The sequence below is a fragment of the Lissotriton helveticus genome, chromosome 8, assembly GCF_964261635.1.
Source record: "Lissotriton helveticus chromosome 8, aLisHel1.1, whole genome shotgun sequence".
NCBI classification, from domain to species: domain Eukaryota; kingdom Metazoa; phylum Chordata; class Amphibia; order Caudata; family Salamandridae; genus Lissotriton; species Lissotriton helveticus.
Window position 1 is genome coordinate 543,084,614 of NC_136069.1, and position 72,089 is coordinate 543,156,702.

General features: G+C 44.5%; 1 long non-coding RNA gene across 1 annotated transcript; it reads left to right on the top strand.

Moving 5' to 3' along the window:
* The first annotated feature begins 724 nt into the window (after positions 1 to 724).
* Positions 725 to 18,429, top strand: LOC144771706 (uncharacterized). Its single transcript, XR_013599435.1, has 3 exons — positions 725 to 811; positions 7,755 to 7,972; positions 18,215 to 18,429. It is a non-coding gene; the product is annotated as an uncharacterized LOC144771706 (long non-coding RNA).
* Positions 18,430 to 72,089: the final 53,660 nt, after the last annotated feature.

Genomic DNA, 72,089 nt, shown 5'->3' on the forward strand with positions numbered 1-72,089 from the left:
GTACAGTTTGTGAGGCAACCTATATTTGCATAGGTTGCACCACCACAAACTGAATTTCTAATCACCAACCAGTCAGTGTGCAAATTGAGCTTACCTGGTTTGGAAAAGTGAAGAGTATCTCAGGTCCATACACCTTTCAGAGGACTGTTTAATTTCGTCATTTGTTTTAGGCCTTGGCATACAATTCCACTCTGTTTGTGGAATTAGCAGAATCCGGAACTCCGTGTTCAGAGGAGAATGTGGAGTTCCCAATAAATGTCACATTCTGCCTCATAGGAGAATTTATTTTCAGTTGGCACTCTCGAGCTGGGTTTTTGCGAGCGTCGGCGAGTTTTCTGGCCATTCTCAAGCGCCTGAGAGATTGCGGCTGCCAGCGAGCATCAGTGAGACTTGCCAACCACCCAATTGTGCTCACAAGGCTTGCCAGCTGGTAGCTCAGCTTAAGGCCATGCCAGCGACATCTGGTACCTTTTTACTGAATACAGCGCATGCAAGATAGCTCCAGTGACAGCGGCTGCATCCGAGAGCAGAGTTTCTCTCCTAGAAGCAGGTAAATCAACTCATTAATATTCTTCTCCAACTTCTTCAAGTTGTTTTTTAATGAGAGTAGCCTTTTTTAAAAACGTTTTTTCCAGTAAGGAGGAAGTGCCCCAGAGACTCCAACTTCCAGTTCCTGTCCAGCAGGCTACTCCCAGTGCTTTGTCCTTCTCCTAGTCACTTTTCATTTAGATTTGGTGCTAGAAGGATCACTGTCTTTGTCTGCTGCATATATACCATTGGATTTAAGGACTTTGGTTTTGTGATATCACAAGTAAGTTTTAAAACTGTTGTCTAAGGGTGCTATTTGTTTGATAGCGGTCATGAACTAGGATTTAGTTATACTTGTATTTAATTTTTTTAATTTATTGTTGTGGGAGGCCTGCAGATTCAGTAGGGGAATATTTATTTGTTGCATTTAATTTTTCTTCTTATGTTAATGGAAAATGTTTCACAGTTCAGTACATTTTCTCCATTTTTGTAATAATTTTGCAATATTGATTTAATCCACTATGTGGGCTAGTCTGCAAATGGGCCTACCAGCCAGAGGGCCCAGTACTAGTAATGGGTGCATGAAACAATGGTTTCTGTTGAATTGAAACATCATTTAGGCCATGGATGGCATTGGACTAAATCTCAGAATGTGTTTTTGGGGTTATTTCATGTTTGTTTCTGGCCCCAAAGAAAGATGCTGCCAAGAAAGTGGCTGGTAGGAGAAGAAAAGAAGCAGCTTGCCACCAGTGGCGTGCCAACCACATCCTTTTTTGGCGGAAATGTGTACCTGCTGGACCTTCCTCTGAAGAGGAACCTGGGAGCAGCACTCCTGCATCAAAGGCACTACCCCAACCGAATGTCTTGCAGTGAGGCAGCCACTGCAATCATGTCGACACCATCAATCAGTGACATTAAATTGGGTTTGACTCTTTCCCAAAGTAGTACCTAATTGTTTCTTGAAAGTGGACAACAGATGCAGCCAGTAATAGATCTTACTGAAGTAGGAGCAGAACAGGAGGTTGAGCCTCCCGCTGAGCAAGAACCTCCTCTTTTACAACCATTGGCAGCTGCCTCTTTCTCCTCCTCCAGGGCCACAAGGGGCTGAAATATGGCCCGTATGGCATCCAGCCTCTGCTGCCATAGCTGGGCTGCTCTCTCTTGCCTATTAGGTTGTCAACCAGCAGGAGAAGAAATATGATGAATGAAAAAGGGCAACATTGTAAACCATGCTCTGTTCAAAGCATTCCTTTAAAAGTATATGGTAGTACAGTAGCAGTACATCGCTGGTCTCCTAGGTTCATTCAAATTTGATGTGATTAGACTCACAGCCAATTTTTACCCACACATGCCTCACATAAAACTAAAACTTGCTGAAATGAATTAAGGCAGAATAACAGCACACCTGATTAAAAAAATAGGTTTATTTTCTTTTAAAGGGTTTCTTATTAAACAAATAAACATACACTATGGGGCAGATTCTTAAACATTTCTTGCTAGGTTAAGGTCACAACAGTGATGCTAACCAAGCACAAAATGTTTATGGGGAGTTTAGTTTACAGCCCAAACTTGTTTTGCACTGGAAAGTACCCTAAACGTAGCACAAAGCAGCACAAGGCACTGCTTTGCGTTACTTAGCACCAAGGGGGTATTACATGGGCGTAGCCATGCAACCACCCATTCCTTTTTATGCAAATCCATATTTACCAAGAGCTGTAGACAGGGTTAAATGCCAAAAGTTAGTGTCACTTGAAAGGAGGCGCTAAAAGAAAAAATGTTTTTATTTCTCCTTTCGTTTTTGACTTTGGATGCAGGCTGCACTGTGCAGCACCCTTAAAAAGTGGGAAAATATTTTAAACGTATCTAGGCATGGTATTTTGTACTGGAAGGGTATCTTTCCTGAACTAAACCTATGTTAGACTCATGCACGCATCCTAGTGCTATGGCGCTAAGGTGTGTGTGTGGCACTCATCAACTGAAATCAGCACTAGCGCTAGGGGAGGTGAGGAGAGAGACAAATCTCTGAAGATATGGCACTCTCCTGCTTTCTCCCTGTCACGCAACACTGCTGCATTGTGTTTTTTAAATTTATTTATTTAGATTTGTTTAACATTTTTTATTGACAGTTTTATTCTCCATGGTACAACATTATGCATGTGCAAGTTAGATGGTACATCAGCCATTCCATAATACTACACCCATGTCAAGCAAGAGCTATCACATCATACAACGTTATTGCTCTGTTAGGAATCTGGTGTGGGATGTTGTAGGGTGGCTAACGCTGGGTGCCTGCCTGAGTGGGTTTCCGCCGTGGTATGGGTTGATATATAGGCTCCCACTCCATACTGGTGTCTCTCATTGCTTAATATCCATGTGTGTGCTCCCAATATGTAATCTCCTACTCTTTGGTGACAAAGAGTAAACATGAAACTTTCAACTAAGGGTGGGATGGGAGGGGGTGAGAGGGAATCCGGGGAGCTTACAGGAAAAGAAATATTTGCTATGTGGCAGGTGCCAGTACGTCCGTGACGTGTCTACTGTGTCAAAGTCAGGAGTGGAGGGATCTCTACAAGGTGGCCATGGGTCCCTGCAGTAGTCAGGGAGCTAGTCAAGTGGGTTCCTGAGACCTGGTCGGTCTTTCATTCTGGTGTAGTGATTGCTCTGTGGTATGTGGTGATTGGATCGGGGATAGGGGTGGGGTTTGGGACCGGGCTGTTGTGTCCCTGGGTGAATCGTCTTGTGTCATCTCTTATGCAAACTGGAATCGGAGTTTCTTCCACTACATAGAGATGGGGTGTTTCCGAATCCCCTTCACCTCCTCGTCTCTCAATAAGGCCTCTTCTGCTGCCCCCCATTTCTTAACCGCTCCAATCCAGGCTGCCTCTGGGGGTCCTGCCTGGGCCCTCCAGTGCATGGCTATCCCCCGTTTTGCCAGGAGTGGGTCCAAGGACGCAAAGCGGCACTGCACCTTTTCTGTCTTCCGCCTGCGGAAGATCCCTAGGGCACAGGCCTCCCATGACGTGATATGCACAAGCTGTACCGTCACCTCTAAAACTCGCTGTACTCTAACCAAATATGGCTGCAGACATGTGTTTGAAGTTTGCTTTGGGTGTTTGGCATCTGGGGCATGCAAAATGAGTGTCTGGGTAGAAGCAATGGAGCTTATCCGGCATTAAAAAGGCACTGTGCAGAATGTTGAATTGTATGTTTTTGAATCGTGCATTCCGCGATACTTTCTTTGGGTACTCTAAGGCCTTTTCCCACTCCTTGTCATTAAGTACCCGCCCTATCTCATCTTCCCACTTCTGGCTTATGGTCTGTAGTGGGGCCATTATAAGTTCCCTTATTGCCTTATAGTGCCATATAACTAAGTGTCTGCCTCTGCCCATGCGGAGGATTGTGTGAAGCGCTGGGTGTGTTGGTGGTTCCCCTCAATTCTACCGCACACTACCCACTATCTGTCTGTGCATCAGGAATTGCCCCGGGGGAAGATCGTAGCTATCACGCATTTGGGCATCCGTTTTCTGTTGCCCGTCCTCAAACTGAGCCCCTATCTCTGTCACCTTGTGCCCCGTCCATACACGGAGGGCTCCAGATGTGTAATAGTTCTCTTAATGGGGGAATCCCACTAATGGGAGCAATGGGGAGTTTAGGGGTATACCACTTGACATTCGGTGTATGGGTAGCATGCATTTGCGGGCTATTGACACTTGTAAGGGATGTGTACTCATTGGCTTGGTTCCCGGCATCAATAGTCTTCGGATGGCCGGGAGAGGTATCCGACCGTCATTAGTGAATGTCTCCTCTATGTGGTGTTCTGCCATCCAATGGGACAGTCACTTGATCTGGGCCACCAGGAAATAGGCCTCGAAGGACAAGGCACCCAGACCCCCTTGTGTTGTGGGCAAGTAAAGGGTTCGTAAGGCCACTCTATGTCTACCGCCCCCATATCAATATCTTGAGTAATGTATCTAGTTCTTGAAAGAAGGCACGAGTCGGTATCACAGGGAGATTGGTAAAGGCATAAAGCAGCCCGGGCACCATTATCATCTTTGACAAGGCTACACGGCCTATGGCAGCCAAGGGAAGGGTCTTCCAAAAGGCTACTGCCGCTCAAAGTCCTGCTAATGTTGTGCGATGGTTCCCCTCATAGAGGTCTTCATGTGAGTGGTACAGTCTCACCCCTAGATATTGGGGTGCCGTAGCACTCCAACCGAGTGTCTGAGGTCCTATCGTGATTTCCGACAGAGCAAGGTGGGGGCTGAGCGGAAAGATCTTAGATTTTCCCAATTCACCTTGAGTCCTGAGACCTCTGCGAAGGTGTGGAGTATTGTCCATATTGGTGTGAGATAACTTGTGACGTCACGCGCATAGATCAGAAGGTCGTCGGCGTATAACAATACGATACCCCTGCCTTGTGCCCTGCACCACCGCAAGTGGGGCCGAAATGTACTTTCCTACCTTCACCCTAGTGGTGAGGCCCCTATAGAGGAGTTGCGTGTATGACATTAGAGTCAGGCCAACACCTATCTTTAGAAGGGTTGCAAACAAATATGGCCACGTGAGGGTATCAAAGGCCTTTTTGAGGTCTAAAATGAGGCATGCGGCCTGTGGGAAGTGGTCCCGTGCTCTATCCTGTACATGAAAGAGTCTACGTATGTTCTGTGACACATTGCATCTGGGAAGAAAGCCATTCTGGTTTGGGGGTATCAATTGCGGGAGGACCCGGATGTAGCGGTCCGCTAGTATTTTCCCTAAAATTTTACAATCAGCATTGAGCAAAGTTATGGGCCTATAGGAGGGCAGGAGTGTGGGATTTCTGTTCGGCTTGAGAAATATCACCAGGGTAGATTCTCTGAGCGAGCCGGGGAGTTAGCCTCTCTTCAATACGTCATCGTACATGATTAGGAGTTGTGGCGACAACTGACCTACAAAGGCAGAATAGTATTCAAGGGGAAAGCCATCCATTCCTAGTGGTTTACGTGGCGCCAATGCCCTGATCGCATGAGTAACATCAAAGGAGGTTATCTTTGTGTTTAGCGCCTTACCTTCCGTCGGTGGAATGCCGGGCAAGGGAGTGGAGTGGAGGAATCGTGTTAATGTCAGGTGTGATAACTGTGGTGGGCGCGATAGATGCCTGTGTAATAGTCGTGAAAGATGCGCAGTATATCTACTTGTGAGTGTTTTATAGTACCGGCCTCGTCTCGTGGTGCTGTGATGGGCGGCATGTCTGTGTCTTGTCTCGCGAGCCAGGCGAGAAGTATACCTGCTCTGTTTCCCTCTCGAGGGGTTCGGGCAGCATACTCTCTGAAATTGTATTTACAAAGGTCATCCATGGTTTCCGCATATGTTGTTTTTGCAGTCGCCACCTGCTCAGGGGTTGCCTCCCCGTATCTAGTTTTTTGTAAGGACCGCCAAGTGCATTTCCGCTGTTCGTAGTGACTGCTCTAGCTCCTGCTGGACCCCCACTATGTGCTAAATGCAGTGTCCCCTTACCCCGACCTTGAATGCATCCCATTCCACCGATCTGGATGAGGCTGCGTTCACGTTGAGTACAAAATACTCCTGGATCTGTTCACTGTGTGTATGGCAGAACGCCTGGTCCATGAGGCAGTCTCAGGGCCATTTCCACGTGGGCAACGGGGGGTCCGGTGGCCTCCATCTAAGGATCACGGTATGTGCATCATGATCAGACAAAATCTGCCTAGGTAGTCAGTGTGTCATATTTGGGGGAGTAATGCCGCGGAGCAGAGGAATCTCTCGAGTCGCACCCTGAGGTTGTGTGGGACAGAGTAGAATGAATATATCTTATTGTTTGGATTCTTATCTCGCCACGCATCTACCAGTGACCACTGGGCAACCCATTTTTTAAAAAGCTCTGTCTGTTTCAGTGTGGGGGAGTGTGCCGGGGTGGTGAGATCTGTCTAACCCAATGTCTAGGGTGCAATTATAGTCTCCCCCCAGAAACTACTGTACCGCAGTGAAGTGTGCTAATACCCCAGTGAGGCGGGCCCAGTACTGCTCTTGTTCCACATTGGGAGCATAAATGCTACCTATCAGTATCTCTTTGCCGTCGAGGTGTCCTGCTATCAGGGAGTATCTGCCCTACTAATGGACTACCCTGGATTGTTCTATAAAGGGGGTCCCAAGCCGAATCCAAATTAGGGTTCCTCTGGCAAATGGCGAGTATGTTGTGGCACATATTAAACCCTGCCATTTTTTACAGAGGCGATCCACCTCTAGCCCTGTAAGATGTGTCTTCTGGAGGAGCACTATCTGCTCCTGCTGTCGCTTCATATAGGCATAGATTGCATATCGCTTGTTTGCCGTGTGCATCTGTTAGACCCCACTCACCTGCACATCCAGTTGTTTTGCCAGAAGACGAGATGACTACTCCTACCCTCTCTCAGACCTCTACTCTCTCTGCACAGCTTAGAGCACAATGCAGAAAAAAGCAAAAGTCCAAGGGAAGGGGGAAGTGGATAAAATAACAAAAGAGAGAACACTGCTCCTCTTAACTCTTCCTAGCTCTTGACCTGTCAACTTGCAAGCTTGGATCGTCTTCAGTGGGGAACAGATGTCCTAAACAAAGAGTTTAAACATACAATTACTGGTCTGCCTGGATGTTCTACGTACAGTGAGCAAAATGAACCAGCAACAACACAAGAAACAATGTTATCCAAATGAATACCTCTCTATGCTGGCGTTTCCTAAATCACCAGTCGGATTATTATGAAAAGAATTGGCTGTTTCTTTCTTGAAACCTAACATAAAGTAAATCAAAGGAGAAAAGAACAGAACATAATGCAAACAATCATGAAACAAAGAGATTATGTATCATAAAGTGATGCCGGGTCTTTGTCTATACCTAGAGGGTTCAAGGCTAAGCTACTTGTACAACTTTTCAGCAGCTTAGAAGTTCGTGGTAAGCTCACGTAACTACGAAGCAATGTTCAAACCAAACAAAATGTGAGCATGTTTATCAAGATCAATGTCTTGTGCCTTTCTTTTGTGTCTTCGTTAAGATATTTTATTGCTCTTGCAGGAAGCACTTAAAAACGCATTACTTTTCCTCCGTGTAATGCCTTTGGATGCTTTTGCAGGGAAACGCTTTTAAAGCTTTACAGTCTCCAAAAAATAATAAGAATAAAAATGTACATACTTAGGCAGTGCACTGGCCTAAAAGAAATGTTACCGATTTGTCTTTATCTTTCTTTGTTTTGCAGGTTCCGGATTGCATGAGGTCGGGAATCAGAAGGGAAAAGACGACAGAGGGAACATGGAGGAGGACACCGGAAGAAGCAGGGAAGACTGGAGAGGAAGAACCACTTGCTGCCGGAAGCTGTCTCAGCCGAGGAAAGCCTCCGAAAGTGAATCCAAGAACACGGGCTGCGGGAGATGCCCTTCGCCGAGGAGCACCGCCGAGAATGCTGCTGGATTGCAGGTGAGCGTAAATAAAAACGAACACAAGCGTCTCTTCTTAATCAGTAGCGTCTTTTATAGGCACAGGAGGGTGGGTTCGGTTTTCTGACACGTGTAAACAGAAGAAGCATTTACACGTGAGGTGTCATCGTATGCTGAGTCAGTTCTTGATGCCTGTACCACACCCTAAAGTCTTGCAGCACAGTCAAAGCAATGGGTGCATAGCTGAAGCAGTGTGCACGGAATCAGGAAAGAAACAAGGGCACCAATCAGTAAAATATCTTACTATTAAACAATACAAACAACAGTGGCTAACTCAAAGTAAGAACACAATAGAGGTCAAAGATAAGCTACTTTAATAGAAAGTATAGGGACAGGGTATCTGTTTAGAGCATACCCTAACAGCATACCCCTGACATTCAATGTTACGACTTTAAGGTCTGTGTTAGGGATCCTAGTTGTCATAATGCCTGATGTTTGGATGATGCTTTACAAAGTGGGACGCCCTCTTCTTCGCTCGTACCCTCCCCCCTCCTGAGTGTCTACCTCTAGCAATCCGACCAGCAATTCGCTTGTCACATATTCGGTTCCCCGGGGATGTGTGTGGGAAATGAACCACGTGGGAAATAACGTAAACAAACGGGAAACTTTCCCAACCTAAAGGACCTATCGCTCGGGGCGGTATTTCCAAACTGCACAACATGTGCTAACTTTAGTTTGTTTTGCGGGGTGTGTGGTCTTCGGCCTCCACCAGCTGCCGTCGCTTCAGCAGCCCGAACATTGTCTATGTCATCCTGGTGCCCAACTAGATCTATAGCAATCATTGGCATGTGGTGTAGATCGCTGTGGCGGCGGCCATCCGGTCCCTCAGATGCGGGACCACCCGCCACAGTTATGGGGTGGTGACCCAACACGAGTCGAATGTACATGGATTTCGGACGGCCCCCTTCAGTTTCTTCAGGGTATGGCTTGCCGTGCCTGGAAGTTCAAAGCAAAGTGTCCGCCGTTTGGGGGTCACTATTGGTGGTGTCTTTGAGCCATCCCACAGTATGTTCCCGTCGCTGCCCTCATCCTATGACGTCAGTATGTGTGGGCCCCTTTCTACGTCCGAGCTGTCCCCTGGGAGCCCCACCTCCGCAGCTGCCAGAAGTGCTTTTCGACGCCGCTGGAGGCCCGGAGGTCGATTGGTCTGTGACTTTCTGGGATGGATCATGTTCGCCAGGTGTTGCTCAACCCAGTCCATGGCCACCACTGGGTCAGAGAAAAAATTTGTGATTTCATTGTGAATGATCTTAAGTCTGGCCGGGAACAAGAGTGCATATTGGACATTCTTCTGGCGTAGGACACGTTTGACCTCTAGAAAGATGGACCTTTGTTGTTGTACTGCTCTTGAGTAGTCCGGGAACAACATGACCTGCTTGTTCTCCACCCTGATCACGCCTTGTCTCCTAGCCACCCGAAGGATAATGTCCTGTCCTGGTAATGGAGCAGTTTCAGAGGGAAACGGCCTCGGGGGGGACCCCGGTGGTGGTATCCGGGCCGGCACCCTGTGTGCTCGTCCAATGGAGAAGAAAGGGGTCAGGTCCCCCGCCGGGGTGAATGTCGCAATCCACGTCACAATGTAACTGAGAGGATTATTTCCCTCCACTCCTTCCGGTAGATTGATAATACGGCTATTGCTTCGCCGGGATCCCACAGGCAGCCAAGAACGACCGCTTCACGCTAGGGGCCCGCTTTATCCAGATGTCCCTTCCGGTGTCCCAGGGAATCTTGATGCAGTGGCCTGTGCAGACACGCATTCAGGGCCCACCAGCTGATCTTGCAGATTCCCCCGAGCACCTCGAGGCCCGGCGCCACTGCAGGGGAGGGGGTGCCGCTGTTCCTGTGGGATTACTGCCTTTCAGGCGTAACTAATATCACCCACCAATATGGTACCCCCCCCCGCTGCGCTGTGTAGTGCGGTGTGGGAGCCACTGCAGTGCTTCGTAGTATGGGCATGCCTCTTCTGACTGGGAGGGCCTCATCCCGCGCTGGGGTTCCGGTGAGTCGGGGGTCCGCAATCTATTTCGGTGGTGCTCTCACCTGCCCTCTTCTGCTCAAAGGGATGGCCTCCTGAGTTCCCGTGGGGATCGCCAACAGAACCTGGGGGCCGCGGCAGGAGGGCCACACCTCCGTCGTCAGCCTGATCCCGGGAGCGCTCAGATCAAAACAGGTGCTGCCATTTTGGAGTCCGGGCTCCGAGCCACGCCGCAGGCTCCTACACTGTCATCCGAGACTCCCCAGTCACTCCGTCGGATCGGGCGACATCCCCTGCCACCACCTGGACTGTGCTGGGGCCTGCCGTGCTAAATGACCGGTTTAGGGCATGTTAAGGGTCAGGAATTTTGGGCTGCCTTGCGGAGCACTAAAGGAATGCTGCCGCCATCTTGGCCTGCTTGGCCAAGCCCCTCACTGCTGCGTTGTGTAGCGTGACTTTTTTGAAAATCTGTCCTTTAGTGAAACATAAAAATAAATTACCTTGCATTAATGAGTACAATCATTCTTCTTGTGCTAAATTAATGAAGGTATTCTAGCTTGTACATATGTAGCCGCTGCTTTGCTACTCCCGATTCTGCAACTGGGGATTCTGTTATGAACAATCATCTTATCCCAGTGGCCCTGCTCTTATCCAAAATGCCTTTCAGTTTTACCTTGACTCCAAGGAAGATGAATAATAATGATAAAACGTCACATACGTCAGGTATAAAATGCAGATATCCTGTGCCGTAAGTAGATGGGGGCAAAACAATACACTGCAGTTCAGGAAAAGGATTAAGGAATTAGATATATGGATTGTATTTAGCACTTTCATCATAAACTATCCCATCCAAACCCACTTTACTCCCTGGCCTCGCCCTCCATAACAATTTATAATTATTTGAATCCAACAAATGCATTTGCTTTCAGTATGAAAAGGAAACTTAGCTTACTCAACTGCTGGTTAAGTGTGAGGGATTAGGCCAGGTAAGTAAGTAGACATTTTCCTACAGAATACTAGTGGGGTGTCACTGATCATCATCATGTGCCAAAGAGTTGTCTTAATCACTTACTGTAGTTGACAAATGTTGCATGAGAACAATGTGAACAGGTGCAAATCAGTTATGGAAGCCATAAAATATATTATGAGTCACTTAGCCAGAAAACTGTGTCGCATCCCAAGAATGGATTTTTTACTTTTGTGGGCAGGCTGCGACATAACTTAGCAAAGGAAACAAACTTCTGTTTTTGCTTTGCTATGCATTTAAAAAACGTTGTAAATGCCACATTAACTGAAGCAGGCACACATTGCACAGCCAATGCTGCAGTGCTGAATTGAACCATGCAGTAGTTAGGTCATCAGTGGCACTGGTGAAATGTGGAGGGATGTGATGGGTGGGATAAATATCTGCATCGCTTATCAAATACAGTGAGTCAAGAGAGTAGTCGGAAATACCCCTCCACTTTGACACAGTTTTGAGAAAACCATTCCAAACAAGTAAAGTAGGTGTGAACGCCCCTTTACAGAAGAATTCCCTTGTTTTTCCATCTAATCAATTATCAATTCATCATTTCATTGTTTTAGTATTGTTTACTCTTTTCATACCCACCATTTAAGTCTCATATTCCGTCATACAGTCTTTCACCATTTAAAACCATCCATCCATATATATCCATTTACTCACCTATCCACAACTCTTAACCATCCTTTCACCAACATCCATTTACCCACCCACACATACCAAAAAAAAGGTACCCATGCACACTCTTGAGTAAATAAAGAAGTAAAATCAGTGTAGACTTGAGGATCTCTGTGGAGACAAAGGCATGGAAGAACAAAAATGCAAATATATAATCATATGCAACAAAGCAGCCGTTGTGATGAAGTGTCCTTTAATGTTCTGACACAGAAAGAAAATCAGCCGACACGTGTTACATCGCATGTGGCACAGTCTGCCTGCGACTCTTCAGGGCTGGGTAATGATACAAAGGAAAAAAAATACACTTGGAATATATAACGGTATATAGTACTCTTATTCTTGTAAAACATATTACCTATACCGAAATCCTGGGAAGGGAACTAAGGGAATGAAAAAACTGTCTGGGAGGAACGCGTGAACCTGAGAAATTTAATAACACCAGGTGGCGTGGTTACGTGTGATGCCTAACGGCGTTGTAGCCCGTGACCGGGTCCGAATGTTCAAGTGAAGGTAAAATAGTGCGTGAATGGTGAGTAAAGGTGTTACATGGAGTATAGAAAGGGCACAAAGCTATCGTGAAAACACATGTGACACACAAACCCATTTGCGTGCGAAATATGTGTATCGGACCACAAACATACCTGAATACGATGAAAGAAAATAGAAAGGTCTGTTGAGTAAAACATGAGAGTAGAATGAGCAGGTGCTCAGAGACATGTGGGTTTGGCTGGTAGGGAGAAAATAAAATTAAAATAATAATGGAAAAGGTCTCACCGCTCTATCAGTGATAATTCCAACCCGAAGGGCTCTGGACCGGGTAAAAAACGTCTGTTTGAGATCAGTATATCTAAGAGATATAAGGAAGAGTAAATGTATAGTCACCTCCTTGAGGGGGTGACAGGATATAGGTCATGAGGCGCTGCCTTTTACCCATTCGCCCAACCAAGACCCAGGCAGGCATCCTTTTACCCATGCATCCTATCATCCACCTATGCATCCTTTCACCTTCACTCATTCACCTTCACTCACCCAAACATCCTTTCAATCTAATAACATTTCACCCACACTTTCTCCTTCCACCTTTTTTTCCAATTTCCATCAACTCATCACTTTTAGCGTTTATTGTGAGTTTTTGTCTGCTGAGTTGCAGATAGAAGAGGCCTTTAGCTCAAACCCACTGTAACTGCTAAAGCCAGGGATTCACAATGCCATTGCAGTGAGTATCAGTATATTAGTAATTGCCAATACACAAGCAATGTGACCTACCACCTGCCATCCCTGCCACCTCTGGGACTCCCCCTTTGACTGCTTCATTATCTGCTCTGCTGGCACTGACCCCGGGACTGGTGGTCTCTGCAGCTAGATAAAACATTACACATTTTAGATGACAGATACACCTCCCCTTATTGATTTTTTAACAAAATTCAACCACAACACATCTCTACAGTTCGGTTGCAGTATCTTCTTCTATCAAAAGTATCTCAACATGTATTTTGTTTGTTGGCAATGTTTCAAAAGCCAGGTAGCCAAGCCAACCATAATTTTTTTTGTAATGGATGGGCAGAGCTAAGATGATTCTTGAGTAATTTACATGCTATGACAGGAGAAATAATTGATAATTGGTCAATGAAGGACATATGGTCTTGGTTGGCAAATGCAATGGGACCGACCTCAAACTAGTTGCCAGCCATGCTGGGTTGACATCAAACCTGCTAGTATACTACTAAGGTTCGACAAAGATTGTAGTGATATTGTTTGTATTTGCAGTGATTCAGCTACGTATGTAAAATAGTTGTGTGATGACCTGTCAAAATTGATACCCAAACTGAAGTGATTCCCTGTAGTAGATCCTTGCCACTTGTTAGATGGTATGCTGAAAGCATCTTTACAATCTTAACAGTTAATGAGGGATGCTATTGACTTTTTAGTCCATTCTGGTGCACTGGTTTCTAATGCACAGGAACTAAAACGCAAATATTTATCGTTTTGTGCTTTATGTGGCATCAAAGAAAGAGTCATCCCAACTGTGTCCCTTAGCTGATGGTTCTCAGCCCAATGGGCTAAGAATGCTGAGAGGGCCTTTTCACAGATGTTTACATGGGAAGGAAAGAGCGAGCGCACATGACCCAAAGACTCACTGAAGAAGTATTGTATGGTGTACTACAATAAGATTAATTTGCAAAAATCTATTTGGACCTCATCTACACTATAAGTACACTGTCTATATACCATGTTCTTTCAGTGCAGAAAGCAAGCAATAATAAAAGCAAAACGTTCCATAAACACCGGAAAAACACTTTTTCTGTTGTTTTTAGTGGCGCGCAAATATGTAACCACTGATAAAAACTGTTTTTTAAGATATTGAAAACACTGAAAAAACCCCACCGAAATTTACCAAAAATAGAAACTGAAAACAGGAAAGCCTAGGTATAAATGAACATTGGGGGGGTCCGCCCATGATGACCATGACCACTATCTACTTTTACTGTTTGAGCATGAGCAAGAAAAATAAAGCTTTTTCAACGATCATGTGTAGAATAAGAATAACTTACTTGTGCGTGCAATAGAGTACTTGACCTAAAATTGTTTTTCTTAGTCTTACAGTACCGGTCCACAAGACATATACAGGGAGAGGAAAAGCGTACTGACAAAGCAGAGGAAAGGAAGCTACAGACACATTATTACAGACAGGAGTAAGTCAGCTACAGAAACAGAAAATAAAGAAAATAGCTAGTATACTGCAAAGATAACAAGAATTTAACAAACAAAGATAGAATTAGAACGAAGAGGAGTTGGGAAAAAATAACTAGGAGACAGCCACAGTAAAAACATAAAATAAAAAGGGAGAGTTATTCCAAATTTGGAGCAGTAAAAGTTAAGGAAAAAAATATAATATTAACAGGAGGACTTACTGGGGCCAGCAGATCCTTCAGCACTGGTGGTAGTGGTGGAGGTGGAAATTCCAACCACCGCAGCACTGGTGGAGGCACCCCTATCTCCCTGACCAGTCTCTGTGCTGCCAGCCCTCTTCTTGCCCCTGGATGCTGATGTAAGAAATAAAGGAGATAAAATAAGAACAAATAAGAATAAAGAGTTGTACAGTTAATAATCTCCCCAAAAATATTTTAACAGGTAAAGGCAAACACCGTAATATTGTACTTTCATATATTAGATCGCCTGCACTACTACTAGTATTGAGTTGACCAATTTCTAATTTCCTAAACCTAAGTCCTACACAAATTTCCTAAACTACATTTTGGAACTACTAATGCAGTGCAAAAAATTATCTTTGCTTCTTTCTCAATCTCAACCCCCTTTGACAGGCCAATTCAGTCTCCCTTTTTTCCAATGCACAGATGCATACTGCATATCACTGGAAATTGCTTGGGACTGTATGAGCTTCATTAGGAAAGGCACAAGAGAAGGCTTACTCACTGATATTACTACTACTACCGCTATTGACAAGACAGAGGAGTCTGCATGAATTCTTAAATAATCAGCCAAAGCTAGGAGTGCCAATGAGTACAATTAGGTAGCGCTAAGCACGTGGCTAGATCACATAATATTTGTAACTTAAACTTAACTTACCTCTGAATGTGAGCAGAATGCTATTTGGAAAAAAATATTAGCATAAAAAGAACTCAACAAATAAATAGTTACTCACCGAGCCCGATAACCACCATGTCAAGCAGATCCAGCAGGTCCTCCTTCCCTGTCCAGGATAATTGCCCACCATAGGGTTAAATGCTGCTGGATGTGTTGAACCTCAGAGCTTCAGCACACACTCTGGAGCACCCTCCCTTACATCAGCTGAAGCTCCCAGAAGCCGTATCCACTGCCAGGCTTGCCGCCTTTTGCCAGCATGAAGAGAAGGTGGTGCTGAGCATTAAAAACTAGTGCAGCCACCTTCACCTCTGAGACAATTGCACAGGCTGCACCCCTTGGCAGTACCAACAACTGAAAGGTGTGCAGTTAACAGCGGCCCTGGCGCCACCATGCCCTCCCTCACCCTGCTTTGCCATGGCACTGGGGAATCTAAAAAAAACACAAAGAAGAAATAGGAGACGGATGAAAGGATAAAGTAAAGACTAAAAGAGAAAACCAATAAAAGTAGAAAAAGTCACGAAAAACACAAACAAAATTACAAAAACTTAAAATACATAAACACAAAAACACACACTAATACTATAAAGGAAAATGAGGGGTGGATTACTCAGATAGGGAGAGGATTGAAAAGATTAAGGGTGGATTTAAAACAGGTCCCGGCATCATGCACAGAAAAGAGAAAACACAATGGCAGCGTCCACGCGAACCATGTGGTGCCATTTGCATGCGATTTTGAGCACGAAAATGAGCTATGCATTGCTGAGCATCAAAACTGTTGCATGAACGGGCGCATTGAGCACCAATGCCCACTCACGGAATTCTGCTTCTCGCGCAGAGGTATTGGGCCACTCCACTGAATTCCACATAGCGGAACTCCACGAGTTCTCCCAAGGCCTAATATATTTTCTGCTGTCAAATGTCTGCAATCTATACTCAAAGCATTATTGGTGACTTTACATTGGGGGTTGATTTAGAGTTGAACTATTTTTCTTACAAGGCTGCCACTCCCTAAGCAGTTGTTTTGTTCCTTCCATAGTGTTGTATATCTCTTTAGCTCTTTGAAGCTTTAGATCAAATTGGGATCTCAGCACACTTGAGACTATTGAGGAGCATGTTCCTCAAAGCGTTTAGAGTAAAATATTTAAAAGTATGATGTCGATGAATGTATGGCCTCCTATTTGTTATCTGTCCACCTATGTGCTTATGCCTTTTAATCTTTCTTTTCTTTGACATGCAGTCTTAGATTATTTAGTAGTTATGTGCAACGTCTCCTTGAGTTACAGAATCTCTTTCCTCTCTATGCTACTGTTAAATTGCATGTTTACTTTCTATCATCTTCTTATATCGAATTTCTCATCATCTGATCTACTTCCAACGTGCATTATCAAACTTGCAGAAAGCCTTGGATTGGATTGACATTTATAGAGCACATGAATGCCAAGGTGTCTTGGTGCTGGGGTGAAAGAGAGGGCGGACCAGTGTCAACTGAACTGACACCTTAAGTCCTGGGGAACAGCCATGTTTTTTTTAGCTTCCTGAATACTGTCCTGTTTGGTTGGAGTCTGACTGTGATAGGTAGTTGGTTTCACAGTCTAGCCACACCATGAGATAAACTCTTACCACCCCATCTTGCTCTATGGACTTTCGTGGCACAAATGAGACCAGAGTTAGCTGATCTAAGACTTCTTGTGGGTGAGTACCAGTGGAAGATTTTTCGAAGGTTGGCAGCCACTCCACCATAAAGTGTCTTATGAGCCAGAAATAAGGCCTTAAATTCTAGACGTTGTTGTATTGGAAGCCCATGCAGCTACTTGATGGCATCCGGCGTAGGGTGACCTTTAGTAATATTCAACAGTAGCCGTGCTGCAGCATTTTGAATAGACTGCAATTTAATCTTCTGTGCCTCTGCAATGCCTAAAAATAGAGCATTGCAGTAGTTTAGACGGGATAAGGCTAGGGCCACTACCACCGTTTTCCTTAACTCCGATGGCATAAAAGGGAACACCTTCCTAAGTAGCTTCAGAATATAGAAGCAAGTGGAGGTTACGCGATTGATCTGGGCCGCAAAGCCCAGTTGTTTATCGACTATGATCCCCAAGTTCTTAACTTTAGTGGATGGTATTGGACATATGCCAGCCTCTGTTGGCCACCAGGTAAGGTCTCACAGGAACGGGCCACCACCAAACTCCATCACCTCTGTCTTATCCATGTTTATTTTCAGATAGTTGTTGCTCATCCAGCTCATGATGTGAGTCAGACAAGCATGGAAACTCGCAGCCACCAGCGCCACCTGATGTGATACAGAGATGATAATCTGTGCATAAGACACAAACGAAAACCCATGCTGTCTAATGAGACTGGCGAGAGGGGTGACATAGATGTTGAATAGAGTTGGAGATAATGCTGAGCCCTGTGGAACTCCACAAGGCAGGAGGAATGTTTCAGACTGTAGGTTTTCCCAATGCAAAGTCTGTTTCCTGTCCTCTAGAAAAGACGATAAGTACCCTTTTTTATTTAATATGTCTAACAAAAATGTTTTAAGATGTATATTTTGTTTGGATCACTGAAAATCCTGAAAACTGTCATATGTTCCTTTATGCATATTTTGTAAAGCACCGTTACTAGCCCCATTTCATCTCTTGGATGGAGTAAAGTAAACAAGACCCATTGCAAAAATAACAGATAACCTACTTTTCCTCATATTAAGCACACTTTTAGAAACTAACTACAGTGTCTTCAATTAAGTTACTTAATGCTGTTTACTGACACACTGATCATCCCCAAAGAGCTGTACTGCTTTGCTACATCAAAACAGTCCTGCTTCGCGAGTGTGTTACTGTATCTTGAGATGATCATTTGTCTAATAAGAATATTCTCTGAATTCAATCTCTTTCCCCATGTGCTACTGAAATGACAGTGTTTATGCATTTCATTCTCTTCAGTTTTGAAACTATAATGTTGCAGAAGAAGTAAGACCCATTATGCACTTACCAGGGCCTACATCCATGTGTAAGGCATTGCGATTGCTGAGGGTGCTTCCAGCGCAGAGAATCACACACTGTGGAAGGTATCGTCAGACAGAAATTGGACCCTTGTCCCAGCAGTTAGTTTGTGGTCCCCCTCCTGTAATGTATCAAATAAAGTTGAAAATATTTTATCAATGGTTGGGTTGTATTTGATGAATGTGTGGTGGACCGGATAAAAAGGTTGTTTGTTGACAATTGCCATGGAATAGCAACTTTCCTTACCCTCTCATGGGATCTGCTACACAAACATCACCTCAGACCATTGTGGAATCATGTAAGAATGTGCCATGCCTGTCATTAAAGTGTGAAGCTAAGCTACTTCAGGAAGTTCTTTTCAAACCTTTCCAATCATATGAGTTTCACCAGTAACCAGAAAAATACAAGCTTGGCAGTCTTTTTTTCCATCATCAATATTACATTAATGGCCTTTTAAAGGGCAAGGCTTTCAGGTACACTGCATGCTACTCACATTAAAAAATCCTCTGAGTCTGTATATTGCTTCGAGGCTTCAAACATCCAACTCCTCTCATATATAATGCAAGATCTGACCAATCCATGCATCAAGAAATATTCCTTTCTGCAATTCAGACTCATCAACATCATTTGATCTCAGAATCAAGCCCTCTTCTCATTTCCTTAAGCATGGACTAGTCCAATACCTGTCATTGCAAGGTAATAACTACTGCAGCAAATGAATGAAGTAAAATGATCTTGGGATAGTATGTGATGCCGGTGAGCTTATGTGACTACTTTTGTATTACCAGAGGAACGTGGAATCCCATTACACATCACATTCTGAGCATACTTCAGAGAAATGTATGAGGTACCAGTTTACTTGTTTTTGTTTGAATAGCGTATACTGCTGCTGAAATCCAGAACAAGTCCCACATTATTTGAGACTCCCATGTGACTCCCATGCTCATCTGTCAGAGTATGTATCTCTTGATCATACCCTGTGAGATCGGTTTAGTTAATTAGTTCGAAGGACTGGCCTATCATGTGTGGATTGCTAGTTTCTGTATTACTAATCCTTTTCTACCATTACAGGGGACCGGCAATCTCTGTTTTTTGTGTGACTCACAAATGTTTAGCACTATACCTTTAATTCTTGTCTTGGAAGTATATAAACTCTGGGGCATATTATCAAGACAGGAGATAAAATTATCGCCGCTTTATCGGCAGAAAACGGCCGATAAAGCGGCGATAATGGCCTTGATGATATGCTCCATGGAATTCCAATCAAAGCCCATGTTAGATGTCTTCAGATCTAACATGGGCTTCGATTGGAATTTCATAGAGCATATTATCATGTCCATTATCGCCGCTTTATCGGCAGTTTTCGGCCGATAAAGCGACGATAGATTTATCTCCTGTCTTGATAATATGCCCCTCTGTTTTAACCGCATCAACGCGGTGCAGATTTACCGCGGTGAACTGAAGATTGCAAAAACCCGCGGTTCATGACGAGCTCAGCTCGTCATGAGTGTACGAGAGGTGTACCTCATGACGAGCTGAGCGCGTTATGAGCGGCGAAGGTTTAAATGTTGCCTTTTCAGCGCCATATTGACCTTTTCTGCATTTCTTATGTAAGCTAAATCCTCTCTTGAAACCAGTTGCTATTAATGTACATACTGAAGACAAATACCCCATTTTCAGTGTTGCACTTTCTATGGAAGACCCCTTTTTCAGACCGTTTTAATTGAGTTTTTCCTGATCATGGCCATTCTGGTAACAAATCGGTCGAAACGCCATTGACTAATACATATTGACAATTCCAAACTTAAACCAGGAATATTTTCTCGCATTTTCAAGTATTAATAGCCTATTGGCAAACTACTTATAACTATAATTCTATATCCAGACATGCATTTTTGGCTGTGCTGCACTTTGTTTTCATCATGTTTGCAATGCACTTTCTTTTCTGGTTTCAGGGATCTGCATCAGAAATGTTAATGAATTTCTTACATTTTGTATCTTTGTGGACGCTTTTTTATAAATTCCGATGCATTAGCTCTGTGAGAGAAATGGTGGTCCACAAATCTATTGTTAAACCTACATGGATAAACAGATTAATAACGGAATTACTGTTCTCTGACATTGTGTGTTGAAGCAAGGCTTCCAAGTCGTCACATTGCTGTACAAACCACCAAAAACACCAGTTCCTTGTCACATGGCTCTATCTTGCCTCATGATGAGCTTTTGCCTTTGAATCAGGCATTCCTTGACTTGTCTCGGTGTGTCTTCCAATGTGTCTTCCTCACCTCAATCCACCATACAACACCAAATAGTACCATTAGCCTTGATTTAAACAGATATTTGTGAGAGGCCTCGTCAGATCAGGTAATCCTGAAACTGGAGCTGACTTTGCTCTGAGCACCAGGCATGATGCCTTGATATTTCCATATCCACAGCAAGCCTGCTGCTGAAAACTACAAAGCATAGAACATATATATTGAAGCAATGGTTGTCCAGGTGTAGAGTGGAGATTGATCACTAGAGGTTACATACTGAACAAGCATTTACAATGCAACGGTTTCGCCTTTGGAAAAGTTAGAGCTATTGGCATTGTAAATGACAAAATTTGTATTTATGTGTTGGTTTTGAAAACCGATAAATAAATGGCATTGTCATTTACATTGCCAATAGCTTAATCTCTCGCAAATGTGAGACCTATTGTACCCTACGGACGAGCTCAGCAGACAGCAATTACTAACACACACACACACACACACACACCCAGAGCCACACACACCCACACACCCAGAGCCAGCCACACACACCCAGAGCCACACACACACACACACCCAGAGCCCCACACACACCCACCCAGAGCAGTCACATACACACACCCACTGGAGCAGTCACACAAACACACACACACTGGAGCAGTCACACACACACACACTCTGGAGCAGTCACATACACACACTGGAGCAGTCACATACACACACACACACTTTGGAGCAGTCACATACACACACACACTCTGGAGCAGTCACATACACACACACTCTGGAGCAGTCACATACACATACACATACACCCTGGAGCAGTCACATACACACACAGCCGTGCAGCGCAGAGCGTAGCCGTGCAGCGTAGAGCAGCAGAGCGCAGCGTAGAGCAGCAGAGCGCAGAGTAGAGCAGCAGAGCGCAGCGTAGAGCAGCAGAGCGCAGGGTAGAGCAGCAGAGCGCAGCCGCGCAGGGTAGAGCAGCAGAGCGCAGCCGCGCAGGGTAGAGCAGCAGAGCGCAGCAGAGCGCAGGGTAGAGCAGCAGAGCGCAGCCGTGCAGGGCAGAGCAGCAGAGCACAGCCGTGCAGGGCAGAGCAGCAGAGCGCAGCCGTGCAGGGCAGAGCAGCAGAGCGCAGCCGTGGAGGGCAGACCAGCAGAGCGCAGCGGTGCAGGGCAGAGCGCAGCCACGCAGGGTAGAGCAGCAGAGCGCAGCCGTGCAGGCCAGAGCAGCAGAGCGCAGCCGCGCAGGGCAGAGCAGCAGAGCGCAGCCGCGCAGGGCAGAGCAGCAGAGCGCAGCCGCGCAGGGCAGAGCAGCAGAGCGCAGCCGCGCAGGGTAAAGCAGCAGAGCGCAGCCGCGCAGGGTAGAGCAGCAGAGCGCAGCCGCGCAGGGTAGAGCAGCAGAGCGCAGCCGCGCAGGGTAGAGCAGCAGAGCGCAGCCGCGCAGTATTCTGCAGTGGCATAGAGTAGACCGTGGTAGTATATAGTAGAGACCACATTTCTTCAAATGAAACGACCATTACATTTCCACTCTCATACAGTTTTACTGATAAAAGTATACAGCGCACAAATGATATGTGGAAATATCATCCCTCAATGCATTGATTTGAACGTGAGCACAGTTCATTTACAGACATTTACATTTTGTTGTGTGCTAGAAAATAAACATATCCTCTACACAGCCTTACTACAGGAACGCCGCCTCCCCATGCCAGCATGAAGGTCACATAAATCCTCTCACTTTGAAGTCAGAGAAAGCAAATAAAGCCAGCAAACAGAAAGCCAGAAAATGAGAGTTACAAAACCAATGGTAAGCTATGGGCGGAATGCCTTCCTATATCAACTTTCTTAAAGTACCCAATATGTCTTTAGCAAACTAGACAGCTGCGTTGTGTGGTAGGCTGCGACCTAAAAAGTACATCGGTCGGTAGCTGGGAACAATAAATATACTCTAAGGTGCACATTAGGCTACTGAAATAGTAATTTTTAAGCTATTCCCCAGAATCTAGACATTCTGCATTTCTTCTAAAAATGTTAAATAACCTGCACATTTTAGATACCTGCCTAAATTTCCAGGCATAAAGAGGGCATGTAGAACTATCAGAATGGTAAGACGTATGACTGAAAACAATGAGGCATACCCGCGGTAGTGGTTATTTACAGATTATCACCATTGCCTTGGGTACTCAATTCTGACAGCAGATCACATGCCAGTTTGGCTGAGTTGAGAGTATCCGTGTAGTCTGTTGGCAGTGAAGCCACCTAGACCAATATCCTATATAGGTGAATGCAACAAGCATGCCTGTATTGTCAGGTGTATAAATATATAAAGAGGGCCTGAGAAAGGTGTATAGGGGTGTGAATATTCTGATACCAAAACACAGAAAGGGTTATGTGAGAGACGAAGGCCATCAAGGCTCACCAACTGTAGCTGAAAAGAAGCATAAGTAACAGAGCAACTAAATATTTTAATTATCTTGATTACAATCCATTCGAGAATGGTGAAAATAATAATGGAGAGCCCCGTTTGGCAATATATAGCTCTACGAAACACAACAAAAAATTCTGCCATTTCTTCTGCAGATTTTGACTGTCCCCATCACTGCAAATAAACAAAAGGCGCATGTATCGGTGTGCTGTTTTTTTACACTCAACATGTTCATTGATAGAAATTTCAAGTATAGAACTCTCAAAAGTTAAACTTGGATTTGAGGTTATACACTAGGGCTTCATGAAAAGAAATACTCACAGGTAGACAAATACAACACAGATACTTTGGGTGGCGAGCACTTTTCAAAACGGTAGGCTGAGCTCCGTGCACATGCTCTCATTTTCAGAGATGCCCTGCATTTTGCTAGAGGAGCTTTCAGCTGATCTCAATCAAAAGGTACCCTTACAGGAAAAAAAGCTAGTCGCTATTGAATACCATAGATTGACCAGAAACCATACAACATGCATAGACCTTCGTGTTGAATGCAAATCTTTTTTTTAAATGGTCAGGTCACAGACGGTAGAAACAGGTGGTGTCGTTTCTCAAAGGAAAAATTAACTCCAGGTCAGCCAAAATTATAAAATCCCATTCTTCAAAAGAATTCACCATTTACATCTTGTCCAACCATTGCTCAGTTACAGGCTTGCTATCCAAAAACAAACGACACGATGCATTTCATTCTTATAACGTTCGTGTGAATGCTGTAAAATCTATTTTTGCATAGTAGCTCACATTTGCTTTTTAGCACATTAACTTAACACAAACATGTTATGACAGTGGGTTACACTAAGTAGCAGTACATCTTCTACAGTGGGTTTATCTATACGGTTCTGAGGATACAAACACACTCGGAGAAAAAGAAGAGGTGCATGTGATTGTAAACAAACCTATATGCAGAAACTTCAGAGATTTATGAAAATAGGAGATGCTCTGAGATGTGATGGATACGAAAGGATAAGAGACATGACTTACAGGGGTATGGTTAACTACTTACAATGATGTGAGCACAACACAAAACGTATGATTTTAAAGTAGCATAAGGGTATTGTTTGGCCATGGCGTCGCAATTTATCAATGAAAGTATGCTATGGAGCAACAGAGTGGCATAGGTACCACAATGGGGGCTGCGCCGGCAAACCCTCAGATTGAACTGTAGTGCTGGTACAGCTATTTTGGGGACGCGGACAAAGGGATTTAAATTCCTTCTAGCCATAATTAACCCTACACACTCAGAGCGATCAGGTCAGGCAGTGCAGGAGTTATCGAATGTCCTCTGGCGTAACAGAACATTAAAGGATGCCGGTGTATGCTCTCACACCATGACACAACTGTGTTGATAAAGCAAACGGTACAGTGGAAGAGGTTCCTGGGATGGGAGCGCTACCGAGTGGCACTACAGGGCAGTGACAGGCGAACCGGGCGGAATATAAGGCCGGACCGGGGCTCTATGAAGATGGCTGCCACCCAGGGCCTGGCTCGGGCAGGCGTTACCTCGGCCCTCGCGTCTTACCTCGGAATTTCAGCTCGTGCTGCGGCTCCAACACCAGCACCTGCTCTATCTTCGCCATGTCGGGGGGGGGCGCCGAGCGCTGTTAGCGTGGGTCAGGGAGTCAGGGTGCTGCTGCAGCGGCCGGGCAAGTGGCAGGACAAGGAGGTTCCAGAGAGGGAGGCTGACTGAGGGTGGGGATGCGGCGGCTGCCAGCTCTGCTTGCCGTCCGCACAAAGGAAACCGGAAGTCATATACATGCGAGTATATCTATGCACAAGTGTGAGAGAATGGATACCACTGGCTAGATCGTTGCGGGGGTGAGGCAGAGTTGCGTCAATGCAGCACCCTTTACAGACCTCCCCTCGCTATACCGAGCACCCTTCTTACCCAGCTGGCGGCCGAGCATAGTCCCAACGCCGCCCCCATCGTGCTGCTGCTCCGGGAGCGCCTTGTGATTCCATCCTAAGGTCGCAGCTCCCACGGGGTACTCTACCGCAGCTCGCAGCCCCTGCTGTTTACTATTTCCCTTAGCTTTCGATTTCCCGTAATGTCAGTTCGCCACCCCCTCGCAGTACGTCACTTCCGCTTATCATGTATGTACCTACCAGGATTCTTTTGCGTGCGTCACTTTTTTTTTTCAGGCAAAGCAGCGCATGCCCAGGACATAAATAAACAATAAGATGCTACGATTGTAGAGTGATCGCTCTACGTACTTCTGCCATTGTTAAACGCCATGTTTGTTGGCTTTTTATTCTCCATGTCTTATATTTTTTTTAATTGAATTTGTCACAATTCGCTGCATAATTAGGGAAGAAGCCAACAAATGAGCAGGGGGAGCCAAGCGAAGGCTCTAAAGGTCCCGTGCACGAACCTAGCCATCGGTTTGGCATCGACATTTTGCAAACAAGTCAGGTCCCGGGCCGGCCAGCCAATCACAGCGCGGCCCGGGAAATGACATCACGGGGGTGTCCCGGGCCGGCAGCCAATGACAGCGCGGCCCGGGACAAAGGGGCGGGGCTTAAAAAAGTACCAGAAACGCCCCCGAATCGCGTTTTCCCCGAGAAAGCGCGATTGACAGCCTCTGTCTCCCAATGGCTAGCCTCCATTTATGGAGCTAGCCAATGAGAGACAGAGGCGGGTCATCGATCCGATATAGAACTCAAGAGGTTTTTTAGCGCATGCGCACTACGTGCGCACTTGCAGGCAAAACCTAAAAAGCAAAGGGGACTAAGACTTCATTCAATTATTGGTGGATGTTGTGTTTAGTTTGCTGTAAGAGAAAAAACGCAGTATGGGCCTTAGGCTACAGTGGACTTTGAAATATGGTGAGCTGGACAGCTGCCATGTTTGTGATGAAGCATCCTGTTTCTCAAACTTTTAATGTGGTCCTTAGTTTTGGATCTGTATAGTTATGGACACTGTAGAGATGTCTGCCAGACGATCAGGCAAGCATCAGCCTTTGCATTCTCTTTTGTTGTAACTTCATCCAGTTTATAAGTTCCCACACAAAGTCTGCGAGCAAAGGTAATATCACTGTAGACAATACCGACCCATGGGAGCATTCCTACCAGCTACTGAAAAGCAAAATTACCAAATTCTGACAATGCATTACTTTTGTGGCCACCTTAAAAAAGGTCACAGAGGCAGGAGGCACAGAAAGAGGCAGGGTGCAGAGAGACAGACACAAACTGTTGTGCACATTGGTGCATGCCTATGTTTGTATGCCTTAATATATTAGAATCACACCTTTTGGCCTTTTCAGTACTTGTTATAATATGCACATAAAATTGATGTTATATTTTTATATTCCTGTGGAGGCATCTCTGTGACTGTTGGAAATCTTGCCTTTAAAAAGAATCATATAAGAATAAATCAAATCTATGCTTCTGCAATAATTGAAACTCCAAGCTTGCAATATTTAAATGTGACTACAGATTGTGTAATAAAATGTCAAAGTCGATTAGTTTCATTAGCAACTCATGATAACTGTGAATGTCCTAAGTATTACCCATGATAGTGGTACCCTGGTGACGTGTGTTGAGACTCAGCAAGATTAATTAAGCATATGTATACCGTTTAGTCAAGCTGCTTACCAATAACAGGTAAAGACTGCTATCACATAAGGTTAAAACATGTTCATGTGCCCAGGTTTTAGCAAGATTCTTGCATCTTCAATCGGAATAGACAGGCAAATCAGTTATTAATACAGAGATTTTTATTCTATGAAAATATTGAATACCAATATACAAGCAAACTCGAAATGTAATCCGAAGACGGGCACATTTTGTAATACTCCTGCATATTTGTGGAATTATGAGTCTAAATGAGGTCTACCATGGAAATTAAACTTATCGAGGAAACAACATTTTTACTGTTTTTTTCATCATTTAGCATAACCGGCCTTCTCAAAGAAGCCCTTTAAAATGCCTTACTGCTTTATGTTTCTGGATGAATGTTTATTGCATTGAGTCCACAGTGGTCACAGTATCATCCCATTGACTGCCTTTCATATGTCGGGCTGCATGCATTGATCTTTTAAATGTGGGGCTTCTCCACAATAGGCTTCATGTAAGGTACAAATCTCTGGTGGTGCTCTTTACACAAGTACCCAAACATTGATTGTTTGACATCAATTCAGTAAAGCATGCATCGAGTACGAATTTGAGTTTGGGATTTCCCTTGGTTAAATATGGCCTATGTTTGCCTCAGTACTACATTATGGATGTTATTTTGTCCAATGATTTCTCTGAAGACTTTGCACCTTTTTTTAATGCTCTCCTTGTAAATGTAAAAGTGGTAAAACTAAGGAAAATCGACTTAAATTATTAATTGATAAAACGAATTTGCCTGGGGGAACTGAGTGCAACCGAAATGAATCTCTTTCGAAAAATAGTGCATACAATTTTCAGGGGCTCCAATGTCTGACGGCCACACTATTTCCACTTTTTTAGATTGTACTGTACACCCTCTAAAATCAATTAATAGTCCCCAAGGGTGAATCCTAGCTGTCAAAACTGAAAGAAATCATACAGGGCAAATTCACACTTGATGTAACATCCCCATGATTGTGGATACTTTTGAAAACACAAATAACATTTAAGTAAAAATGAATGACTTTTAAGTGTAAAATCCTTGTAGATATAAAATCACGTTTGTAATTGAGTGTTAAAATCACGTTTAGAAGTAAAAACGTACTTATTCTGGAAATCACTTCAAGATGCAAAACCATATTTGGTGCAACTTCAACTTTGTGGAAAAGCTCTTCGGACCACAAATCATGTTAAGAAGCAAAAAAGTGTTTAAGTTAAAATCTCTTTTAGAATTAAAATCGCCATTAGTGTAGTTTCAACACGAGTGTGGAAACAAGTTTAGAAGCACAAAATACGGGGCCTACTGCCCCTGTAAAATTCTGGCAGGTGCACACTTTATAACTTTACCACACAGTGGGCCTCATTTATAAGGCCTTGCGTGAGTTTTGCACTTCCGATGTGTCACTTTTTGTGACGCATCGGCGGCGTAAAACATGCCTCCTGATGCGCACTATTTACAAAGTGACACATATAAGCAGATGCGTCACTTTGTAAACCCCTGCGCTACATTATACCTGCGTCTGGTATAATGTATGCAGAGGGGGCGTTCACCCGCAAAAAGCCTCGTAATAGTGACGCAGTGGTGAAATCTATGAGATTTCACTGCGTCACTTTCAGGACGCTGTTGCGTCAAAATCTTGCGCCTGCCTCACAGCAGGCGTAAGACTGACGCAAGCCCTTTCACATGGGGCTTTCCCCGTGTGAAAGGAAGCATTGCTGGAGTTGCGTCACTTTTGTGACACACTCCAGCAATGCGTCACTTTTGCGGCTACAGATACGTCAGAAATACTGACGTATCTGTAACTCCTTGCGACATGATGCGTCACATTATAAATATGACGCATCAATCATGTTGCAGGGAGAGCGCAGTGAAAAGTGATGCATCGCTGTTTTCACGCAGCGATGCGTCACTTTTCATAAATGAGGCCCAGTGTAATTACCAACTGTGGTAAACAGCGCACAACTTGTCATTATGATCCCTGCGCATACAGATGTTTCGGCAGGGATCGCAACATAATGGGTGACTTCTAACCAGGCCCTTAATTGTCGATAACAAACTGTGGGCCCTATGTACGAGGCCCTAGTGACATCTTTGCGCCGCTGGGGTGTCACGTTTTTGACGCTCCGGTGGTGTAATATGCTGCAGCATGTTTACAAGGCTACACAAAGCAACTTGGCCATATAAATATGTATCCCTTTCATGCAGAACACTGCTTGAAAGGGGCATTCCATGGGTGTTGCTGTGGGTGTTCCCACACAACACCCATGGAATCTAAAGCATTCCAGGATTTACGAGGAATCGTGCACCTGGGAATGCACCAGATTCCCACGCCTCCCCAAATACTTGTATTTCTCCTAGTTTTTTCCTCTGTCTATGCGTGCTGCATTCTGGAAGATGTCCCTTCCTGCACAAAAACAATCATGCCCGTAATGCAGGCACCCTTGCAAAATGACGCAAAAGTGTCTGCTTTGGTGCATGGCTGCTGATTGTGCACTAGGGAGAGGGACAGAAATGTGCTATATCTTATAGATACAGCCCATTTCTCCCCTTTTCTTTTGCAGTCCCGCTGATATGCTGTGGGCCAAAAGTTTATAAATGTGGCCCAGTAAGTCTAAAATATTCCTCTCACCTGATCCAAAAGGTGAATTACACTTTATTCAAGCAATGGTTGAAGACGTCTGACCCAAATGTATCAATTGTAGATGGGTGGTCACCAAAACCTGTCTCTGTGTATTTTGTTCGTGTTGATGGCTTTGATGACATGAACTCAGGAGTGCTAAAACTGTCTGTAACCAGAACTTAAAAATCAACCAGACATAGACATGTTGGATGTCACCACCTAGCTGTATATTAGGTAAAATTTACCTGGTGGGTGCCGCTCGCAGGAGGGATTTTGGCTGCTTCGTTTGTGCTTTGCTCGCCACAGGGACCACAAGGACCAGGAGTCCCGGAATTAACCTCACCTGTGCCTCTGATGCCACAGCGCTACAGCGCTACAAGACTCCTCGCGGCCCCCGCTTCGCGGGAGCCGCTTGCAAAAGGGACTTTGGCTGCTTCGTGTGTGCTTTGCTCGCCACAGGGACCAGAAGGACCAGGAGTCCCGGAATTAACTGCACCTGTGCCTCTGATGCCACAGTGCTACAGCGCTACAAAACTCCTCGCGGCCCCCGCTTCGCGGGAGCCGCTCGCATGAGGGACTTTGGCTGCTTCGTTTGTGCTTTGCTCGCCACAGGGACCACAAGGACCAGGAGTCCCGGAATTAACCGCACCTGTGCCTCTGATGCTACAGCGCTACAAGGCTCCTCGCGGCCCCCGCTTCGCGGGAGCCGCTTGCAAAAGGGACTTTGGCTGCTTCGTGTGTGCTTTGCTCGCCACAGGGACCAGAAGGACCAGGAGTCCCGGAATTAACTGCACCTGTGCCTCTGATGCCACAGTGCTACAGCGCTACAAAACTCCTCGCAGGAGGGACTTTGGCTACTTCGTTTGTGCTTTGCTCGCCACAGGGACCACAAGGACCAGGAGTCCCGGAATTAATCGCACCTGTGCCTCTGACGCCACAGCGCTTCAGCGCAACAAGACTCCTCGCGCCCCTGCTTCGCGGGCGCTGCTCGCAGGAGGGACTTTGGCTACTTCGTTTGTGCTTTGATCGCCACAGGGACCACAAGGACCAAGAGTGCCGGAATTAACCGCCCCTGTGCCTTTGACGCCACAGCGCTACAGCGCTACAAGACTCCTTGCTGCCCCCGCTTCGCGGGAGCCGCTCGCAGGAGGGACTTTGGCTGCTTCGTTTGTGCTTTGCTCGCCACAGGGACCACAAGGACCAGGAGTCCCGGAATTAACCGCACCTGTGCCTCTGACGCCACAGTGCTAAAGCGCTACAAGACTCCTCGCGGCCCCCTCTTCGCGGGAGCCGCTCGCAGGAGGGACTTTGGCTGCTTCGTTTGTGCTTTGCTCGCCACAGGGACCACAAGGACCCGGAGTCCCGGAATTAACAGCACCTGTGTCACTGATGCCTCAGCGCTACAGCGCTACAAGACTCCTTCTGGATCTCGCTTGGCGGGACGCGTGCGGGCGGGCGCCGGGCAAAGCCGGGGCCTAGGGCGGGCCATTTGTGCCCGTTGGAGACCGTTGGAGGCTGGGATGGGCCACCTCTCTAATGCCTGCAACATAAGGTCAGCCACTAGTATTTCTATCTTTGTTTATGATCTAAATCCTTACCAGTACTTAGTGAATTTACAAGTTGGACTGAAATGTCTGGCTGTAAAGGAAAAAGCAGGAAAGTGGATACAGGGGGCTACGTAGCTGGAACCTTGGATCAATTCATCACAAGGGCAACCTCGATTCTGGAACTTGAAATCGCCCTGACCGAGCGCAGAGTGTCTCAAGAACTAGAATTTGCCAAAAATTTGTCGATGGGAGATTTGATTAGGGCACGAACCCCAGTGAGACCAAATGGTGAGACTAGTATACATGGAGCTCTAGAACTGGGTGGCAGCCCCCCTCTCTGGGGGATGAGGTGCGTTTCTCTGCGGGGGGAGCACGAACATCCCAGCAGAACAATGCACAAGAACACCCAAGCCCTCACTATTGATGTTCAGGCACCTATTAGCCCAATACTGGGGGGAACACCTGAAGCCCTATGGGATAAATCTGTAAAGAAGTCAGGGGCAATCCCAAAAAGGAAGCAAGGAGAGGGCGTACAGAGGGGTAAAGCCCGCAAAATTCTGAAGGTGAACAACCATGGAGGTCTATCCGATGCTAACTACACAATCCCAGTCTTGCCAGAGGAGATTATAGTACCTGGTGCCCTTCCACCTGGTCTTTTGTTGTTAATAGATGATGGACGTTTGCCAAAGATTGGTGGTCTTATTACCTTATTACCTCCACTATGCAATCTCTGCTTGACAGACTTTTAGAAATTGAGGCGAGGCTGGTGTAAATTGAATCTTTGGCAATAATAAACTTTGAAGGGAACCAGAGCAATCTATTACGGAAAAATCTGGGTAAAAATTTAATCACTGAGAGCTAACTCCTCTGGGCAAAAAACAGCCCCGAAACCTGAGGGTGGGATAGAAGGAACCATTAATGGCTCCAAGGTTATGTCTTGGAATATAGCAGGACTATGGGGCAAATTAGATCAGTTGGACTGGGGCAACTTTGTTGATGAACATGAAATATGCCTCTTTCAGGAAACCTGGGCTCTAAAATCCCCCCACAGAGTAGGATTTGTAACATATAGCGAGCCAGAAGTGAAAGGTACAAAAGGTAGACCATCTGGGGTTTATGTATTTGGGTGGGCTCTCATTTGGGGTATACAATAAAGCATTTTGACACTCATACGCCGGATATCCAATGCATCTTTATTTCCAAGGCTGACCTACCCAACTTGGCTATTATCAATGTATACTCCAGACCAGTAAAGAATGGGTATACATCACACACGTTGGATTATTTGGCAGCCTTGCTGGAATCACTATCAGGGGAAGCAGTCTCCATCATAGGTGGCGACTTTAACTGCCACTTCGAGCCTCTAAATGGCTTGTCTTTATCAATTTTGTCTGAGGAAGATGCAACCCTATCGATTCCTGTTGCCAATGCCTATCCCACAAGGGGATGGACCCCTCTGGTTCTCCAATTGACCTCCTTAACTTTTACACACTCACTGAGGGCATGTAATGGCAGGTTCGTTGATGATAATCCGGGTCATTTTACTTATAACAAACCATCCCATGAAACCATAATAGATTATATCTTAATACACACTGAAATTTGGCTCAAAGTAATACATTTTCGTGTCTTTCCCTGGCCAGAAAGTGACCACAATCCCCTGGTCCTGTCGTTGGCTATACTAGTCCGAGAACTGGGGCAAGATGTGGACCAAGATAATCTAACAGTGGTCAGGGGTGGTAGATGCATCCGTTGGGGTGCAGTATCTCAGTCCCAAGATACTATAAGTGAAATCTATTTATGTGTCAGCTCTATGCTGGAAAAGGCAAACTCTCTTATTAGCTCTGGAGTCTGTGAGACCTTTAATTCAGAGTTAGCAACCCTCCACCACAAATTTATTTTAAGACTGGCACCCTTTTTTATACTAACAAACCAATGAGGTGCAATCGACCAAGGTTCAATTCGAAGTGCAGATATGCTAAAAAGGCGCTTGTGATATCCCTTAAAAAGGGTTATAGTGCAATTATTAGGGAAAGTAGGTCCTACTTTAAAAAGGTGATTTTATGTGCAAAGGCAGAAGGGGAAATGGAGAGATGGCAGGCAATAAAAAATGCCTTTGATCATAAAGATTTCAGAGGCTTTTGGAACTTAATCCATTCGGGATGTGTCGAAGGTAAGTCCGCCATAGAGCCCAATATCTCTGACGATGCCTGACGCCTTCATTTTAAACAACTATACTCAAGCCCTAGAGGAGATCAACCTATGCATGGCAATATAACCTATACTCAAATGATCAACCTGCCTGTACTTTGGCTGAGGTTTCCACCACAATTGCAAAGATATTATCAAATAAAGTCCTTCGGTTAGATAGAATCCCGTGGGATTTTTATAGAAGTGAACAGGCAGTGTGGGCCCCATACCTTCAATTACTTTTTAATGCGATCCTTAATGGGATGCCGCTCCCTGCCACATGGGCTGGGGCCGAGATCATCCCGATCTATGAAAAGGGGTGCCCAGTCGATCCTGTAAATTATAGGCTGATAAGTCTGATTGACGTGTCTCAAAAAATTTACGCTAGAGTGCTATAAGCTAGGCTACACAAGTGGATGGAGGACCACGATATTTTGACCCTCCTCCAAGCAGGTTTCAGAAGTAAAACCTCGACTATTGATCAGCTGTTTAGGCTACAAATGATCCACTGGAAACATAACGTCTTGGAGGGTGGAAGTCTGTACCTCACCTTCGTTGACTTAAAATCAGCTTTCGATATGGTTGACCGCGAACAACTTTGGGGCATACTGCTAGATATGGGGGTCCCATCATATCTTTGCCACCAGTTTAGGCGCCTCCATGATGGGACTTTCGCCAGGGTGAGGTTTGGCAAGAACGACAATCTGACTTCCCTTTTCCTGTTGAGAAGGGGGTGAGTCAGGGGTGAGTGCTTGCTCCGACCCTTTTCTCCCTCTTTCTCAACGGGTTAATTGAAGACCTCCTTGCAGTTAAAGATATAGACCCCCCAAAACTGGCAGGCCACAAAATCCCTGCATTAATGTTTGCGGATGATACCCTGCTCCTTTCGAAATCATCTATGGGGATGCAGTGTATCTAAGTGGAATTCGTCCAGTTCTGTACGAGGAGGAATTTGGTGGTTAATATTACAAAGACCAAGTACATGGTCTTTAATGCAAACTCCATCAATTGTCCCCACCCCACTTTGGATGGTAGACCACTGGAAAGAGTTTCTATTTTCGACTATTTGGGACTGTCCATAAATGACAAAATGGGGTGGGCCTCCCAAACCTTCAAGGCCAACTTAAAACTGACCCAGGCCACTGGAGGGATTTTAAAACTTTACAAGATTTCTGCCTTAAAGACTATAAGTCCCCCAGTTGAAATCTATAAAATACAAGCCAGTGGATCCGCCATATATGGGGCAGAACTGTAGGTGCATTGCCCCGCGAAAACTCTCACACTAACCGAAAATAACTTCATGAGACAGATTCTAGGCCTACCTAAGAATACACCCATCACCCCGCTAAGAATGGACCTGGTTATCAGTCCTGTGGCAGATTTCATCTCGTTGCGTCCATAGTTATATTGGCGACATCTCTGGAGTACCCCAGAATTGATCCATTATAGGGAGGAGTTGGAAGCGGTGTTGTCCATCATGGGGGCGGGCAAGATTCCTTGGTTGGCATTTATTAGGGATACGTTTAGAGCATTAGGGATGGGAGACCTATGGTTTATACCCGAATCTGCATGTGCTGAAATCTCAAAAGAAACCTTAGCATGCGCTCTGAAGGACTATAAATTGGCGCGTATTGTGCAGGCAGTTGATACCTCCAGTTTAACCTATGAATTCTTGGACTATAAGAGCCAATACAAATTCGAACAAGCGATTGATACTATGCAATCAGTACTAGCCAAAAAATTGTATCTCCAATTTAGGTACAGGACCCTCCCGCTTAAAGCCCATACAAACAAATGGGTAGGCGGTCTAGGCCGCCTTTGTCCCGGGTGTTCAGTGGAGGAAGAAACTGTTATACATGTGATATTCTTCTGTCCGGCTTATTAGAGTCCCAGATCTAGGTGGGTGATCCAATTTTGTAAAAACCTGGGTATCAGGAATTATAGAGAAATTTTCAGAATCCTAAAATCTGATACTGACCCGGTCACTGTGGTTGTAATATCGAAATTTCTATTTGCAATGTGGTCCTAGAGAAGGTATCTTCTTGCTACTGGTTCTGATAACTTGTAATATTTGCAGGTTGCAGATTTCCACCCAGGGCAATGTGCTAACAAGGAGGGTAATATAGGCATTTTTTTTCTTCTCTTAAAAACTTTTGTCTAGGGTAATTTGTTAAGAGAGAAAAGGGAAAGAAAGAAGAGAGGAAGGGAAGAAAAAAAAATAGGGGAATCTGTTAATGGACTCCCCGGTCATGAGTACGGTAATATATTGCCATTTTGCAGGGGTTTTTGTGCTTGTGATGTTTCTGTCTGAAGTTTTTATAAGGATCCTTTTAATCAGATTTTAATATTTATATGTTAACTTATATTCTTAAGATATATTCCTTTTATAAATACTTCCCATACTGTCGTTATCAATGGTCTAAATCCCCTAAATGGAAAAATTTTACTTTTATAGTGTATGTACATCCCTGCATCTGAATCGGACTGTTCAGCGCCTCTTTATTGATTGTAAAAAATGTATTTTCTGTTTTTATGCACTTTAATGTCCACTTTAGCCAAAATAAAGTTACTATGAATGAAAAAAACGTACCTATATAATTTTTTTAAAACTTATATCAAATATTTTTTTACATTTCATATATTTATGGGAATCTTATTCTTATTTTCGAAGAACAGTTTCAAAGGTTTTACTTTCAGACAGTGGCGGCTCCTCCACTAAGGTAGAGGAGCAATTCCCCAACGCTTTTTGCAGTGTAAAAAAAAATAAAAGTAAAGTGACAATAACCCAAGGGTATTATCATTTTAGTTTTTCCGGTTGTGGCGTCTTTGTGGGGTGGGGCTGCTCTGAGACCAGGGGAGGAGTGGTTTGCACTCCCTATTAGAGCATGAGTGAGTGCTTGTCCGGCCCTCTCAGGCCGCCCGAAGCAGTCATGTGCACATACTGTGTTTTCCATGCAGGCTGCATAGGAGCCTGCGTGGAGAACATGCCCACCCCTCCAGCCCCTGGCTGAGCGCTGTGTCACGGTAATCAGATCAATCACAATGCTGCATTGCAGTGTTGTGATTGGCTGCAGGGATCCTTGGAGCCCTGGTGCTTCCTGCTTCCTGTCTCCCCAAAAAGCCAGGTAGAGGACATAGGAGAGGTGGCGGCTGCTCAGCCAGCCGGCCGGGAAGTAAGTGATTTTTTTCAACCTATTTATCCCGCCACCACTTCCCCCCACCTGCCCCACTGCTGCTAACGGGTAACGTAGCAGCTGCCGCTGATTTCAGGGACGTATTCATAAAAACAGGTACCGATATTTCTCTGAAGGGAAAAATCCGATCACTACTATAATGAGAGCGATAGGAGCACACTCCTTACTAAATCTTTCCATAAGCAGCAATCACAGACTAATATCAGAAAAATGATGTTGATATTGTGAACAAAATGCATCATAGCATGATAGTCTATCATTGTGAACCAAAGTAAATCTCCTGGATAATGTTTTTTAAAAATCGGCACGGTACTGTGGAATAGAATGATTACATATATATTCTGTTGTGTGCGCTGCACCACTGACTGCTAGCACATCACAACCCGGATTCAGAATTTGTGTTCTTGACGTCCTTTAAAGGCAGCATTAACATTCACGGAATACAGTTCCTCCTGATGAAAACTGTACCCTTTGTTTTTATAATATCTCTTTAGTGACTTGGAACACTGTCAATACAGGAGGTATAAAGTACACCAAGTGTGAATTATATAGAGCTGCAATTCATCAAGAGGTTTATTTGGCATTTATAAATCAGGAGGGCAAAGCCTGACTGATTTCTGTTTGTCATCAGAGAGCAGTCAGTAAGATAGATCACAATCTTATAATGTCAAGTTTAGATGGACGATAATCTATTACTCGTTTAGTCAATAACACGTTTTAAAACTTCATGGAGAAAGAGAATTTAAAATGTTAAAATTGTTATTTAACTGGGGCGAGCAAAGTCACTCACGTTAAGAACTGATTGCATGCTGGAGGTCTCTAAGCATTCTGTTTCGTATAGTAACACTTTAATTCTCAAAAACTGCTAGCAGTATGAACAAAGAATATCAGGATTAAAATATAAAGTTTACTTCCTGCTAGAAAGCAGAGTCGAACGAGCCACTTTGCTTGGCATTGCTAAATTTGGCTCATCACAAATGTACTCTTCGCACAAAAAATCTTACTCAAGAACTGTCAGAAAACTGTAAACATTACACATTATTTCTTTGTCTTATGCTGACGTTTTCTCTTATTTTCTGATTAGTGGCCTCTTAAGCAAGCATTGACAAAGTCAACAGGTAAAGCTCTCCGTTGCTGAACCGCCTGTGTTAGCAATATTACGTTCCACCGTCAAAGAAGAAAAGGAGTCAGAAGATGAAGTTTGCATTAAAAGTGTTGACCTTAGAAGGCATACAGAACAAAGGGGCACATGCATCATTCTTACATTTTGCATTTCTTAATTTGCGAAAATTACCGAATCGCAAATTAAGAATTGCAAAATGCTATGCATCAATTTTTTCGGTATTTATTTGTGATTCGGTAAAAATCGCTATTTTTACCGAATTGCAAATAAATACCGAATTCCTAACTGCTTCTTCGCAAATCCCATTGATTCCTATGGGCCCGGAAGGCCCATAGGAATCAATGGGAAGGCATTTACGAATTCGCAATTTGTTGATGCATTCCAAGGGTGCAGGGGGGGGGTCCAAAAGACCCCACCCTGCACCCCTGAAATGTATTTGAAAGTGCATGTTTCAAACACACATGTCCTAAGGACATGTGTGTCAGTAACATGACAGTGTAAAAAATGCATTTTTTTGCATTTTGAAAGATTTTCGAAAATTAACACGAGGGTCAACCTCGTGTTAATTTGCACTTCCAATTTCAAAATTCAATTTTTTTTTTAAATTGATGCATTGCATTTAAGGAATCGCACAAATGCGATTCCTTAAATGCATTTGCATTTCTAAGAAATGCAAAAAAATGCGAATATTGAAATAGAGTTTGATGCATTCCAAAAACGTATTTAGGAAGTGCAAACGGCCGAATTTACCGATTCGCACCGTTTGCACTTCCTAAATAGGTTGATGCATGTGCCCCAAAATACTATACAGTAGATTCTTTTTGAGAAAGGGCTGGTATTTTTGTTGCATCTTTACTTTGTGAATAGCAAAAAAGCTGTAAACCTAACAGCTGGGAATATTGACTGGAATGGACCAAGGTGAATAGTAAATAACACTGAATCTTTAGAAAATGCTAATGTATCTAAAGAGTAGGCACAGCCCTAAAAAAAAATCCGAAATGAGTATGTTTGCATGTCACCATAGTAAATACATCTAGGAGCACCCACTAGGAGGCAGAAGTTATTATGCAACGCAGTGCAGCAACCGAAGTTACTGCACTGTGTTGGGTGAGACTAAGAGAGCAGGACAGCATCATATCTTTCAAGATATGGTGCTCTCTGCCTCGCACTGGTGTACAATCGGGATGCCTTATACCATGCACATACCTTCACACCACAGAGCAAACAACGGGCACTCTGTACATGTAAATTTAAATGTAAATGTGTTGTAGTTGTAAAGCGCACGTCTGCCCACGCGACGGGGCGTCCCGGCGCTGCACTCATACCGCTGTGAAACCCTTCCTGGCTTTTCCATGTAAAATGTCCACTCCTGGGCACCCCCAAGGTGAAGCCAGGCATCCAAGCGCTGCTGGGGCCGTTGTGGAGATTAAGCAAGCTATTGCCTAGAGTCACAGAGTGGGACCCATGATTAGACTAGGCACCGAGGCGAGAATTATCAGGTCCGGGGAGATTGAGTACAAGAGCTGCCAAGGCGGGAATTGAACCCTGGTCCCGGGCCAGGCCTCTGCATCAAGGTCTGTGGCTCTAACCATTGAGCCACGCTTCTCCATAACTAGACAAACTTGAAGACTTTTCCCACTTTGGATGAGTGCTGCACAGTGCAGCACACATGGAAAGTCGGAAAAGTTTGAAGAAATAATAGCATTTCTCCAAGTTAACACCAATCTCAAGGAGGCATTATTTTTTGGTGCAAAACTCCATCGACTATTGTTAGTAGGTAATTCTTTGTATAAAAAAAGTGGTTGCGTGGGAATGCCCATGTTCCAGCCTTGGAACGTCTCCCTGATGCAAAGTAGGTGCTTTGTGTTACTTTCAAGGAACTTTCCTGCACTGGAAAGCAATTACCAAAGGCACATTTTGTGCAAGTTTATTTTATTCTTGTGATGCAAACTTGATGCTCAAACACCAAAACCAAGCTGAAACAAAAACGGGGCAACATAACAATCCTCAAATGACAACACCTTTCCAAATACTGATAAACCATGAAAATCACATTAAAATCAGTGACTTATGGGGCTAACCTAAGATCCAATCTTTTTTTTTAGTTCTCCTGTTTGTACTTTCTTGATGAATGAATAAAATGAGGTCCTTCCATGAACTAATGCTCTCTATAGCTAAACGCATGAAACACTATTGATGGAGATTTTAATCAATGACATGCCCTTGAGTCTCTTCCTGCAAATAGACACAAAAGATTTTCTCGCAAATATTACACTCCACCACCACCATGCCCTCACCAGTAACCCAGAGGTGTAGCTCTTTAAATATATTGGTTGTAGTTCGATATCTACAACTAAAAAGCAATGGTTTCAAAAGATAAATAATGATATGGGCAGATTAGAATGATATGTTGGTGTTAGAGTTGGCATCTTTGGTGTGGTTTCCCCTGAACTTTTGCCTCTTTTGCCTGTATTTTTCATGCTGTGCTGGATTTCGTTTTTGCTGGATTAGATGCTTTGGGCACTTTGCCACTGCTGATCAGTGTCAAAGTGCACGTGCTCCCTGCTTAAATTGTTGTTACAATTGGTTCTCCCCAATTGGCATATTTGATTTATTGGTAAGTCCCGAATAAAGTGCACTGAAGTGTGCCAGGGCCTGTAAATCAAATGCTACTACTGGGCCTGCAACACTGGTTGTGCCACCCACATGAGTAGCCCTGAAAAGGTATCTCAGACCAGCCACTGCAGTGTCTGTGCGCAGTTTGTTAACTGCCATGTCGACTTGGCACGTGCACCCACTTGCCAGGCCCTAACCTTCCCTTTTCTTACATGTAAGCATCCCTATGTTAGGCCCAAGTTACCCCCCTGGGCAGGGTGCAGTGTATGTGATAGGTAGGACATGTACTGGTGTGTGTAACAAGTCCTGATAGTGAAATATTGCCAATTTCGTTTTTCACTACTGAAAGGCAATCTTGCCCCAAAGGATAAAATGGGAAATGCTTTGTAACATCTTACAAGTATAAATTCCCATTGGGCCAAGATAGAGAAATTAACTTTAGGCTCTCTGAACTCAGAATTTAACAACACATCTTATAGTAAAGATGGTTTTTAAATTGTGTGTTTGAAAGTGCCACTTTTAGAAAGTAGGCATTTTCTTGTTTAACCATCAAGTTTGCCTCTGCCTATTTGTGTATTGACTGTCTGGTTCTGGAGTGAGAGGGGTGGAGGATGTGCACTCACTGTAGACAGCCACTGGGGGGTGTGGTAGTTGCGCTGCGCCTGGTCCATCCTGGGTGGCTCAGAGCTGATCTGAATGGGGCTTGGCTGAATTTAGAGTAGTGGGAGGAGATTTCCTTTCACCTGATTAGGGCCTGGCTCCCTTTGCACAATTCTGTCCCCACCCCATGTGGTCATACTGCACCAGAGAGGAAAGAAGTGGTTTGGAATGGGCTCAGATACCCTTGCACAAAGAGAACATAGACATTTTGGGGTATAAGTATTAGACCAAAAAACCCAGAACTTTAAACCACTTCTGGACCCAAGAGGAACCTTTGCCAAAGAGAAGAGCTGAAGAGTTGTGAGGAGGACTACTGTCCCTTTGCTGTGTGTTGTTTTAGGTTGGCCTACAGTTGCTGGGAGAGAACAAACACTGGAACTTTGCTTTGAAGCTGGCCACCTGCTCGAATGTTTCAGTGCCACAAAGACTTCACCCCTGGCTCCCTGAACTCTGTTGCTGTGAGTTCTGACCTGCGAGGGAGTAGGAAATGTTACAATGCAAACATTCACAATGTATGCCTTTACAACGTGGTTTTTACATTGCAACATCTATTATAACGCATGATTTTACAACGCATGCAAACACACAACGCATCTTTAGAAACTACATTTACAGTGCATTACATTACAATGCATACCATTACAACACACACCATTACAATGCATACTACTTTTAGGGCAACATTAGGGTAAGTGTTGGATAGTGTAGAGGTAAAAATGACTATGCCCACTCCAGTGAGTGCAACAGTTGGTTAAGTGTTAGATAGTGTAGGGGTAAAAATTACTATTCCCACTCCAGTATGTGCAACAGTAGGGTAAGAGTAGGATAGTGTAGGGATAAAAATTACTATTCCCCATTATTTACCTTATAATGCATTGTGATGGTGTGCGTTGTAATGACATGCGTTGTAATGGCATGCCTTGTAGTGACATGCGTTGTAATGGCATGCCTTGTAGTGACATGCGTTGTAATGGCTGTGTTGTAATGGCATGTGATGTAAAGGCAGTTGCGTTGCAATTACTGCGTTGTAAATGTAGTGTGTAGTAATGACTGTGTTGTAATGTTTGTTTCCACTGCCAGGAGGTACCTGTTCCAGTTATAGGCCTCTGGAGGTTGTTCCTGCTGTTGGGACCTGGAATAAACCTGAAGAACTAAGAAAATCGACACATCACTCTTCTTGCAGCTGTTTTTCTGACGCAGCACCACTGTGTGAGAACAATCTCCATGCATCGCCACACCACTACCATAACCGACGCAGCGCTTTTCGCCACTGCTAGAACTGATGCATCAAGGAATCGCGGCTGAAGAAACTGACGCAATGCCACTTGCCACATTGATCGCAGACGCATCCCGATTTCTATACATCGTACCTGTGCAGCATGTTTTACGGATGCATCACCTGTGGGCTAGAACCGCCTCTGAATCAACTCATCCCTTCCCCCTAATGGCTGGATTTGACGCATAACTTCTGCTGTGTGCAGCAGAACTGTTGCATCGCCTCCACATGGTCCCAGGAACTGACACGTTTCTTTGTTTTTGGACACTTTCCATCTTTGCGGCTGTTTAACCTTTTGAATTTTGATGCATCTACAGGTACTTTGTGAGAAATCACACATCCATAGTTTTCTATGGACCAAGTTTAGATCAAGATAATTTACTTTTCGAAACTGGTGTGGTGTCCATTCGTGGTGTTATCACTGTATTACTCTGTGTTTTGAATACAAATACTTTACACATTGCCTTTGTAATAAGTCTGTTCATGCCAAGCTACCCAGGGGGTGAGTAACCCCTTACTCGGACTAGAAGCATAGGTCAATATTAGGACAAAGGAACTAACCACTGCCATCTAGAGACTCCCTATTTCTGACAGTCGGGTTAAGGTGTTCAGTGAATGATTTGAGCTGGAGATTTCCCGTGCTCAGCACCAGCACTTATTTTACTGGGCCAGATTTACCATTTTTTTTTCTCCAGTTAGTGGTTGTTTTCATTCAAAATTAAATGAAAAAGGTATCTCGTAGGATGAATGGTTTGGTGTATCTTCAGGCTGGCCCACATTGATCCAGGAACTAGACAATGCGTATGAGTCACACCACCCTAAAGTCAGCCGTGGATGTAATCATCACGCGTGTCAAAGTGACCCAAAAAAGTCTTGTCCTCATCTCAATCTAGTCTCATGCTTTCTCACTGCGCCTGGTGCACCCTGTCTCTGCCTTTGTTGTAGTCTCCCATTGGAATATAGTAGTTGGGGGCTGGCTGATGGGTGAGTTGGAGCAAGGCAGGTTGGGAAAGAGTAGGACAAATGTGGGAGTTACCGCTTGTTCAGTAATTAAACAAGCTGAAATACATACTTTGTACTTGATGCTAAACCAGTCCAACTGTAAAAACTACCCTCAACATACCTGAGGTGGCCGTAGGGATGTATGTTGTTACAACGCATGCTTTTACCACGCATGCTTTTACAACGCAGGTTTTTCAACGCAATTCGTTACAACGACTTGCGTTGGGGTGAGGTTCCGTGACAATTGTAAGTGATGTTTTCGACTCGCACGAATATGGTCGAGTCTGGTATCTAAGAACCGCAAATGACGAGTTTAGTAAGTATGCGCAGTTTCGCTGTGCTAACTTAAACCGTTCGTTTGATATGTGGGTTTTTCATCTGTACCCACGGGTTCCATCTTAGATACGGCATCCATTTTGTCTCTTGCCCTCAAGTAGCCAGCGAACGGACACTGTCCGCTTCGTTACCCTGGGACTCTCAAGATATTTGTGGAAGACACATGTTCTTTGTAAATATCTTTTACAATGAGGGGGATGATACTGTAAGGCAGATGGCCCCGCTCGAGGCTCATCTTGCCGTGCCGGTTTATTGTCTCAGCCGTGCATCTCATTAGGCACGTCCCTTTGATGCCTGTATCTCGTGTTTCCCGATACCTCCCCTTTTACACCCTTTTCAATCTCCCACTGTCTCCATCCTCCTCTGCACCTGTCTTTGTCCCTATTTCGATCTGTTTTACTGCCGATTAGAATTCACTAATGTTGGGAAGATGGGTTTTTACAGTTGGGAACCGCCAAATGTTTCCGCACTTATGTTCCGGACCTTATGTGTACCAAAGTGACCAAAGCGACCCCTCTGGGGGATAATTATGGGAACCAGGTTGTAAACTTTTGTGTACCATGTTGTCCTATGAGTAAATTCTGTATAAAAGGAGCGCTCCACAGAACCAATTTGAAGCAGTCTCCCCAAGTTGCACGTGTTGTACTTGTTGTGACTTCTGTGTTCCCTGCAGTAAATAAACCTTGAATCTTTGACGCCGAAGGAAGTGTCCCGTGTCTCTGTAGTTTGTGCGCCGAAACAGGTATCCCATGAAGGTTATAGGTGTTGTTCCCTGGCACCGCTGGTACTGTTAAAAAGTCCAGTCCTTCAGTTGGCGCCCAACGTGGGGCGACTTCAGCGGTACCGGTCCAAAGCCTGATGATCGTGAGGAACTTCGTGTGAAATCTCCGAGGGAAGGTGCACCCCGCTTCATCGATCCTGTTGTCGAAATAAGTGGCCCGAAGTTTTTCCCTGCGAAGATTCCCGCCTCCTGACGGCTGCGACGGACCGATGCCCTGACTGTCGACCTGTCTTCGACGCCCGGCGTAGACCTTATGTACAAGCGAGACGATAGACGGGCCTTCCTGGTGACGCCATTGAAGTTCTGAGTTAAGTATTTGTGGGTCGCTCCCAGTCCTTAGTGGTTGTTCTAGCTTTTGAAAGCTTTGTGGTTAGCCTTTGAGGTTTTGTGGTAATAGCTCACTGAGCTTTGTAATAGCCTCCTCAGGCTTTGTGGTTAGCTCTCCGAGCTTTGTGATAGCCTTAAGGCTTTGTTGTATTGCATGGTTCCATTGCATTTGTGGTTCTTAGTATTGGTCCTTAGTATTATTTGACAGTTGCAATTGCCAAAAACCGAGGGTTTTGACTTACACGAGGTTTCATTGCTTCGGTAATCCTTGAAGTTTGATTCTAGGTTAGTGTGCACGATGCCTAGCCATAGTGATTTGTTTCGTATTTTCAAATGTTGCGCAATGGATTCCCGGTTGGAGGACTCGTGTCCGATACCTCCAGTTGGAACTCCGATACATGATCTTTATAGTCGACATGGGGTGGGTCCTATAATATATAATGATTACTGGGTCCGCTATACAAAGAAAGACGGTGATCTTAGATGGCCACAACATGGAACTTTTGAACTTTCGATTTTAGATAATCTTGAGGCTAAATTATTTTTAAAGAAAGCTAGGCCAGCTATGTTTGATTCCTTTCGGATATGGCGTAAAGAGGCCAAGCAGAAAGAAATCAAACAACTTAAAAAGGATCAAAAACAAGAGTTTGTTCCTGTAATGCAAGCTATAAAAGAATGTAGACAAGACAAAGAAGAAAAAGACATGGAAATCGCTACTAGAGTGCATCACATGAAAATAGATAAATGTTACCCAGTTTTACCGAATAATCTAGAAAAGAAAAAAGAAGATTTGAAGGAGGATTCCTTGCTGTCATACTTGATGAAATCACCACCTCCTTATGTACAGGGTGCTACTGCTCCTGTAGTTGCTCCTGTAGTACCTCCTGTTGTACCTCTTGTTGCTCCAGCGGCTGCGGGCCAGCCCGCTGTTAACCCTACGTTTGTTTCACCACCTGTTCTTGTTCCTACTGCTCCTGTACCTGTACCTTCGCAGACTGTTGTTTCTGCTACTCCAACTATCTTGTCCGTTCCTACTATGCCTTCTTTCACCTCCAGTGTTGTTGCCCCTGTTTTTCTTTCTCCTTCTGTTCGTAAGCGTGTTCCTAACTCTGTTGCTACTCTTTATTCACCTCTTTCTGGTCCGTTATTTTCGTCTGATTCATCTGAAACTCCTCAGAGACGGAGTCAGATCCCTAGTGGTAGGGAGAAAGAGACGTTAGTAACAATGGCACATAGGTGGATAAGACATCCTGCTAATTACACTCCACGTGTAGTCTTTGATACGTTTTCCCAGTTTAATGAGCCTACGCAGAGATTCGTATTTGAGGAGATGTGTAACTTTTTGAGGGAAGAATGGTATAATGATGATGTAGATAATGTACCGTCCGACATAATTGAACTTCAGAGTCACTTTTCAAACGGTATGATTATAGGAGAGATGTACGACGTGCCGTGGAACGCTTATTAGCATTCAGACCCACAGCACATTCTCGGATATCATTAGATGATACCACTGAGAACTGGAAAGCGGTTCCTGGTCAGTATCCTATGAGAGAGGTTCCGCCACTGTGGGTGCCTGGTGATCCTAATGCAAACCCTGTGGTGCTACCGCATTTTCGAAGGGTGTGGATACATCTTCCATGGAAACGATCAGAAGTTTTGCAAGTGAAGCAATCCTTACCCGATCCGCGTAAAAATCCGGCTGGTTATTATAAGGAGTTATCACAACTGGTAGAAGCTACTATTATGAATATTGCCGACATCGACATGTTGTTTGGCAATGTGGTACCGCAACCAGTTTGGGCTAAAATTCGTCAAGCCAATCATGCCGTTGAATTAGGGGGTGATTGGGCTGCACTGCTAGCAGCTGATGCATTACAAGTTGGTGGGGCCAAGCCTGAACAGCTGATTTTGGATTTGCCTCAGAAAATCATTACGCTCATGAAAACTCTCATGCCAGCGATGAAGGTGAACTGGGATAAGTTATCAGCTTGTAAGCAAAAGAAAGACGAGAGTGTCTCAGATTTCTTTACAAGGTTTGAGGAAGCGTTTGTCGACCACAGCGGCCAGGACATGGGCGCTGAGGGAGGCCAGCGGTTATTCGTTGACAAATTCGTGTCGAATTTGTTGCCTGAACTAAGCAACAAATTAAAGAATTCAGAAAGTGCGTGGGCAGTTTCAACCCCTGCGCAAATACTAGCAACGGCTCAGTATTATGAGAATAGGGAAAAGGAAGAAAGTGATCGTGTAGAAAAGAAAACTAAGGAGCTCAAAACGAAGGTTTTGTTGCAGCAAGCATACCCTCCACGATCAAACCAAAATGATTCGCAACAGCAGTATCGACCACGAGCACAGCCCGATAGGACACAGCCGCGCTCTGGCAACTTTGATTACAGATCTTCACTTGGGTATAATCAGTGCGCATATTGTAGGAAAGAGGGACACCTAAAATATGATTGTCTTGCCTTACGGGACCGTCTGAATGGTGTGTCGACACGTGGAAACCGTGGTGGTGGTCCTCAACAGGCACCTCGTGGTAGAGGTCGTGGTTCATTCCACAATCAAAGTGATCGTTATCAAAATCAATCAGACGCAAATAATTGTTTTGACCAGCGAAATGCGGGGTCAGTTCGATCTGCACAGTATAATGTTGATGATTATTATGCAGACCATGAAACTATTGTAAATGACCATTACTAGGACAGCCAACGACAAAGAGAGGGAGTAGTGTCAGTTCCGGTCGATCAGAGTGGGCCTTACGTTGCAGTGACTACATCGGGTGTAGTTGAGCCTTTTCTGTTAGACACTGGTGCGACGAAAAGTTCCATCATGCATTCAAAACTCCCTGGCGCACCTTTGTCTGGCTTAACAAATGTTTCCGTCGGATTCTCTGGCGCCCCTGTTAGTAACCCAGTCTCTAACCCTTTGCCTCTTATGATTGGACCTCGTGAGCTAACAGCTCCACTGATTCTATCTACAGGTTGTGGTGAAAATCTTTTGGGCCTGGATTTGTTGAAACGGTTATATGCAACATTGTATTGTTCCCCCGAAGGAGTGGAACTTACATTGGGACGGAGAGTGATCTCTCCCATGTATTTATCGGTTGATAAATTCCCACCGGAATTGAGTTCCCTCCCTGCGTCTTTATGGGCCACAGGTCCCAATGACGTGGGCCTGTTAGACATTCCACCCTATGTGATTCAATTGAAACCAAATGCGCGATTACCGCGTTTACCGCAATATCGTATTTCTCTCGAGGGCGAACGAGCGCTGTTAGCAATTGTTTATGATCTCATTGGAAAGGGTGTTGTTGAAGAAACTCGTGGAAATGTATGTAATAGCCCTGTATTGCCAATTCTGAAACGAACTGACCCAACTAAACCTCCTGTGTACCGTTTCGTTATAGATTTGAGAGAGGTAAATAAAATAGTGGTTCCACAATTTCCCGTGGTCCCTGACATTACGGCTTTATTAACAATGATCCCGGCATCTGCCTCCTGGTTCACAGTGATCGATCTAAAGAATGCTTTCTTTAGCATCCCAATTGCAGAGGAAAGCAGAGATCTATTCGGATTTTCATTAGGAGGTCGCAGTTTTAGGCTAAAACGCGCTCCACAGGGCTACTGTGAGAGTCCGTCAATCTACAGCCAAGCACTTAAAGGACAGCTTGATGCCTTTGTATTACCCAAAGGTGCAGCTTTGATTCAATACGTTGACGATCTTTTAGTGGCAGCTGATACAGAAGCTATTTGCAAAACGGCTACAGTATCATTATTACACTATCTACATGACTTACACCACAAGGTATCGCCTTCAAAGCTACAGTATTGTTGTCAAGAAGTTACCTATCTAGGTCACTTATTGTCAAAAGAAGGGAGAAGGTTGACCCCAGAGAGAATTGCAGCGATTTCCCGAATGACTGTGCCAAAAACCCAAAGAGATTTTCGCGCCTTTTTAGGTATTACGTCCTACTGCAGACAATGGATTCCAAATTTTTCATTGTTGGCGAAACCATTGATAGCCCTTACATGCAAAGATGTTTCATCCCCAGTACCTTGGTCTGAAGAATGTCAGAAAAGTTTTTCTGAATTGCGTAATGCGTTGTGTTCGGCTCCTGTGTTGGGTACTCCTGACTACAGTAAGCCGTTTACACTATACGTTCACGAGAGGGATGGTTGCGCGTTGAGTGTTTTGACACAACCTTTTGGTGGTAAGCAACGCCCATGTGCCTACTTTTCTTCGACTTTAGACCCAGTAGCAAGAGCCTTGCCAAGTTGCTTAAGGGCAACAGCGGCAGCTGCGGCGTCCATTCGACAGTCCGCAGGTCTAGTCATGGATAATATGCTCACGGTAATGGTTCCGCATGCAGTCGACACTCTATTGAACCGAACGAAAACTCAACATCTGACAAGTGCAAGATTGTCTGGTTATGAATTGACGTTGCTGGCCAGTCATATACGGATAAGACGATGTAATGTGTTGAATCCAGCAACATTGCTGCCGATCGACACAGAATCAAGTGATGAAGCAGTACATGACTGCTATCTCAGAACTGAAGAGGAAACCAAGGGTCGTATTGACCTAAGAGATACTCCATTGACAGATCCCGATGGTACTTTATATGTGGATGGTTCTTGTTTCAAGTTGCCGAACGGTGATGTGACAACTGCGTATGCTGTAGTTACATTGAGAACGATTGTGGAAAACGCAAGGTTAAGTCAGAATTCGGCTCAGGCTGCTGAGTTAATTGCTTTGACGAGAGCGTGTGTGTTGTCTAAAGATAAACGGGTGAATGTGTTTACAGATAGCCAGTATGCGTTTGGTGTGGCACATAGTTTTGGACGACTGTGGAGAGAGAGAGGAATCCTTACGTCACATGGTACGAAGATTCAACATGGCCAGCTTGTAAATGATCTTTTGGATGCACTTACGTTGCCTAAGCAAGTGGCGATTGTTAAATGTAGTGCGCATCGTAAGGTGACGGATGATGTTGGTCGTGGTAATGCGTTTGCGGATGAGACTGCTAAGGAGACTGCCCGGAACCTTAGCACTCGAATGTATGTGACGAGTTCGGTTAGGTGGCCTGCAGAATCAAGTATGTGTGAAAACACTATCGAGAGTGTGAAAGCAATTCAGAATGAGGCCACCGAGACTGAAAAGACGAAGTGGAAAGAAAGTACGGGAAAGTTGGATGCGAATGGTTGTTGGATTGACTTATCGGAACAGAAAAGATGGATGTTGCCTGATGCGTATGTGCTGGCTGTTGTGACTATGGCACATGGGTTAGCACATATTAGCGCGAAAGGTATCTGTAAATTGCTGTTTCCTGTGTGGAAGAATGATGGTATTACGAAATGTGCTGAACGCTTGGTTAAGAATTGTATGGTATGTATGTTGTACAATCCTGGTAAGGGAACCCCAACTCCTCCTGGTAGTTTTGCTCCCCCTTCATGTCCCTTTGAGGTGATCCAATTGGACTTCATCCATATGGAGCGATGCAATAACTTGAAATACGTTTTAGTTGTTGTTTGCGCATTCTCCCGATGGATTGAGGCCTATCCTCTCAAAGACAATACTGCTTTATCCACTGCGAAAATCCTACTGAAGGAATACTTTCCTCGGTATGGAATGCCTAGAATTGTGTGGTCAGACAACGGAAGTGAGTTTGTGGGGAGTGTGATGAAGAGTGTGTGCAAAGGCCTTGGAAATAATCAGAAATTCCATAGTGCCAATCATCTTCAGTCAGCTGGTTTGGTTGAAGGGTACAATGGCACCCTTAAACTAAAACTAGCAAAGATACAGGCTACGACAGGTCTTTCATGGCCTGACGCTTTACCCTTAGCATTGCTGTCAACAAGGGCAACTGTACACTCCCGAGTAGGGCTCAGTCCCTATGAAATAGTGTTCGGTCGCCCTGCCAATGTTTGGGGGGTCCCTAGACCGGGTGCCTTTTGTGATCTTGAGTATCCAATGTTGATCGATTATCTTCATGACTTGACTGCTAAACTGAGGTTAATTCACCAACAGGTTCACGAAGCATTGCCGATGCAAACGGAGGGTCCAGGCCACCCGCTCCAGCCCGGAGATTGGGTGGTAACACGAAACTTTTCGCGCAAGAACAATTTGGATCCCAGGTTCACTGGACCCTATCAGGTCCTCCTTGCCACGAGAACTGCAGTTCGTCTCGAGGGGCGGAAGAATTGGGTGCATGCCACCCATACCAAGAAAGTCCCCATCCCGTTGCCAGCAGACTCGTGGGTGAGGAAAGGCATTGCATCAACTGAAACCGAAGGATTGTCAGCGTTTGTACCTTTCAGCGACGCACAACCTGTTGGAGAATCCTCAGTACAGCAAAAAGGCATTGTTGAACACTTGACATCAGAAGACTCAAGACCAGAACATTCAGCTGATCAACAGGGCGTTGTCCCTTCGACGGATCTTTTGTTTAACGAACAGACACGTCCTGGGAAAACCCGATATTTTTTGCGATCCAGCACTAAAGACTAATAAAAAAAACCCGTTCTGTCCCTTGACAAGTGCATTATCCCGTTTTCCATGATCAGTTTGAACATTTATACTATTGTAATTATTTTGTACATATTCATTGAGCTTCGTTCCTTACACTTTTTGTTTCCACAGCTGAGAGACATTGTTTTCACATATATATATATATTTGTGAAATAAAGGCCGTAGGGCCGCGCGCGTACTTCCTCCTGATTAGTAGGTCTTGACGCTAGGTTAAAGACCGTCGGTTCCTGGGAACTCCTAGGAATTGACTATTGCTACACAGAACGAAGTGCGTCAAGAAACGTTGCGGACGGTCATAGGGAATGGCATTTTCAAAGCTGATGGACTTGGAAAGAGCTCAAGCACAAAGATTCAAGCTGCAGCAACTCAGTCGTACCAAATGTTTTGTGTTCCAAATATTCGTACTGTTTGTGACTGTTTCTGCGTTATTGGTGGGTGGAGTATATTACACGATGTCTTACTTCTTGCCTTCTACCATACCTACTCCTACCCCTGACCTTAAACTCACCTCCACTGTTTCTCCTCATTTTTTTTCACATTTTACCTGAACACGAGCAGGCTAGACGTGCAGAATTCCGCAACAATTCCTTTATTCAGCTCCTTCATCAGCATCAGTTAGTGGTTAACACTACTAATTGTTGGGTGTGTGGGTTGATGCCGCATACTACGGATAAGGGAATTCCATATCTGGTGTTACCGTATAGCTCCCAAGGGTCTGCTCGAGCATTTCAAACAATGTTTCAAAGCGCACTGGGTTTCCACCCCATTCGAGAACCACGTTCCCCCTACTCTGGTCCTACCTCGTACCAAAAATCTTTGTCTATAGCAATAGAGGATTTAGATAGCGATATCTATGATCCCTCGCTTATCCCTGAAGAAGAAGTATAAGCCTATAGGGTCCTAAGTAGAGGCGAGCATAGTGTGTTCACTGGTGAAAAACAGCTTAAAAGCTCGCCTCCGATATGGGTCGTACCCCACATTGGTAATTTTTGTTTAATAGGTCGCGGCCGTAGATCGAAAGCCCAACTTGGAGAGAGTGCTTGCACTGAAAATTATATTTTGCCAATGGTCTCGTCCCCTGTGTTTTTGGCTGCCAAGGGTACATACTTTATTTGTCATGATCGTGCGTATGCATGGTTGCCCTCTGACTTCATGGGCTCATGTTTTATCGCAAACTTGTTGCCTCCGACGTTTACTGTAGATGCAGATTATCACAAAACTAGAGTTGTGAGAGGCGTAATTAGCGAAGAGGATACTGCCGGTCAAGAGGCAGGAGACTTTTTCAAGGGTTTCCTCCCATTTTGGGGACCTATGGTTAATAGTAGGAACCTGAGACAGTTGACTCGAGTGGTAGAATCGACAGCTAATATTACTGCCAGTGCCCTTGGTAATATCACCACAGAACTTCAGGCGGATAGACTTATGACGTTACAAAACCGTATGGTTTTAGACGTGATCTTAGCAGATCGAGGTGGGGTATGTAAGGTGATCCATTCGAGCTGCTGTATTTTCATTCCTGATAACGCTCCGACTGTCTATCAAGCCATCTCGAAGTTGCATAAGATCTCCGAATCCATACACGTGGATGTAGGGGATTGGACGCTACTTGGATGGTTTTGGGGCCTGATGTCGACTTGGGGTTGGAAGATTCTGATGATCATTGGAGTCGTTGTAGCGTTCCTGTTCACGTGTTGCCTTTGCGTGCAGTGCGGTCCTGCCTTATGTGGCCTCTGTGCTACAACGTGTATGAGACAGCCACCTGTTACCAAAGGGTCTCGGTTGGACAGAGCTATGCTACAGCAACATCTCGAGGGTCTGATGAATATCGAATATGATTCCGACTAGTGCTTGCCTACATGAGGGCAAAAGGAGCGTCTGAGGTTCCGTGACAATTGTAAGTGATGTTTTCGACTCGCACGAATATGGTCGAGTCTGGTATCTAAGAACCGCAAATGACGAGTTTAGTAAGTATGCGCAGTTTCGCTGTGCTAACTTAAACCGTTCGTTTGATATGTGGGTTTTTCATCTGTACCCACGGGTTCCATCTTAGATACGGCATCCATTTTGTCTCTTGCCCTCAAGTAGCCAGCGAACGGACACTGTCCGCTTCGTTACCCTGGGACTCTCAAGATATTTGTGGAAGACACATGTTCTTTGTAAATATCTTTTACAATGAGGGGGATGATACTGTAAGGCAGATGGCCCCGCTCGAGGCTCATCTTGCCGTGCCGGTTTATTGTCTCAGCCGTGCATTTTATTAGGCACGTCCCTTTGATGCCTGTATCTCGTGTTTCCCGATACCTCCCCTTTTACACCCTTTTCAATCTCCCACTGTCTCCATCCTCCTCTGCACCTGTCTTTGTCCCTATTTCGATCTGTTTTACTGCCGATCAGAATTCACTAATGTTGGGAAGATGGGTTTTTACAGTTGGGAACCGCCAAATGTTTCCGCACTTATGTTCCGGACCTTATGTGTACCAAAGTGACCAAAGCGACCCCTCTGGGGGATAATTATGGGAACCAGGTTGTAAACTTTTGTGTACCATGTTGTCCTATGAGTAAATTCTGTATAAAAGGAGCGCTCCACAGAACCAATTTGAAGCAGTCTCCCCAAGTTGCACGTGTTGTACTTGTTGTGATTTCTGTGTTCCCTGCAGTAAATAAACCTTGAATCTTTGACGCCGAAGGAAGTGTCCCGTGTCTCTGTAGTTTGTGCGCCGAAACAGGTATCCCATGAAGGTTATAGGTGTTGTTCCCTGGCACCGCTGGTACTGTTAAAAAGTCCAGTCCTTCAGGGGGGTGCTGGATAGTGAATAGTTTAATTTACTATTCCAACTCCAGTCCCCGTGGATAGTAGGGAAGGTGTTGGATAGTAAATTAAACTATTACTTATCCTAGAGCGCCCCCCAGCGCAATTCGCTGTAATGACTTGCGTTGAAAAACCTGCGTTGTAAAGGCACTGCGTGGTAAAAGTTGTGTCGTAAAGGATGTTTCCCGGCCGTAGCCACTGTAACTTCCACTCTTCTCGGACTGAGTTAAGTGGCATACAACTATCCGACTGGTACAAATATTTCCACTGGCTGGGTGGCACAATAGTCACATGTTTAGTTACTGGTTTAAGTCAGTGAAGTGCTGTTTTTGCACTGGGGATGTTATTATAGTAAATTGCACTGCTTTTGCTCCATGTCTTCCACCCCCTGATGTTTACATTGCTAGTATTCATCAAACAGTGGAGGCATAATACTATATGAAAACACACATTATTGAATTTCAATGGAACGTTTGGAATCATATTAATGCTCTCCCTTGTCAGGTGATTAGGATGATGGGTTCTAAATGGCGGTCAAGTCTGATGCTTTATTTGTGCCATTCAAAATCAGAAGATGAATCTTGGCTTTCCCACGTTAGCAAAACTGTATGATCCTGAAATCATCACACATCTCATTGTGTGTCAGTGCCCATATCTTGCAGACTTGAGAATAGTCTTAACTGGTAGTGAACATGATGTTTTAAAAGAGGCAGGGCTAAAGAGTAAGGTAGTGTTAGAAAGAGGCATTAGGTTGAATCAAGACAACATAGCTTGTTATTCGGCAACCCAGCCATTCAAAAGTGCCGGGCTTCTGAAGAAATTGTGGGCCTACCACTTATTCTTTTACAAATTAAGCCTTGAGAGTATTGAACTGTAGTAGTTGTCTAGCAAGGGTGTGTATGTGAGTAATATAAATCAATGGATAGTAAAAATGTTCAAGCATGGTTAAAAACATATTTTAAGTGTTGAACTCAGATGCAGGTCAGTCGTGAGTTGAGCTAGTTAGGTGGTTAGTATTTGGGTGGAAATATGGCATGATTGAAAACTACCTTCAAACATTGAAGAAGTAATAAATAAGTCAAAGCCAGCTACAAGCAATTGTCTTTTCAGATTACAAGTTCAATATGTGTACTAGGTGAAGATGAGTGGCTGATAAGACAAAATATTCTACGTGTGACTGGTCCTGCTGGTTGTTGATTTAAGATGTGAGGTAGTTGGATCTCAATGGTGGGGGACCTCCAAATCAGTTTTCACTCTCATGCATCTTCAAATCGATGTTCCATGGAGTGACTAAGGACCATATTATCAAGAAAGGGCGATACATTACAGCCGCTTTTATCTGCAGGAAACTGCTGCTAAAGCGGCGATAACGGGCTGGATAATATGCCCTTGTGAATTCCCATAGAAGCCCAGGTTAATACAAGAACCTGGGCTTCTATGGGAATTCACAAGGGCATATTATGAAGCCCATTATCGCCTCTTTAGCGGCAGTTTTCTGCCGATAAAAGCGGTGATAATGTATCGCCCTTTCTTGATAATATGGCCCTAAATTCTGCAGACATATTTGAGGAGCATATACTGATTTCAAATTGTTTTGGCAGTAACCTTCAGTGGAAAAAATTAAAAATGGCAAGTTTCTTGTTTTACCTGAGAGGTTCTAGCAATTCGATACTCTCAATACACTTTGACAGCTGTTGTTTTTCCTTGATCAGAACGCTCATATTGAAAAATCATGTACAATACTATTGTCCAATAATATGGTGATAACTTCCAGATCCAACTTTGTTTATGAACTAATGCATCAAATGCACAGTACTGTGTTCCAAGGAACATTTCTGCTAACCTCTTCACTCTTTCTTTGCCACTTTTAATTCCTTTGCCTCCCTACGTCTGATCAAACTGCTCCTCCCTTCTACAGTCTCAGAGAGTAAGCACTTCTAGCTTCTTCAGCTCAGCTCACTATGGCTACTCTGGATTCATAAACCACAGTCCCTGCACTTGTACAAGATTGACGTTGAGACACTTGTGTGCCTTCTTTTTCTCACTCTGAGCTCTCAGGTTATGTCGGAATTTGGCTTTGTAAACCATTAGTGGCTGTAACCACTTCTTCTCCAGCTTGTCTTGCTCTTGGGGTGTGCTAGGCATGAAATTCGTTTGGAAGGCCTCCACATTTAACAGCAGTGTTTGTGACCAACATTACTAGATTGGGCCACACAATCAGGGATGCAGACAGCACTTCCTCAAGTGATTCTGTACCAAAACCCAGTCACCAAAACTGAGTTGAGTACATAGCACTGTTCTTGCCTTGGAAAGGGAGTTGCTAACTCAACCTGTTGAGTGACAGGACACACCACATCAGCCAGGCTTTTACAGTAGCCAAGAACCGTATCATCCATAATATTTACATGCATAGTCGAAGGCACAGCAGGATTCTAATTGATCATGATAACTTGTTTGGGGGGTGAACCCTGTCCTCCGATCTGGAATGCTTCTCAGGCTCATTAATAGCAAAGGAAGGGTGTCAGGCCATTCCCAAGATGTGGATGCACACACTTTAGCAAAGCAGTATTTCAGTTGGCCATTTACCTGCTCTACGATGCCTGAAGCCTAAATTTTGTAACTACAGTAAAACCTCTGATCCACCGGCACAGCTACGCAAACACATTTCATCACCTCTTTCTTGATTCCATGATTTGCTTCCAGAAAAACTGGGATACCAAAAAAAGGATCAACAGTTTGACAGTGTAATACTGCTATTTCCCATAGTAGAGTAAGCCTCCACCCTCCAGGAAAAGCGGCAAACCCCCACCAAACTTCAGTAGACCTTGTTACACATGGGCAACTTGACAAAGTTAAGTTTGGCTGCAGTGGAAAGGACCACCATGTCACCCTATGTGGCTTGTAACAAATAAAGTTATTACTACATTTAATTGTTGGCATGCTGCACACCTGTGGCATAATTCTTGTGCAACTGCATGTAACCTGGGGTTAAACTAGTAAGTACAAAAGAGACAGACTATTTTGCCTAAATCTATTTGAGTGTCACTGTAAAAATGTCAGGCCACGGGGGTGGGCAACATATTGCCAGGCATCATATGGCAGACATCCACTGAGACCCACACCTCACCCTCATTTTTCATGCACCCTGCTCTGACCCACCTCTCCTGTTCACATTCTAGTGCCTCTTCCTGCAAGCTTTTCACCTTTTCCAACATATCAGCAAAAGTGAACTACAAGTTCATAGAGTATCACTTTCCAATTCATTTTAATAATCCCTGCTGAAGGTGTGAGACACAACAGTACATTATCTGGCTGTCTTCCCTGCATGGGGGTTGCCAGTGGCAATAACATAATGTTCCCTCTTGTGTGGTGCACATTTCACAGCAGCTATCTCAGTAGGCATTTGTTTAATGCCTCAAGATGGCCATGACATAGTTTCCATTTCTAATGGGAGATCCAGTCCTTGATACAGGACTTCTTTCTGACAGAACTGCAATTTGGTTGATGCACCTTATATCCATTTTCAGCCAAGTGATTTGACAGAGCAATGGTTTCCTCTCCTGCACACCTCTTGCCTTGTGATGCCACCAATAAGTCCTCAATATATTGAAACAGAACTGAGTTGCTCAGCAACTGCGGAGTCTCTAGATTTTCTAGCATCTGGTTGAAAATCAAAGGCCTTTATGTATGCCCTAAAGGGTTTTAGGAAAATGCCGGAAATTTATTTTAGAACCGAAATGCAAAAATAATTGACCGTCTTCAATGCAATGGGATCGAAAAGAATTCTTGGCATAGGTTGATGACCGTGAACCACTCAGCCTCGCAAGGGATCTGGGACAATATTACAACTGGTTTCTGTACCGCAGGACAACATGAGACAACAATATTATTCATCTTTTGCAGGTCTTGCATGACGAGCCATTTTTAATTTGGTTTCTGTATGCCAATACTTTGAAAGTTACAGAGACTACCGACAATCTTCTTTAATATTACTTGCTCTTACATAAACTCAATCCACAGGGGTGATTCCAGCCACCTATTTTGGTGAGAGGTTGTACTATAGCGTTCAAAGGAATTCAGCATTCAGCTTTATCATAATTCTTTAATTAGACCAATGTCCTTGCCAATTTAATTTCAGATTTCAGATTTTCTGATTCACGGAGGTCTTTCAATCAGGGGGTAAATCTTTTTTTGTCCAGATGAGAAACAACCCAACAACAGGCTTTCGGGAATTTAATTTAAAATCTGCCTCCTCATCATGCGTTACTCTTTGGTACATAGTAAAGCACTCAATTTTGCTTTTACAAACGATCCCTATCTAATAGAATAACTGGGTTAGAATCACATATCACAATCTGCTGGTCCACATCAAGGTGACCTTTCTTCACAGAGGATTTAACTGAAACAGGCTTCACAATTTGTTTATAGGAAATTGCTACCACTTAGACTTTTTTTTCCGAGAGGGATAGGTGTTGGAGTTTCCACTGCCCATACAGTAGTTAGGATAGAACTTGTGTTGAGGAACAATTACACGGGGTGGCCATTTATCTATCCATGTTATGTTATGTTATGTTATGTTAATTTCAATTTATATAGCGCCAAATCACCGACAGGTCTCTTAGCGCTTGCTTTGGGAACCCGTCCTGGCTTTCCCTGCGAGATAACCCCTACTGGGCATCCCCAAGGTGAAGACCAGGCATCCCATCGCAGTGGGGCCGTAGTGGAGATTAAGCAAGCTATTGCCCAGAGTTGCAGAGTGTGAACCCATGATTCGAGTAGGCACTGAGGAGAGAATTATCGAGTCTGTGGACATTTTGAGCTCAAGACCCTGCCGCGTTGGGAATTGAACCCTGGTCCCGGGTCCGACCTCTGCATCAGGGTCTGCCTCCTCTAACTAGTGAGCCACACTTCTCTATCTGCATATATGCCACTCTGTTCTACCTCAATAAGTGTGCTAAGCATGCAGTCTCCCCGCTCAGGTACTAGCATTGTGATTGATCAGACCCTGGATCTTCAAAACTGGTGAGTACCAGGAACTGTTGCATACTCTCTAAACTCAAGAAAGGGACCCATTAAACTCCGGGCTTTGAGTTTGCATTAAAACATTTAAATAATGCTAAATCAATAGGGCTTGGGGTATGCTAGTATTCTGAGGTATTGGCATTTACATATTTGGAGCTGGCCTAACATTCAAATTATGCACTTTGCAATCAAATTGACTTTGATTCAGATTTGATCTATATTCTTGTTGTCAATGGCGTAATAGTAATGACATGGCGTTGTTTTCTTTAACATGGCTAGATCCATTTCCAAATTTAGATCAACTGACACTTCTTGCTGGAAATCGGGCACTGTGATTATGCTGGGTTTTCTACCCCTCCCCCTCCTCCTCCTCCCTCCTTCTTTCTTCTAAGTGTGTCCATGACAAAGCACTCCTCTCGCCCTTTTAGGGAGGGATCCAGCATCTATGCCCTGGAGTCTCAGCGACCTCGCTGAGAGAGTCCACCGTTGACAAGGAATCACACTAAATGGAAGACTGGGAAGGTTCCCTTTACCGCAGGGAGCCGTCTCCCACCCAGCCGGACATCAGACACAGTTACTTCCTCGTCTCCTCCCCGTGTCTCCTACCCCTCCACCTCTTTCCTCCTTCATTCTTTGCTTGCCTCCCCATTCCTTTCCTCCCTCCCCTGAAGCTCCCTCCCCCTACTTGCTCTGTTTTTCCTTATGCCAACTGTCTGCTTAATCTCTCTCCTTGTCACCATTTTACATTACCCCATTATCCTCTACACGCCTTGAACAAATGGATGTAACTTTTAATTTCCGTACCTTCTGTAACCATGTGTAACTTGTAACCTATGTAACTCTCCTCATGTAAAGCGCTCTGATTCCTCCAGGTCTAGCCAGCGCTAAATAAAACTCAAGTAAATAAAATAAATAAATATATAAATAAATGTGCGATTTAATCTCAGAATGTAAACCAAGAATGATGCTAAGCACAGAGCTACTAAGTTTTCCGCATGCGGGCTTTTGAATGCCACTTTGCTGCTGTGAGACCTGCATACGTATTTCATAAAAGGCATGCACTGATTCTTTTGACTCTTGAGTAGTTCTCAAAATTTTCAACCAATCAACCTCTTTCTGGGGAACCTTACTTTATAAAATGTTAGTCACCTCATTTTACTTTTCCATAGTAACTGTAGAGGGAGAGGGTATTTAAGCATCCCTTGGCAGTTCTGCATTCAGCCATTGCACAGACACTTTAAACTCAGTGCAAACATTGTTTAGGACAACAATGGCAAAGAAAGTGCTCCAATAGAACCTTAGATATTTTACAAATCTCTCAGCCTGTTTTAGAAATTGGGGGGCATATGTACAAGGTACGTGGCAGGGTGATGGGTTAGCCTTCCTAGCTTAATGCCGCACTCCACCACTTCAGAAACACTGGTCTGCACCAAATTTACATGAATATGGTGCAGCCCTGCGTTTCCCCCTGCGCTGGCGCTACACTTAGCACCATAGCGCCAATGCAGGCACCCTTGCAGGATAGTGTAAGGGTGTCTGCATGCAGGAGAAGAAACGGCATTTCAAGACTGTTTATGTGCAGGAAGGGGGACCTTCCTGCACATATACAATCATTGGCCTTTTTCTGTTTTCATGTGTGCTAACAATGCCAAGGTAAGACCAGGTTTTCTCTGGTCCTAATTCTGGCACTGACTCCTATTTACACCTCCCTTGTAAATAGGGGGCAGCGTCAGAATCAATGGATGTGGCAGTGGAATGCCCACTGCAACACCCTTTGCCCTCCCATTTCACGCTAAACATACCATGAAAGGGTCTCTTATTTACCAGGCAGCGTTAAGCCACGTTAAGTGACAGGAAGTGATGTCACTGTTGAAACTTATTGAACTTTATTTATTCACTTACAAAAAAACGTGCTTGTTATTTTCTACTATACCCGTGATCAAGGTCTGTGTGAGGTAAACATGCAAAAGGTTTGGGGGGAAGACCACCTTAAGGCTGATTCAACAGCCTGCTTATACCAAGGATCTGTGTTTTCTCTTGATTTTGGAAACAGATTTGTAAATTTTAAAGATCCCCATGACTCCAAGGCACCTGCACATATGCACCCCCATGCACTTCTCTGAATGGATAAGCCTCAACCTCTGAGACAGTTTTGCTAGTCTCACCAACTGCCCTTCACCTGTACTGTGCAACTTCTCCCTCAATTCATTAGCCCATTGCTTTTTGATCTTTTGAGTATCACTCCATTTCTGAATGCTCCCAACAAATACCTTGCAATTCCTATCCAGTCATTTGCATATTGTTGGGAGTTTCCTAAATCATGAATCTTCTGGAAAGTCTGACTCTTAGAAACATCTGTCCCATAACCTGCAGCAATTTCTTTTAACCCCTTCCATGCTCATGACGAGCTCAGCTCGTCATGCAGAACACTGCTTGTGTGCTCATGACGAGCTGAGCTCGTCATGAACAATGGGATTTAAAAATGGTCAGCATAGAGGCTGAATTGCTGTAGCATTGATAGTGTTAAAGCTTCATGAACCTCATACACACCTGCAAAAAGAACAATTGATGGACAGAATGCAGAACAATGCCATACATTCACCCCAATACAGAGATCTGGGCCAAAATCCATCGTTTTTTTGCTCACCATGCCATTCCAGTTTGTACCCAGCCATATGCAAATCAGTCTTGACCCTGCGCCCAATGGGAACAGTCCAGCCTGAACTGCCAGGCCAGGTCTTCCCTGGACTGGAAACAAGCATCCTAGGAATGTTTTTTGGCTTTCAGCCCTCCTCAGCCAGGATAGCTTGATTTCAGTGGCATTTAGAGCATGGGACCCAGGTCTGGGCATACCCGTCCCACTCGGGGTGACCAATCAATCAATCAATCAATCATTTGTAAGGTGCACTACATACCCGCGAGGGTCTCAAGGCTTTGGGGAGGGGGGCACTACCGATCGAACAGCCAGGTCTTGAGTATCCTCCTGGAGGTCAGCAGGTCTTGGGTGTGTCGTAGGCTCAGTGGGAGGGTGTTCCATGTCTTGGCGGCAAGGTGGGAGAAGGATCTCCCACCGGTGGTTGTTCTTCGGATGGAATGGACGGTGGCGAGTGAGAGTTCGGCGGAGCATAGCTGGAGGTTGGGGATGTAGAAGGAGAGTCATCTGTTGAGGGAGGCTGGGCCGGTGTTGTGGGGTGCTTTGTGTGTGTGGATGAGGAGCTTCAGGGATATCCGCTTGTTGACGGGGAGCCAGTGCAGGTTTCTCAAGTGGGGGGTGATGTGGCCGTGTCGTGGTACATCGAGGATCAGTTGTGTAGAGGCGTTTTGGATTTGTTGTAGTCGTTTGATGAGCTTGGTTGGGGCTCCCGCGTAGATGGCGTTTCCGTAGTCGAGTCTGCTGCTGACGAGGGCCTGGGTGACTGTCTTTCTTGTATCTGTCGGGATCCATCTGTAGATCTTGCAGAACATGCGGAGGGAGTGAAGCAGGAGGTGGAGACGGCTTTGACTTGCTTGGTCATTGAGAGCGTTGAGTCAAGGATGATTCCCAGGTTGGGTGCGTGGTCGGCGGGTGTCAGGGCTGCCCCATGTGTCGTCGGCCACCAGGAGTCCCCCCAGGCTGAAGGGTTGGAGCCGAGGATGAGGACCTCCGTCTTGTTCGAGTCTTATGCAGTCGGCGACGGCCTTTATTCATTCGTGGAGGTTGGCTTTGGCGGTGATGGGGTCCTTGGTGAGGGAGAGGATCAGTTGAGTGTCGTCAGCGTAGGAGAATATGTTGAGGTCATGCTGTCGGGCGACGCGTGCGAGCGGGGCCATGTAAATGTTAAACAGTGTCGGGCTGAGGGAGGATCCCTCGGGTATGCCGCAGATGATCTCGACAAATGCAAAAAGAACAATTGATGGACAGAATGCCGAACAATGTCATATGTTCACCCCAGTACAGAGATCTGGGCCTAAATCCATTGTTTGTTTGCTCACCATGCCATTACAGTTTGGACCCAGCCATATGCAAATCAGTCTTGACCCTGCACCCAATGGGAACAGTCCAGTCCGAACTGCCAGGCCAGGTTCTGGACTGGAAACAAGCATCCTAGGAACGGTTTCGGGCTTTTAGCCTCTTTAGCCAGGATAGCTTGATTCCAGTGGCATGGAGAGCACGGGACCCATGTCTGGGCATACCCATCCCACTCGGGTGACAAATGCAAAAAGAAGAATCATACACACCTAGCAGCCTCTTTACACAAACATAAATAGAAGGATATGTATAAGTTCCCACTTCAGAGTCCCTTTTAAAATTTCTTCAACATTTTTCTTTTATTTCACAACATTTAAGGAACTTGATGGGGCTTCTTTATCCTCTAATGTTTTTAACTCAGAGCTTTGTAAATGTAAAGCGACTTATATAGCGCACGTATCACCCGAAGGTATCAAGGCGCTTGCTTAGGGAACCCGTCCTGGTATTCCCCTGTGAGATACCCCGGCAGGGTATCCACAAGGTGAAAGCCAGGCATCCCACCGCGAGGGGCCGTAGTGGAGATTAAGCAAGCTATTGCCCAGAGTCGCAGAGTGTGACCCCGTGAGTCGAGTAGGCACCGGAGCGAGAATTGTCGAGTCCGTGGAATTTTTGAGCCCGAGACCCGCAGAGGCGGGGAATCGAACCCTGGTCCACGGCAGATCTCAGCTTCCGGGTCTGCCGCCTCTAACCACTGAGCCACGCTTCTCCACGCTTTCATCAATCTCCAAACCAGGAACAATCAAAATTATGTCTGTCTCCATCAGGGAGCTCGCACCTGGATTTGCACTAAAACTAGTGCTTGGGGCAACAGGGCCAGTTATGACTGAAGGAGTGGCTGGGATTTGGGTGACAAAAAGGTGCTTGCAGACACCATCAGTAGGGCTGATGTGACCACAGGCATACCTGTACCAATGGCAGCCCTCCTTACAGGGGTGTTTGTTCAGCTGGTGTACTTGCACCTAGGTTGACAATGGGTGTGGCTCCTCCTACTGCTTGTTCTATACAACTGGTTAATTTCCTTCTCGCAGTTGGTCAACATTATATGGGGAGGACGAGAATCCTGGATATCACCTAGAAAGCCATCACTATAGTCACTGTTGCTAACTTCATAATTCTCTGTTTCTACCACATCTCATGCATTCTCGCTACCTGTTTATTCACTACTTTGTACATGGTACATCCTAACTCCCTAGATCATATCTTTTCTCCATGCCTGCTGTTCTGCATCCAACTTCGCACCCACCCAATCATGAACATTAGTTTTTGGTGTTATTCTGATATTGTTCTTTCTCCTTCGCATGTGCTGCATGCTCCCATGCATTCAAGGCTTCACCTTAAGCTGGTCTATGTAGGGGCTGCATTTCATACAACAGCATTTCACATTTTTGACTATTCTCAAATTGAAAGTACCATATGAAGGAAACTGCTAGGCCCGGGTAGAGTTTGCTTAGCCGCGCTACGCGGAACTCTGCAAAGTGGTAGAAAAGGTCAGCTTTGTGAGGCAGAGTTATGCAAGCGGGTGGAGTTCCTTTCTGCGCCGATTTGCGTGATGTTTTCTGCCATATCTAACGCAGAGTCCATCCTCACTCTGGAAATTGCATGAGATAAGCACTTGGTTTTGCTCTGTTTTGTGGTGCTGGGCCCATTTTTCAAACTCTTCTTACTCTTATAAATCCTACCCCTCTAAAACATATCTAGCCCTCATTTTTTATTTTATCCTTACCCTTGTGACTTTGTGTTTTTGTACTTTACATTTTTCTAATTATTTTTAGTTTTTTAGTGACTTTTGTGCTTTATTGTTTCCTTCCTGCCTTCTTTTTTTCTTCTACTTTCTTCTCTTTCCTGGCCCCAAACCAGCGCCATGGCAGATCAGGGGAGCAGCAGCGCCCGGCCCATTTGAACCACCAGCCACGGCCGCCTATCTTGCAGTAGGCTACGCTGATAAGGTGTTCAGCCCTGCACACTATTCACAGAGGTGGAGGTGGCAATACTGATTTTATATTTGCAGCTCCACCTCCCCTCCACCTTGGCAGCAGGCAGGAGGCCTGGTAGCGGCTCTGCTCTCCAGGAGCGGAAGCAACATTGGGAGAGGGTGACAAGGCTGTTCTCTGCTGTTCTGGGATCTAGCGCACCCAAAAACAGCTGACGCAATGGTGAGCAGACATCCTGGACCGGGACAAGTACCTGTTAAACCTGCTGGGCATAGAGGTTGAGTGACTTAGTGAGTAATAACTATTTATTTATTGTGTTCTAGCTATGCTAACATTCGTTTCCCAAATAGCAAGCATGCTACTGATACTGATGTAATTTAAGTTTATGTTACAAATATTGTGTGATGATCATCCTAGAGTAGACAGGTGCTCTGAAGTGCTACCTAATTCTACTCATGTTTTTGTTACTTGCTTGGACTGCTTATTTAAGAAGGCATGAAGAGACGCCTATGGCCTGTCACTTAGGCAGTAATATGTAACTATAAATGGCCAGTATTTGTAAAGTGCACAGCTACCTCCGGAAAGGTGTCTCGGCGCTGGGGGCCATCTGAAAGATTAAACGAGCTATTGCCCAGAGTCATATGGTGCTGGGCTGATATGCCACCGGCACCAGGGATCGAACCGTGAGCACCAGGATCTGGAGGCAGTCACCCTGGCCGCTGCGCCACACCTCTTCCACAATAGTAGTTATTGGTATTAGAGAGCTAGTGTGTTCTTCTCTCACTTCTCTGTGCCTTATTTTCTGTAGCTCGTACAGTCCTAACTCCCAAACCCAAGCAATTTCCCAGTGATGTGTAGTAACTAACTAGTAACAATGCATGCATCAGCATGTATGCATTAAAAGAAAATGCAGACTGAGGTGACCCGTTAAAGACTGAGAGATCGAGAGCAAGATGAGAAGCAAAGATCAATCATTGCAATTTGTTAGTAGTTCTAATGTAGTTTAGTAAATTTGGAATAGGGTTAGAAAATTAGGGAATAGGTCCATGAAAGTAATAAGGGAGGAGATCTGATTTATAAACATTACATCAAATGTTACTCCATTTGCCTCTCCAAGTCAAAAAAGTTTTAGGGATATTAACTGTACCACTAATCTTTTTGTTAATTTTATTTTGTTTATTTCTTACATTAGCATCCAGGGGCATGAGGGATACATCGAGTACCACCATCCCGGCACAGTCGAGTGAGGAGGCTGGGGATGCTTCCACGAGGGCATATGGCTCTATTGAGCCCAGTAAGTCCTCCTGTTAATTTTAGTTATTTTCATATCTCGATTTTTCTTTTACCGCTCCACATTCAGAATTATTTTTTTTCCTTTTTACTGTCCATGGCTGTCTCCAAATGTTTTGGGGAACTCCATTTTGATCTGTTTTCTAAATCCTTCTTATCCCTACATTATCCTATTTGTTACTTACTTTCTCTATATTTCAAGTGTATGTACTTGACTTCAAAACTAAATGTACCAGTCTGTCCCTTTCCTCTTATAGACTGGTGGAACAGTAAGAGTCAGGGAACACATTTCAGGTCAGGTACTCTACTGTGAAGATTGCATGCAGTTATGGTATTCTATGCATGCTTTTTTAGAAGGCTTTCTTTTTTTTAGGTAATGTTCAAACAGTACTGTAAAAAGAGAGAGTGGCAATGCTCATGGTGGACCCCCCAGTGATATGCATGTATTGTTATTATGGTATACCAATAGGTAATGACCGTGTAGCATGGCTGGAAGTATGATGAGTAGGACAGCCCCAATTAATTTGTCAACTAAGACCATATGTCATTCATTGACCAATTTTTGAACCACTTCATTGCACTTTAGTAACTCAGATTCGTTATAGCTCTGACCCTCCTTAATTGCAAAACATGTTTGTTTGGCTTGACTGTCTGGCTTTTCAATGATTGTCAACCAACAAAATGCCCAATGTGATGTTTTGAATTTTTGAGAGATTAAGATACAGTAACAGAACTGTAGTGATGTTTTAATTTGTGGTTGTATCTTTCATTAAAAAAACAGGGGGAGGTATACCTGGCATCTGAAATTATTACTGTGTAATGTTTTTTCTAGCCGCACAGACCACCAGTGCTGAGGATGGCCTCAGCAGAGGCAACGTGGCTGCAGCGATCACCAGTGAGGGGGAAAACCAGCGGCAGCAGGGGCAGGCAATAGCAAATCATATTGCTTACCTATTGACAAACATGAATATATTTACTGCGAGGGCATTGACTGACTCGTGAACAACACCCGCTTTAGCAGATACAGTGGGAGTTGAGATATTATGTCCTCTTCTATCTGCAACTCAGCAGACTAATTAGGTTTAAGAATGATGGGTTGATGGGAAAGACAAAACAAGATGAAAGGAGAAAGGGTGGGTGACATGTATGTACTATATGAGTGAAAGGATATGTGTGTGAAAGGATACATATATTTGGGTGATGATAGGAATCAATCTGCATAGCTGTGTGAAGGATGGTTGAAAGGAATGCTTGGATGGGTTAAGGAAAAGTTAGATGGGTGAATGGAATGGATGAATGGATGCTGGTGAACTGTTTGTTTGGAGCTATGTTTGAATGAATGGAATAATTGGATAATGATAACTAGTGTTTTATGGCAATAGAGTGGATGAGTGAATGTAAAGCTTAAATGGTGCATATCAAAGCCAAGGGTGTGTCAATCAGTTGGAGCTGGGGATGGCTACGGAGTGCCGTGCTTCCGTGTAGCCTCAGGTGACCCCCGATCCCGCCCTCGGTAATGGCGGCAGCTGCCTGACCTGAGCGCGTCTTCTCTGTTGTGGACTGCTGGCTGTTTAAGGATTTGTGCGGTTTTCGGCGGAGTGAGCGTGCCGGAGAGTGTCAAGGGCCGCTTTTGATCCTGTGGCGACGGGTAATGGTCTCGGGAGCGTGTTGACGGGGCTCCGATGGTTTTTGTGGTTGGTGCCGGCTTCAGTGAGAAGCTCGAGGGAGAGGAGAACAGCTGAGTAGTCCGTGCCGCGCCGCTCAAGTGGAGCGGACAGTGGGTGCGGGCGGGCAGTATAATTGGCTCGAGAGGTCGGCTTGCTTCCGTTTGTCTTTTCTCTGGTGGCCCCCTGCTGGATTGAATAAATGAAAGCGCAAAGTTCTAAAATTGAAGCACGCTGAGGTGAGGGGAGAAAGGAATGCAACCTCGAATCTGGAGTAAAGATCTAAGGTGGCAAAGAATGTGAGGCGAGGAGGAAAGGTGGACTGAGGAGGATTGGAGACTCATTTGAAAAAAAGACATTTGGGGGATAGGCTGCTCAAAATCATTTTACAGCATTTTTTGCATAAGAAAGAACGAAGTTTTAACTTTTGTATGCACCAGATATCTAATTTAATAAAAAAAAAAGAAAGAACGAAGTGCAGTGGGAAAAGGAGAAAGGAAACGGGTAAGCCACAGAAAGACGATAATGCTGTCAGCAAGTCCAGTAAAGCCGATATTGCGGCCCGCCTGAAAGCGAAATCTTGCCAAGTTTCAGCAAAGAAAGCTGCACTTCGGGCTGCTAAGGGAAAGGATGAGGGGAATATCTATGCCTCTCCTGTTCTCGATACCACCCTGGAAAGCTCAGAAGATGAGCTTCCTGCCACCTTTGTCCCTTCTGTACCACTGCAATGCGAGGGGCAGCTTGCTTTAGTGGAGTCAGAGGTCGACCAGGACCAGGCTAAGGCAATATCAGAATCATCAGAAGTGGCAGCGGCATTAACAAGTCCGGCGCAAGATGGTCAGAGGAAAGGGGCAAAAGAAATGAAGGAATTCCTGTTGTTTATAAAGAGAAATACCCTTCCCCAGAATCTCCTCATCTACAACCCTCCTCCCTAACTTCAGGCTCTGTCTTCAAGCCACCTAATGCCTCATTGACAGATGTAGAAGCAGTCTCAAGTGGAAGTAGAGATCCTATTGACTCAGGAGCAACACAACAAACTTCTGAAATGAGCAGTTCGGGAGTCCTGCAACAGCAATTGGACCAAATTCCAGTACAAACACAAGCTCAAGTACAAGTACAAGCCTTGTCAGCATCCCACGCACTTTCAACTCTCCTGAGTACAGTAGAGAATGACGTATTAAGGATAGATCCCTCTTCTTTTCAGGATGCACTCAATAAAAGTTGTGAGACCACTATCAAGACTCCGGCAAACCCAGTGCGAATACAGCCTCATTTATCATCTACAGCAGCAATCTCAAGTAAGAGCACAAGAAGTATTATCAGAGATTCCATTGGCCCCTTTGACTCCTTTGGTGCGAACAGATCTTAAGGTGGGAGGCTCGAGTATGGACACTGGTATTTTGCCCACTAATGCTAGTCTAAGCTTTGAGACTAAGGCGACGTATCAGCTATATATTAGAGACATGCTGAACCTAATCTTAGAGGAAGTACGTCAAATGAAAAATGCACAACAATTAGAGATTGCTGCCTTGCATTTGAGATGGAGGAAAATTGAAGAAACAATGGCTGGGTTCCCAAATAGATTACAGGAGGATGAAGCTAGAATCTCTGTACTGGAGGATCAAATGACCGTAGTTATGGAAGAAGCTAAGGAGATGGCAAAAAAGAGACATTTTCTTGAGGTCAAATTGGAGGATCTCGAGAATCATTCTCATAGATCAAACCTCAGGATCGTAGGAGTACCCGAAGGTATAGAAGGTACCCAACCTATCCAGTGGGTGAACTCATTCATCAAACAGAAAGTACTGCCGGAATTTGAGGGCGATCTTACAATTACAAGAGCTCACCGAGTTCCCAACAACGCTTCCCCAACTCTACCATTCCTAGAACTATCTTGCTGAACTTTGTGGATTTCATAATTAAGGAGAGAATTCTATCAAAAGCGTTTCAGCAGAGACAATTCCCGGTGACAGAGACTAGTAAATGCCGTATATTCTCCGATATATGACTGCCACTGCTACCCGGAGGAGAAAAGAGTTTGTTAAGATTCTTCATTTATTTAAGGTCCACTGTGCACAAGCATCAATTGCACAGCAGTCAAAACTCAGAGTATTAGTGAAAAGAAAATTTTTCATGTTTGCAGCACTATAAGAAGCACAGGCCCTTCTGAAAGAGATGTCAGCAGGGTCTAGCAGTTGAATAATCATATCAGGATAGATGGGTAGATGCTTTAAATGGCAATATTTTTTCGCCCCCATGCAGGTTGGATGCAGGTCGGACCAGATGTCCTTTAGACTGATTTTTATGATACTATTGGGGATGTACAGTCTGGCGGAAATGTCAATTTGGATTTATTTTTTATTTTGAATAAGTAGATCTATAATATGATGAGGAATTGCGTTAGGTTTACATTTGGTAAATTATGTGTTTCTTCTATTCTTATTATATGCTGAGTTGACCAGGTAGCTGACTGATTAATGGTGAAAAGATTGCTGGGGGGCCCTGGGATTAGTTGGGACACTTAGGGTGTCATTTCATGACACCCATTAGGCTAGTTAGGAGGGTTGGTATGTTTTTTTGGGGTTGGAATGGGGAGTTTCACAGCAGAATAAAAGAGCAGGAGCAGAAGGTTCATGAAGGTTGGGAAAATATACTAAGAATAGTTAATTATGGAAACTAGTAAATGTAAGATCCTATCAGCCAATGTGAATGGAATATTGAACAAAAAGAAGTACGGCGCTGTTATTAGATGGCTGTCTTCATTAAATCCCCAAGTTTTGTTTCTACAGGGGACACATTTGAAATCTAATGCTCCGAAACTTTTTGTACCCAAAGTATTTTCTGAAGTGTTTTTTGCATCTTCGGGTCTTACAATTATAGGGTTAGCAATTTACTTTTCAAGCAAACTTCCCTGGGAAGTCTTAAAGGGTCATAGGGATATACATGGGAGGTGGATATGGGTGGTAGCTAACCTGTAGGGAAAAATATTAAATTTTATAAATAATTATGGACCAATTTCAGATTATATAGTACCGTTAGTAGAAATGTATGATTTATTGGTAGGAGTTTCTGGGCAGGTAATATCAGGCAGGGATTTTAATTTCATACAGGATACTAGTAAGGATACCTCAAATAGAAATAAAAAACAATTAAAACCAAACACAAGAAGAATATTGGAAGCTATTATACAAGAGTATCAATTAGTAGATTCATGGAGAGAATGGAATGAAGATAAGGAATTTTATACTTCTTACTCGTACCAGTTTCATATGGCGCCTCAAATATATTTTTTTCTTAACTGCAGATCCCTTCAGATTCAAGATATCGGTATAGGTTGTGATCCCTTCTCAGATCATGCATACGTTGGGACGGAAATTATACTTGGGGGAGAAAGTAGGGAACGCCCCAGGTGGCAGTTTGATTGGCTTCTTTTGCAAAATGAGGAGTGGGTCAAAGGATTTTGGGAATGGATTCAGGAATATTTCCAGATTAATGAGAACACTGCTACTCCATTCTCTGTGTGGGGAGGGTTTAAGGCAGCAGCCCGAGGGCGGATAATAGCTTATACGGCGGGCCAATCTGTTATATTCTAGTGTTCTAGTTATGTATCCTTTAATAACATTATATGTAGTGTAACTTTAAATGGAAACTTGTTCATCACTGCTACTGTATTTATGATGTCACTGCATTTGGTCTATGGTAGAATGTTATGATTTTAATACACTGAGAACAAACTGACCAGGAGAAAGATGACTAGCAGATGATGAGCTGTGTAGTGTGTAATTCAATAAACTCAAGTTTATTCTGGATCCAGTCTCCTGAGATTACTACATAAATTTGGCGACGAGGACCTACACAGCTGAATCCACGCATCTATATTCTTCAATCCTAGAAGATTTTTACTTTTCATGAAGATTAATCATCTGCCTCAACCATCATCCATTTCAACTATCAAGTCAATCTTTGGAGTGCGACGTTGTGTTTATGCTTATGATGACATCCTCCACTTCAAACTTCAAGATAAGTTAATTTTACTTATTTTATTTCCCTTTCAAGTAACTTTATTCATACTCGTTTTACCTTTTTCTACGTGAAGATACTTAATTCTTCATTAACAAAGAAAAAACGGAACAGAAAAGAGTATTTTGCTTTCCATACAAGACTGTTTTTTTTTTAAAAAAAAAGAAACTGTCTGGGCTTGAGCTACTCATTCTTAACGACTTTCTGGACACTGTGGCTGTTGAGACTTATGCTCACTAGTATTTGCGTCTTTGCTTATATTACAGTATAAAAAAAAGGATTTCTATTGATTTTGTTTGGCACACGAAGACCTACTTGACGGTTGAAGTCTCTCGCGCATATTTCTCTGCTCGTGCATCTTCCTGCTGTGGTGGTGTTCCCGGAAGACTTACATGCCGTAGTCTCGCGCATGCTCAGAATCACCACCAGCACTGAATACCGATCTTCATGCGCATGCATGTTCAAAATGGGCGCGAGCGCTATACACTGATCTTCTCGCGCATGTGCATGCGCATTGCCAATCATCAATCCTGTTTTGCCAACCACG